This window comes from Diadema antillarum, unplaced genomic scaffold (assembly GCF_040938485.1).
Source record: "Diadema antillarum isolate AM-2024a unplaced genomic scaffold, OU_Dant_1.0 seq00000688_RagTag, whole genome shotgun sequence".
In the NCBI taxonomy this organism is placed as follows: domain Eukaryota; kingdom Metazoa; phylum Echinodermata; class Echinoidea; order Diadematoida; family Diadematidae; genus Diadema; species Diadema antillarum.
This window is the reverse complement of record NW_027271593.1, coordinates 293,098-355,558: the sequence shown is the minus strand read 5'-3', so window position 1 is coordinate 355,558 and position 62,461 is coordinate 293,098. Positions and strand designations below refer to the sequence as shown.

Sequence of the window (62,461 nt, the reverse complement as noted above, 5' to 3'; positions counted from 1 at the left end):
TCTTTATTACTTTTCTGAATGAAATTGAATAATATGTGTCTACTATTGAAAGAAAAGTGCGTATGTTTGATTTTGCGAGTAAATATTAATGTGCGTAACAAATGAAAGTCTGTGTTCATGTTTTCGTGTGCCGGCTCTATTTTGCTTTTACGTGTGAAAACTGCCATAGAGCGGCTGTATCAAGCTTGATTAATTGCTGTATGTGTGTGTTGATAAATTATAGAGACAGTGAGCAAATATAAGAACATGGATGAGTGTGCTTTAACCGTAATGTCTTCTTTGCACATACTAGTAATGTGTCCAGTTTGTCGATGCGTGTGCGGTTATTGTGTTTCATAACTGTGCGATGAATGATGCATGACGAATAGCGATAAATAGTGTCTCATGTCCTGCGATTTTATGGTTCATTTGACCTTCAACGAACTGACATGATTTATATGCGAATAACAACAAGATGATATAGCCCGGGCTGTGCATAATAATCCTGTAGACGTCTCTTGATTTATGGACATATTCAGCTCATCAAAAGCGTTGTTTATTGGTTGCGTATCAAGCGGCTAAATCACATTATTATCATCATAATGATATAATTATCATCTACAATAATTACTAATTGGATTATTACTGGCATTTATGATGATTATTTATATCAAATCTTATTCAAGAAGACTGAACGCACCGATGAAAGTTTTAGCATTCGTGGAAGGAGTATCTCTGTGGCCTTATTAATTAGTTTTTTTCTGTCCATAGGTATGTCTTTCTAATCTGTTCACACTATTGACTTATTGTCACAGAAAGAGTCAATCGGAATGTTTTGAGAAGTTAGATTATAAACACAAAATGAAAAGTGGAATTAAGAAAGAAAAAAGAGGAATATAAGAATTATTTTAAGAGATGCAAGCCATATGGAGAAACGATTAGCTCTTTTACCTTCACTTTAACCTCATGTCATTTGTGGATCAGAGAGTATTTTCTCTACGTCGTCCTTCACCAGGTCGAGTGTTTCAGCTTGATCGATTACGGTGGAAACTAATTAAGAACTGGTACCTTCGGTAATCAGATTATGAGCCATCTTTAATGTAACATAGTTTGGTGTGAAGTTGTTCCGTGGTATAGTGTTCCTCGAATCCAACACCATCGATAGTGTTTCTGCATGATCTCTCTCAGAAGTGGGCAGCTTTTGTCCGGAAACATTATTGAAAAGGCAGCTTAGCAAAAACGCGGATGACGAGTTCGGACGATGCAAAGTGTGCTGCCGCCCCCTTTAGACTCGACGATACGCAGTGTTGAGCACGAACAATCTCCATGCCTTGTCGGTGATGCGTACGATGCGAGAGCATCCTCACATGCGACGCATTGACGTGCGTACGAGAAGCTTGATCGCACTCGTGAAAAAAACATGGATACGGTAGCAGCCGACAGCGACGGGAAGGGGGCAGGTTTGCCCTAGACCCCCATGCCTTCTACGAATCGGCAGGCCCAACATGTGCTCGATCATGGATTAACAACTTTTCTTGGAGAACAAATGGTGGGATACCGGCAGCTGCCCTAGAATTCAGCTGCACACGACAGTTCCTCTGGAGAAATAGAGCCTGGAATTTGCATCAAGTGGAAGGTGGTCGGTTAATCATCGTCAGCGTCCCCGGTAGTCGCGGCGTCGCGTTCCGTTGCTTCCCCGTCTACATCACATTAAAAAAAAAAGAAGAGAAAAGCAGAAAAGGGTTGGCGTTAAGGGGAGGGCGACACAAACCCCCTGAGTGGAGAAGGCCTCCCCCCCCCCCCCCCCACCCTGGGGAGTATCTGTCACCAAAGGAGCTTTGGTAACATCAATGTACGCCTTGCGGTGTATTGACCTGGTATTGGGTTCGTGGCATCCAGCTTGTTTTAGCCGCCTCTGTGAGCCAAGAACTGGATCGGATACCTAATCTCAAGTGAGAATTCTTGTGACACCTTTCCTTGCTGCACCTACGTCGTACAAGCAGGCGACACTGGTTTGAATTGCGTGAGTGACCTAAATCATACCTGCTGGAGTTGCTACCCCCATTAAGCTCCATGTCAAAGCCTCCACAACACGAGGTTGACTCCACGAGTCTTGGTGGCCATTTTGTGTGAACGTTAAGGGTTTCTAAAGGAAAGGAGGTCGGAGACAGGAGAGAAAGAAAAGGAACGAGAATCGGAGGAATAAAGGTGATACTAAGGCAACATGTTGAGACCACTCCACAAGATGACCGTCTGGTGGTTACGCAGCGCCTTCATTTACATCTCTCTGTCTATTACAGGTAAGATATTCTTTTTGCCATCAATCGATACACACTGAAACAACTCGAATTCATATCTATACGAGAGTCCGGAGTAATATTACTCTTAACGTAGCGCGCTGTCTGCCGTTGGTGACTGCGTATATCGGCGACGAAAAGTTTCCGATGTAACACTCATTAGTAAATGCAGAAGTCAACAAGTGAAATGATAGAAAACCAAGCGGGGAGTAATGAGGTAGGGCCAGGCTTGAATGATATAGGGATAAATGAATGGAAAGGGAACAGATGAAACGAAATTGGAGAGAGTGGTTAGCCTATATTATATCATAATCATAAAGAGATAGAAAGTGTGCAAAATGGTATTTGAGTTGCAGAACGATAGATGTCACCAAAAAGTATGGAAGTATCAAGTGTACCCAGTCAAGATTGAATTCTCATATTGTAACAATAGATTACAAGAGTCCATTCGCCTATAAGTAAAACTTAACGAGGTAATATTCGGTGTATACTACAACAATATTCCAAAAAGAACTTGTAGACGCTTCATAAAGAAGAAAAGTTCATGGAGGTCAAAGGTATGCTGCCCATGTATCCCTACATGTTCACTGGGTACGAATAGTGTATACGTACAAAAATGCAATTTTCCAAACGATAAGAAACTTGACAAGGAATGTGACAGTTGTATTAACGGTTAGATATAATCATGCATGATCTCATATCATAATCATGTTTTCGTATGATTTTTATGGCTGTCGCAGCTGGTGGTGATGTGATGATGCTGATGGTATTTCCTTTGTTTTTGTTTGTTTGTTTTTGCTGTTGTTGATGATAGGTGACGTCATCTTATAATTCTTTATGATTGTAATCTTCCAGGGATCGTTGTTTCTGGGGGTCCTATACACCCCTCCCCCTCCCTCCCCTTCCCTTTCCCCTCCTCTTCCAACAAAGCTCTCTGATGAACCTTGTGAACTCTCTTTTGATGGTACTGCAGAACGTAACCGACTGTTAGGCCCCGACAAGAAAACTCACCAACTTTAAACATCTTTAAACATCTTCAGAACTTTTATGATACACACTCACTGATATTGAAAGTTGAGTATCGATCCAACATTTTGAGAAGCATGAACTATAGAGTTTGCTTGGTCGAATCCGTTCAACATTCATCGAGAGATAAATGACACGACCTTTGATGTCATGGCAATAGAACATTTTATCAACACGGCTTATAGTGTCTTGAAAATTGGGGACAATACCCGGAGTAAAATGAGGCTCAGTTGATATGCAAGACAAATCTTATCAAAGCAACAGGTGAAAGATTTATTCCTCGTGGCTTACGCTACAGTTAGCTGGGAGATGACACGTGGAAAATCGCCTCGAAAAAAGATAGATGAATAAATGAAAGTGAAACCAAAGGGAAAATATCGCATCTCTCGATTGGAAAAAAAAAAACGCTGGTTACTCCTCATAATTATTCTGTGTATAAGTCTAGCAGTGACACAAGATGATTTCAGGAAAGAATTAGCAGAAATTTTCAGCGAGATGCGCTTAGCACGATGCAGACGTTATAGGGAGAAACGACATGAACAAAGAACTCTCATATTCACAAGCTAAAAGGATAGCTGATGAGTGGCCGCCTCTTAAAACAAACAAACAAAATAATAATAAGTGAAAGCAAGGATTTCTTTTTTATAGTGATAGTGCCCTCACTTTCACTGATCCTTTCGATTGCGTCCTAAATGCGATTATGGACACACCTCCTCCGTACACATTCTCTCTCACTTACGCACACACTTTTACACAAAAGCAACTGCTATACTATGCTAGCACGTAACGGCAAAATCTTACACCCACGTGCATGATGACGTCACATATATGTGCCTTTTCTTTTCTCTTTTGTTTTTCTTCTGAAATCTATCTTCGGCAATGCAGAGAATGCACGTTGCCACTACAGATACGATATCATGATAACAGATACTGTACACGAGGAGGAATCGAGTATCCATGCATACTTTGCATTATTTTGCTATACTTGCGTTTTGTTTTTTAGGAGTTCAGCGATTGAGTGTCTATGCTAGACATGCTGATTGCTTTGTTTGTGACTCTGTTGTTTGCTTTTTCTGTTGGTTTCTTGTTATCGAAAACTACAAATAGTAGGTTAAAAAAGGGATTTGTGAGAGCAAAGCTATTTGTCGATAATCTTTATACATGCTTAGGTCAAAAGAGGATCATGACATATTACGTTCAAGGTTTATATGAATGTGTCTTTGCGACAAAAATATTTTCTAGTTTTCCTCTCATTATTATGCTGCATGGTTAGTGCATGATTGCGGATCATGTTGCGTACATAACGAGAGAACAGCGGACATATAGACGATGGGTTTTGCATGGGGTGCTATAATAAACCCTTTTCAGCGGAAGCTCCGCGCTAAATGTGGATGCGGGGTCAATTGGTATTTTTTGTGAACATTATTGTGGCAACTCGTTGCCCATATTGTTTTGGATTTCGTTCCTCCATATAAACTACTTCCTCACATTTATGAATAGAGCAATTATTGAACATTAACCGTCGCAGGATCTCTAGTTGAAAATGCCACTGACATACATGATGTTTACTTGTTCGTGGTGATCTCAAATTTATGTGAGGGAGAAGGTAAAGTGATAAACCAATATCTATACCTCCCCTCCCCCTCCCCCACACCAAGCCACAGAGCCAATTATTTCTTTATGACTGTCATAGAGCGATTCTCCACACACATCGCTAACAGCCAGTGTTGCCCCGAGCCCTTAAAATTGTATCCAACGGGTTTGATGTTGGAGTGAAAAGGACCTCATTACTCTTATTTCAATTATCATCTCTTCGTCTGTCTCTTCCTCTCTTTCCCTTAATTTGCTCCCTTCATCCTTCTCTCTCTCTCTCTCCCTCTCTCATCTTCTCCCTCTCTTGCTCTCTCTTAAACATTCCTCCTAACTTTGGTGATCAAATCTTTAATGATTTATAATACATGAATGAATCAGATTTAGCCTAACTGATATAATTATGTTGATATACTCCTCGGCATGAAACATTGTGAAAGGTGAGTAAAGAAAAAGAGGGACACGTTGTAACAGTAATTATTTTGAGTGAGATTTGCTGAATTCCACGGACTGCCTCCTTATTCCGAATATTAATGATAATGATGATAATAATGATAATAATAATAATAATAATAATATAATAATAATAACAATAATAATAATAATAATAATGATAACACTTACATAGCGCTTATACATGACGTTTCTAAACGCAGTAATATATCTAAATAAAAAGGAAAATATTACATTAAAAATATAGCATTATGTACATTATAATATACCAACAACAACGAAAATTGGGATTGAGTAAAGAGATAAGTTTTCAGCAATGATTTGAACTTATCAACACTTTCAACATTTCGAATATAAAGAGGGAGTTTGTTTTAAAGAGATGGAGAATTGACAGAAAAAAAACCCTATCACCATAACAGATAATTTTATCCTATCAAAGATACCCCTTTCGCAGTAATAACGACAACATAGTGAAATATTTCAAGCATGTCATGGAATGCTAGTCTGAGATGAGTTTAATCGACCATTAAGAAGAGTGTCCTACTTACCACGATGGAGGAACGAGATGATTCAGTTGCTGCGTCCTTGAGGAACATAGATATAAGTGTTCAACACTGGTATGTAACGACTTTACATTACAAACTTCTAATTTGCTATACCATGTTCATCATCAATGAGTGTAAATAAGAGGTCACAGCACTATATGCCCTGGCCTCGTCATCATGTGTGGATAAGATGTCGATGTTTTGCAATAGGAATTCATAACAACGAAGCTTTGTGGTTTCGTGCTAAGAGGGCGTGGCTGATAATCTTCTTCGCCCTATATTTTTTCTCTTTTTTGCAGAGAATTGAGAGAGATACAGAGAGAGAGAGAGAGAGAGAGAGGGAGGGAGGGAGAGATATCATGTAGGCCCTACTCACAATGTAGAATTCAAGAGTGCTTGTTTGAGTTTGTAGAGTTTGAAGTAAAGTAAAACCTTTAATACTGATAACAATGATAATAATGATAATGATAATGATAATGATGTTAGTAATAATGATGATAATAATACTACTACTACTAATAATAATAATAATAGTAATAACAATTATATTGTTATTATTATTATCATCATCATTATTATGATCATTATCATTGTTATTATTGTTATTACTATTATTATCATCATCACCATTAGCATTATTAGCATCACATTTATTCATTATCAAAAACGTGCAATATTTGTACCAAAGATAAGAACGTGGTTTGTCTTATACCAACGATGTAATAGCCGAGATCTATCCTTCTGATATAGAAGGCCCTGTCATAATGCTAGTTCGCTATTATACCCAATAAAAAAACACATATATAGACAATAACAACCAAATCACAATATTATTTCCTTGTGCACGAGGGATATGAAAGTTTCTAGGCTGGTGACGTCACTACTCCTTGGACAAGATGGCTATTTTGAGATTCCTCCGTAACATGGAGACGCCATGTTCGATGACCTACTGACATTCAAACCGTCGTAGCTTTCTTAATGTCTGCCCGATTTCTCTGATCAATTCGCTGTGGCTCTGATGGCGAGTCCATTCAAAACAACATTCTCTCCGAGCAAATTGCTACCTCTATCTGTAATGTATCCTTCTACTTTAGATGCCCTCATCTTCACACACACACACACACACACACACACACACACACACACACACACACACGGGAACAAACACAGACACACATACTGTACATGCAACCACATTCCGGTGACATTCGTCTATTTATATTACTAGTATACTAAAAGTACTCGACATAACGATGACCACAGAAAAGCCGAAGGTGACCGTTGGCGTTTATGAACATTCTCACGTAAAAGGCAATGTCAGCGCTGAATAGTAATCGTATGATAATCTTGATGGTGCCGGTGATGATGGCAACATGTATAAAATACTAGGAGCATTGATGAGCTCCTTTATGCTGATGACGTAAAATTTTTCATGGATTGTGGTTTTCATTCCGTAAGGCGGGGGATGTCATCTCCCTATCAACGGCAAATTAATACAAAGCTGATTGCAATCGTACTTTGGATCAGAATTGGGAGTCAAATACAGTACTCTAAACTCTAAAGTAAGTATCTTAGTGTGTGTGTGTGTGTGTGCGAGTGTGTAAAACAGCTAACGCCTTCTTTATCCCCTTCTACAAATTACAAGGAATGCTGACGTGATGTTGACAGAATGGACTTTGCTACACCTTATACACACAAATCGTGGAGAATATTTGGTGATAGGTTGACATCAAAAGGATTCTTACAAAGTCCGTGTGTTTGTGAGTGTGACTGGGCCTCCTTGCCCGACAAGTTGTGTTCTCTTTATTTAGTATATATTATTCATTCCGCTTCTTAGAGTGTGCTTGAAGAAATATTCTATATCACTGGAGAATTCTATGAGAAAAGGATAGGAAAAGTCTCAAAGCTCTATATCACGAAACGAATCCCTTTTCTCTATCCCGAAAGAAACCCTAATTCTCCCCTTCCATTAAAGAAGCATCTAGATTATACCTTACTAAGTATTCTTTTTTCCACTGTCAGTATGTAAAACCTCCAGCATGTTGCACAGCCCACTCAAGTTGTCATCCTCGATGAGGTGGTACCTGTATCATCATATTAATCAATACCTAAGCAAGGTCTATCTCCAAGGTAATTATGAGCAGCGTGGGTGAAACAGCGAATAACATGTCAAGCGCACCTCAATACGTTGAACCATCTGATACTGGGCAGTATACTGGTGTTGGCTAAGGCTTCCACTACAAAACGCATAAGTATACCTCCTGAAACGCGCAGATGGCCACATTGTGGCGCCATTTTTTTTTCCGGGTGTTTTTTTTTATAATCTATTACAGAATGTAAGGAAATTTTTTTTCATCGACTTACAAAGAACAAGTCGTGAATAACAATGAATTAATATCTATAAACACTGATGAGTTATCCTTATAAAGTATGAGTACTTTAATTGCTGCTGAACCTTCCAAAATCATACTCCATAGAAACTAGCATACAAGTAACAGCCCAATTCCATTGAAAATATTAGTAAGTGTTATTATTTCAGCAAGTACATGAAGATAGCTAACTTTACCAGCTTTCAAACATAGATCGATGCTGCTATTAGCATCATCTTAGCTGACATGCAATTGCATTCTTATATATAGGCATAAAATGTTTGCAACATTTTCATTTCCTTAGCTTGATATACATGGAGATTTAATTTTCTAACATTAACAATCATGACAAGAAAAGAAAGGCGTATCCGACAGAAAAACAGGATTCTATTATCTCATAAAAGTGCGACCTGATTCCAGAGAAAATGTTTGATTTCTCATCGCCCAATGGAGGGAGATCAGAGTTCGCAAAATGAATGTTCAAAAATACCTGAGTGCCAGGGATATTCGCTCACAGCGTATCACCTGGCGGTCGCCCGTTCATCCCAACCTTAATGCAATTATGGCCAAATAACACCTCGACCCTATTAGATGGGTCATGTACGACAGCGGTTCGGACTCGACCGCGAACAAAGCCCATTAAAGTTTGCTCTCTGCTGACTTCGGAGGTCGTTCATTTGGCGCCTCACGATAGAAGATGATGACGATAATTCGTTTCTCTCAGCTATCGACATCGGTCACGTGATCACATCTATAGTAGGGACTGAGTAGACTGTTGAGCTTCTCAGGCATAAAGGACGCCAGAAAATAACGTTGAAAGCCATTCTGGCAATTTGTTTGTTTAGAGAAACAGGATTTCTATCTTTGTTTGATTACTAATGTTGATTGCTGCAGCTGTTGATCAACATAATGTTGAAAGAAAACAAGCCCATGCATCTCTTGCCTCTTCAGATAATATTGCTTGTATCATCATGCATGGACGGTTTCAAGACCCTGTATTATGCCCGCAGATATCTAAGTTATCCAATAGCAAAGAGTTGTGTATTTACCATGCCATGTTTACAGAGTGTTTTTAGATATACGGCCAATCATCTTAATTCCTGCATTTTTACAATGACAACATGAAAATGGAGCAAGCAATATAGAATAAAACACCATGTGTCTTGTTTAACGTCAACTAAGAAACAAAAAAAAAGAAGGAGATGAAGGCGATGTAGGAAATTTGACGAAAGGGAAGAATCCAGACATAGCGGATAAACCTTCGGGTGTATTGACATAAAAGAACAACAAGAAGCGAAAAGAAAAACAAAAGGAATGGAAATATATAGTAATTAGTTTGTATTTTCAAATCAGAATGTATAAACAGGTCCACGGTATAAAGAAAACAAATAAACAAAGTGACATACACGCAAGGCTGCAGTGTGCCTGTTTAGTGTTGTTATGGAGTACATACAGAAAACGAAGCGCGGTTTACTCGGGCGAATAAAATCGAGAAAATTCGTAACTCGATTTTAGCGATGAGTGAGTATCGTCTGCCACACTCGACCCTCTCAATTCGCACTGCGAGTTTACCGCGCGTTCGCACCTAACGCAACCTCACTTCCACGCTGCTCTGCAAGACTTCGGTGCTCGGCTCTCTCGTGTTGTCACGCCGTGACCTGAGATGGTATTGGGCTGGAATAATTCAATGATCGCACATCCTCGCCACCAGTTTGCCAAAGAAAGGGAAGATGCTGCGAGTGATAAATTTGATCATTTCGCCTGGTCGCTCGTCACCAGCCGTCTCCGTCGTGTCTACTCACGTCAAAACTCCGGTCTTGTTTCCGCTTCATACCCTGCTTCGCTAAATAGTATGCATACCAACACTGAAGAGAGAGAGAGAGAGAGAGAGAGAGAGAAAGAGGGGAAAAAAACAGCAACAAAACACCGGCTACAAAATCTGCCCCAAACATGATTTCACACTTCCACCCCGATGGGTCTGACGCGGGTTAACACGAGTCAAGTTATACGTTATTCCCCGTCGACCTCCAACCTCACCGCACCGCCCGCCCCAGTGAAGATTCATGATACCAGTACCAGGCTCGGCGATACGGTGCAAAAGCTTTCGCCCTCGCAGCCTAATTTGCATAAAGTAAACAATTTGTTTACCCTATACATATGACAGTACGTTGATACACGCCATGAAGTGACCTGTACTTGATCGAAAGAATACATATACACTTACAATAAATTGCTTGATTTGATCTTGCCTGAGCCACCGATTGATTTGAGCACAAACTGCGGAAAGAAGTGTTTTGTTTCTTTCTTTCTTTCTTTCTTTCTTTCTTTCTTTTATGATTGAACAGTGAAGTGCTTGTCTCTTGATTATGTGTAGCCTACCTGAACCAGTCATGGCGCGTGCTGTTTCACGAAGGCAATTAATCATATCGAACTGGTATCATTAAATGAAAAAGAAGACCCATTTTGATCGACATTTTGCAGCGCGGCAAATTGAACTCATTACTACATCGTCTTCTAAAACGTTGAGCCCCTCAATCGATGAATTGGTGCTAGAGCTAAATGTATTCAAGTCAAAGCTTTAGAAAAATAATATCAACGACATTTCGCTTAGCTGTGTAAGACTATCCTGGTGTCGGAAGGCAGTCTATCTATCAATCGACTAGTTCATTCATGCTCAATATCTCGTGCAATGTAATCGATATCAGAGGTGTTCTTCCTCCGTATTGGCAGGGTAAACATGTAGGTGTGAAGAATCCATTATGATATCACCATTGAAAATCTAAGTCACTGGATGATAAGATAATCTAACTACTGGGCGGAAAACCGAATTGTGTTTACTATCCACTGCATGTAGAGTGCATGGGGACACTGTGTATGGAGGCATGGGTAAAGCTCTTGATTTTCGATCGGAGGTCTCGAATTCGAATCCCGTCGAGTGACTTCGTCCTTGGCCGAGACGTCATATACCTATACCACGTCCCTCTCGACCAGATGTATTTGTTTGTTTGTTTTGTTTGCACATTTCCATCTGTGAAGATGGCTGGATAGCCCAAATTCAGCTATGTTAAGCTGGTCTTCCATAGGGTCCAATTGGATGTGAGGTGGGACCACTTCACCGGGTTAAACACCCTGCTCTTTAATTGAGATGAATGAATGAAGCGGGATCTTTTACGTGCATGAGTTGTGACTCTCTCATACACGGGACCTCCATTTTATGTTCTATCCGATGGACAGAGTGTTTTGCTTTGGGGGCGGTATGCTTACACACAACATTGCTCAGTCCAGACTTGGGTTCGAATCCGGGCCCATAGGATCGTGAGGCAGACGCACTACCGACTGAGCCAACTCACCGTCCTGTATGAATAGGTGATAGGCAACACTAGGGTATAGTAGGAATGGCATGCATGCAGGCCCTCTGGTACATATATATTGCTGCAGTGACAACACTGAAGCCCTGCGGCACTGGAGATGCTACCATGGATGAAGAAGGTCGTTAGTACTTCCCAATTCTCGGGTTTTCTAATCTAGCAACAATGTCACTACTCGAGTGCAAAGTTGGCATTTCTCGGCTCCCCTTGCATACCTCCTTGGTCGGACACGCTCTTACCCAGATGTATTGTGGTAATACATTTGATTATACATTCGGTACCCAAAGAAAAAGAAATAGGAAAGGAAACTGGTTCTCCGACCATTAGTTTATGTCCAAACATAGAGTATTAATGCTATGCAGTTGGTTTGTCTTCGGGCTGCTCGTCGATCCTCAGCCGATGGACTTGCGCCCCATCCCTCAGAGAGGCCGGTTCAACTCTGCCAAAGTACTCGCATGCATAACCGAGACAGTTGCTGTCGTGTTTTATCTTTTTATATCTGTATAATAACCTACTTACGTCAACACTACCTTGTGCGTAAGCACTGGTAAGGTTAGGAGCAACATGACGACGTTCTGTATGTGCATGTTTGGTCTCATAAACAGAGGTCCATCTATAAAACTTTATGAAAGTTATTTCAGATTGTCGATTGTGCCGTTATTCAAAGGTTGTAAGTTACCTGCAGTGTGCGATAGATGACCCGGTACCCCACACTCGCACGTTTTCTGTGTGAGGCCAATATTATGGTATCCACGTTTTTCTCTGACTTGATCAACGAGAGGGGTGCCATTGATGCCACCCATGATGTACTCTATGGTGAGGATGCGTTCCCATAGCAACCCAGGCAAGTGTTGTCGTTGATGTTTTGTTTTGGGTCTTCGTTAATGTTTTCTTTTCCAATATCCATTCAGGTAAAGGGAAAAAGGGAAACATAGCTTCTGATAAATACATTCAGGGGAACTTGAAATGATATGGACGCAGAGTTTAGATGATAAACGTCCAATAATTGATACAAAACTCACTATTCTTCTATTGTGCTGTATTCATCTTGATCAATGCTATCAGATGATATACCAAACTATCATCATGGTGTCTAGTTAAAGCGTCGGTCCAAGGAAAAAAAGTATACCCTGCAGCAATATTTCCATGAAAGGAGGAAGTAATCTGTAGTTGAAAAGTTTTTCAATTCACCCTGTTAACTTCTTGAACAGTGCACTCAGCTACATTTTCGCAAGGCATATATCCATGTCCGGAAAATAAAATCCCTTTGTAAAAGCATCTCCTGAAGGGGACAGTTGCATTTGAAGTTCCATATCCCTTGAGATTTCCTAAATCCAATACTTTAAGAACCATCTTAATGATTTCATGACATCGTTATTCTTGCCATTCCTGTTTGTCTTCAAATATATATCGGCGGCGCATACCAAACAGAAGTTGATGTGTTAATTATTAATTCCACTCGTACGCATTACATGACATTGTATTGCCTCATTCGTGATGCGGTCGGTATAGTCGAAACGCCCCTTCTTCAAAATACTCTCGTAAACGGAGCGTGCATAAAAGGCGAATATCGATTTTCAAATTACAGCTGCCATTCGATCTACTCTTAAAATCCTTCTGTGAGCCCATTGTGAGTGTTATTTGCTCTGCGATGATAGTTATTGTCATGTCTCATTGAGACGACTTCTCTGTCATTCGGTCGCATGGATCTTATTACAATTCCAATACTATTAAGAGTCTTTTTTTATCAATTGCTCTTTCTCTTTTTCTCTTTTTCATCTCTATCTCCCCTCCCTCCCCCTCTCTCCCATAGACCTTCCCGCACCATCAGTATACTGTGAAATAAATAGTGTATAGCAATACCTCACTGCGGCACTTTTAACTGACGGTTATGAATCTTTTTTGAAACTCTTCTTTCCAACCGAGACATACTGATGTGTAAAATAGAGCGATGTTGATAGGAATATGGGTTTGATATCGATATAAAGATGACTCAATTGATTTATTTGATTGATATGGGCAAACTGTACTTTCAACTTTTTACATAGACATCGTCATGACATTTCATCATGTGCAAAAAGATGACTTCAACAAGATCAACGTGTAGAGAATAAAATGACCTCCCCGCCTCCCCCCCCCCAAAAAAAAAATAAATCATGACTATATTTCATTTACAAATATTTGTATTTTGGCAGTTTAATAATTATTATTCCTTAGATGTCTGTAATGTTTCATTTTGCAGGGAGACAAAATGGTTCTCAGTACGATTTCACAAAAGTAGGCGACAGTGTTCGATCGATGTAAAGATTCTGATGACAAGGAGTGGTTTCGATGAATCATGTTGTTTGAACAATGAGGATGTCATCCGTCTTTGTCGATTAATTTGTAAAGGCGGTGTTTTGAGCTAATCTTGAGGTGAATCTCCTTGTACACCGAAATAACTTAATCGATTAAACAAACGTCAGCGGTGGAATGGGAGGAAGGTAAGCTGTGGGTAGAAGTGGGTAAGAGCAAACCGATAACTTCGACGACTCCTGGCATAGAAGCATGGAGCTAGTAAGAGTAGCTCCATGCTGGAAGGTAACTCAGTTGAGCCGTGACTTTCTGCAGATTAATTGCGCGAATTCCGAGAAATATAATTACTTCTCTGCTCAAGTGTGAATGTTTGTTTTGATTTATTTTATTGTGGCGAGTTATTTAGGTTTTAAAAAGAAAAGTCTTTGGCATTTCTACTCCGTCTTGTTCTGTTTCATCATATATCATACTTGGCATAAATCAAACGTCCTTATCAATATTCCGTGCTGTCACAGTTTCCGGGTAGCAGATCGAGGTGCATGAACACGATGAAAGGTTGTTGAATACGCAATCAAGTGATTTTGTTGAGATTGGGTTTATTTCAGCTCTCTCACAAAGTCCGCCTCCAGCACATCCATTATTAAATGAAAAAAAAAATGAATTTATGTTTCTTGTGTAATGCAGGTTGATGTAGAGGGGTACATTAGTAGCGAATGATACCGTACATTACTCCTTAAACCGTGGCCTCTCAGTGATATTTCAAGACATGACACCGTTAGGGACTCGTTATTTTGACAGAGGTAATTTACCAAAGTGTGACTTGGTTCGTAAACAGCAACAGAAAATCCTGATGATAGGAAAAAACGGTGTTTACGTTGAGCGGATCAACTTTGGCCACTGGCCAAACAGATGCAAATCCGCGATGTATCCTTTCGGTTTTTGAGATGGTATTATAGCTTGGTGATATTGACGATGATAAAGTCTTTTTCTACAATATGTTTGAAAAGTCTTTATTTGTCCAGACTATGAAAATGTACTTGTTTTACAATTCACTCTCAACAACATCGCACGGTTTACACACGTTGGTCAGAAAAAAAAAAAACCCTGAAGTGTGAACAGGTCACATCGTACTAACGAATGTGACACTGTGGCAAGTTGGTGACACTGGGCTTCAATGTATGACACGCCACATTCCACTTTCTCTCCCGCCCCAGAGTGTTGGAACACCTATATGAGAAGGAAATTATAGGCAAAATGTGATGAGTTCCAACGGGGAACTATCACGTGCACACGCTGCGACAATCTCTGTTCCTCGTCAAACAATGGGCTCGCCCCGCACGAATTTCTGCCCGGGGGGTCCAGCCATGATTTCGTATGACCAGGGAGGTGGCCACCTCTCTGTTATGACATGTATTACACCCAAGAATTATTGTATCTCTGTCCAGTCATAGTTCAGACTGAACACGTGACACATCATATCACACCACATCGTTCGCTGCCCTTCCCTCTCGGTCAACCCGTCGATAATCGAAATTGCAGGCGACTGTCTTGTTGTTATGACTATTATTCCACCGAAATGGAAGTTTAATTGTCCAATCTGAGCCAATTAAGTCGGAGTTCAATCCCAATAAAAGTCTACCTACCGCCCGATGATTATCTTTGGCCACTTCTTCCATCAGTACTAGAAGAAAGGAATGCCAAGCGGCCGTCGCTTTTTATTTCGTTTTCTTTTCAGCGCGACCCTACAACTTCTGTCGCTTTGGCGACCGGTGCTCATGCAATTACACGCCAAAATTGCCCCAGTAAATTACCATGCGAAATTGCTTGTGTGTTTCGTCTCATCGGGTTCGGGCCCCGGTCTAATCAAGCACAACAAGTCCTAATCAGAATATATTGCGAACCAACACATCGCAAGATCGTCTCTTTCTTGGAGAACCAAAGGGATGCCTTCCAAACGGATTACATATTACATTATATTGCATGACTTACTGGTGTGTCTCTACGAGTAAAAACAGCACGCTTTCAGTGTTAAACGTTGTCAGTTATTTCTTCATTTCCACGTGTCACTTAACTGGATGCATGTCAGATTTCTCCTCCAACAGTTGATTAAAATCACCGTTTTTACACACGCGTAATGAAATTTCTGTGTACATGTACGGGTTTTTTTAATGATCTCGTGAGTATCATCTTTCGGACACAGTATACTTTCAAAATGATATGTCTTTATTCTGTATATCAACATTTTGACAATGAATTCATATCTTAGAGAGATCATTTTGAGAACGCAGTGGTGATTCTTTTTCAACAACAACGAAATAGCAACACACACACATACACAAACAGGCCCGTAGCCAGGGGGGGTGCGTCGGGTGCGTACGCACCCCCCCCCCCCCCAAATTCTGAAAGGTCCACTTTTTCATAATAACGGTTTTTAGCAATTCTCAAGATAACAATCCAAATAAATATAAAGACACATTATATGCTACGTAAATGTGGAAGAGTACGTTTAACAATGTTAAAAATAATTGTACGAAACCCTTTTGTTGTATGAACCATCGGATCGTCCCCATGCACACAAACACAAATGTTATGTATCAACTTGTGCGAGCTATTACATATTGAAAACTTTCGGTCATCTGCGAAGCCGCGCTTCCGCGCGAACGCTACAACACGTAAAACGGGTCAAAAATCGACGCATTTTCCCACAAAATCTGCCATAACTTTTAAACTGTTTAAGAAGCAAACTTGGGGCGCCCGGATTCTGAAAGTGGACACTTTAGGGATTATTTATGTGTATATATCTTTATTGTAACATTTGTAGCAGTGACGCAAATTAGATCAGAAAAGTACCTTATGAGTAGAATTGTCTATGGCGAACAGTCCAAATTTGACGAATTTGAGCATATTTTGCCGTCTTGCAATTCTTCCAGACGGGATATCTCGAGAACGGAAGATCGCACAAACTTGGGGCGCACGGTTTCAGAAAGTAGAGGTTCTGCCCATTTTTGTGACATAAGAATCTTGTCCATTGGTTGAGCAGTCCTGACGCAAATTTGCAGTAAAGCTAGACTACCCATTCACAATTGCTGTCATAGGGAACGTGTACAATCCATACAGAACTATCACGTGACGAGACTACCAACGAAAATTTGAGCCGTTGACCTTCACTGTCTGCCGTTGTCAGCAGTGTGAATTCCTGTGATTTCAAGCTTTTGTTTCTCGCCAAATATCATTTTCAACGCAATATCCAGATACAGTTATATGTGAGACATTATCTAGATACGTAGCAGCCTTATTGACAACATAACTGTTAAGTTTGGGAGCAAAAACGACCAAATACATTCCACATTCCATCTCATTTTTCGATGATGGCTGTAGTCGGACTGGTGCATTTCCTTCGGAGGTGGTAATAATGTACGTAGTTGCAACGGTCACCTTGCCACCTGCTGTCTGCAATCGGGCGCTTATATACTTCTTCCAATGGCTAATGGATGTTTAATTTTTGAATTTCACTGACCTCCAAATTTCACAAAGAAAACCTTCTTAGCATGATGGTTAATATGACATTTGACTGATATTGGAGATGTTTGCGAATCGGATCTACTACCTTTAATATTATTAAATCTAAAATGATTATTTGAAAGTTAGGAAATGCTGGAAATATCCTACCACAAGGAGGCAAAATATAAATGGTTCACATTTACAATTCATTTTGTTTTAAAAATTTTCTTATTTATTTTCGTTTTTGACAAACTCGCATACCAACGGCTGATATACTGTATAGTAAAGTGAATGTTTCATCTTCCAAACAGCATCCAATGGGATGGAAAACTCCAACTGAAAGGTGGACACCGTGACCATACTCGCTAAAGAAAACGCGTAATAGGGGTCGTTTTTTCTCACGGATTAGATGGAAAGTGTGATGTACGAGCGTATATAATCAAAGGGTATCAAAAAGGCCGAAATTTGGGAAAATGGTATATTGTTCAATCATGATGAAGTACTTCTTTAGGGTGCAGGAAACATTTAAGGAATACTTGTTTTTAAGGCCCAAAAAAATCATATGATCATTACTCGTTTAGGGGCCATTTTGAAAGTCCATGTATGAGCATGGTGTCCAACTTTTAATTGTCGCTACCCTCCCGGGACAGTATCAAAGGACCGTTTTGTTAATTAACGCAATCCCCCCTTCCTTTAAAAATCCTGGCTTCAGGCCTGCTAACGCGGGTATATACAATAGAAAAAATAAAAGTTAAAACAACACCAGGAAAATCACTGTTCTCAATTTTGCGGCGCGCTACGCGCGCAGAGTCTCGAACACAATTAAACTTTGCAACTTCCTGGCAAAATGAGTTTTTACTATTTCCTAGATGAAATACCGTAACGCGATTGCATGCAACAGACAAAAATACAAATTTCCTCGAGACTTTAAAACGTCATTAAAACAGTCAAAATTCACAATTTGCGGCGCGCTTCGCGCGCAAATTCTTATACAACTTTTGTAGTTCGGTCGTCCAAAGAATATATATACATATATATATATATATATATATATATATATATATATATATAATTGTGTGTGTGTGTGTGTGTGTGTGTGTGTCATCATTGGTATTGGTACCGAAGGTCCGTTTTTTTAGTGACCGCACCCCCCCCCCCTTGAAAAATCCTGGCTACGGGCCTGCACAAAGAATATGAAGGTAAACTAATGTGCACATGATAATGGCAGCCTGTATAGCAATTATCGCATGCCATAAACGGGAGTGTATATCAAGATAGATACCAGTCACCGTTTGAAAATTCGTTGAACAAATATCTTTTTCTCAAAAGAGTAAGGAGTTGATAATCCTCACGTCTGTTAATACAGAATAAAAGAGGAAAAAGGTATTCGCATCACTGGTAACCGTTGGCTCACGTCCATGGGAAAGAAAAAGAAGTGTGAAAATGACACAAGAGTCGAGAAGTACCTGTTTACACAGATCTTCAACAGTTCTTTGCGTTTGGCTTTGGAAAGAAAATAGCCTCCAGGGCGCCGGGACAATGCGAGACAGAGGAGATGCTGATGACGTCATAATACCCGTCTTTCAAAGAATACCACGGGGACGCCATTATTTACCCTCGAACTTTCCAAGACTTTTTGATGTTTTTGTCAGTGCCATTAACTGGCATCCTTTAAAATGCTAGACAATTATTCGTTCAAGTGAACGGTCAGCGTGTATTTTGGGCTCTATATATACCAGCGAGGAGCGGACGGTCTATTTGGTCTTTTCATCAGCTTATAGTCTGGGAGCATCCTTGGCTTAGGAAACAATAGGAGAACCACTCCCAGAGGGTCCCCGTCTTTTCTCTTCCTTTCTTCCACTCCACTGAGGGGGGATAACTTTCACCATTCAACAAAACCGATACGGGCTCGTCGCTTTCAGATCCACTATACTTCTAATAGATGGTAGAAATTGGATTTACTCTTAGAGCTTGACTGTCACAAAAAAGGTCTAATAATGAGAATACAGTAAAGTGTAGGGATAGAGGTTGGTGGGGCGGAAGGCTTTCACTCAGTTACCTCACCTATAGGCTCTGATCCCTCTTTTTATTCACCTTGTTTTGCTGTTCTTTTAATATTGAAGAGATATTCAAAATCTATCCCCTCAAATAAATGTTGGACCGTCAACGCACAAAGCCGGTCCACATGCTTTTATGAATGTATAGGAAAGTCTACCCAAAGGAACGGTGTTAATATCATCAAATTTCGTTATAACATAGGAAAGATAATGTATCATCTATGATCGACTACGGAAATCAGCTTAGGAATTTTGGTGAAAAACATGACTTAAAGTCATAGAACAATTTCATAAAAGTTTGTTACTTGCCAGTGAAACGTTTAATCATTAGTACATTGGTGATTTGATGGTGACGATTTTCCGTCTGAAGATGAGAACTTCTGGGGAATCAAGGGCGCTTGCTGAAGAGTTATACATTCATACATTATACACTTGAGTTGATAAGGCGCCATTTTGAGAATCTCAGTCACAGGTTTTAGAAACCTAAGCCCCGCCCAAGATGACACATAATTACCCGTCATCCTCTAGTCACCTCTGACAACACACACTTTTTGGGAAATCCGTCGCCTCGCCATTCAATCAATGTGTGCCATCGATTTTTGTCATGCTGCCTTAATCATTAATTTACACGGCCTATAAGCAGATAATGTGTCAAAACAAAATTCGCAGTCCAATCAACCCAGAGGTAAATGCACAACATTGGGAGGAATATCCAGAAGAACGGGATGGAGTTACTATAACGATAGCTGTACAAATCCCATCATATCTGGAACGCACGTGAATTATGTTGATTTTCAAAGTCCTGATCGTTAGTAATATCAAAGCCACAAGTTATCCCGTACATGAGAGTCACATAGGAAAGATAGACACTATATAATGTATATTATCCTTGTATAGCTTGCTACATATTGTGTTTGATGTCGAAAAATCACTTTTAAATACGTGCTTAGAGAAGGTTTCACATTTTCCAACACTCCGTCTATACGCTGAGACCTGAACTATTGGTGAACGCAACATCGAAAAGCTACAATGGTCTGTTCGTGATTATAAAATGATAGCAAATTGTTCAGAAATCTTGTAAAGCGCTAACATGATTATGTCATGGAGCTACGTCATAGCTCCGTGGTTACATCCATGCACGTGTTTTAATTTAATAAAGTGCTAAGATCTTGTTGTTGTTGTCGAGAATATTGCTCGGAATATGACGCTTATTACTTTACTAAGTGATTAACATTGATAACGAAACTCACTTTATACATGAGAATGAATATTAGTGTATAGTGATGATACTTGATATCATTTTCGAGTCACAGAACAGTAGTAATGGCAATGAGAGAATACTGAAGGTTTAAAGATATGAATTATTAACAAGCCAGTTCGTAATTAGCTCAAGTGCACGTTTCTGAAAATTACCTTCCTTCCTTTCTCCTTGTTGGTTAGACACTTCTCTCGTTGTCAAGGCGACATTATATATAAGCTTACCCGAGGTAACAATTCATGGAACTAATTTATCATGTTCAAATTAAACAAAACAAAACAAGATGAAATAAAACAAAACAAAACAAAAGGATCTTGCGTAGACCAAGTGACCAAATTGGTCCATTGATTAATACTTGGGGAAACATCCGTTTAACGTATACTGTTTCAATGAATACTGTATATTAACATTCGTTTGTCATCATTATTATTGACAAATACTTTGGACTTGATTAAACACGTTGTTGCAGACGGGCGATTGTGCTGGCGATCACCATTTATAAGGATTGCATGAATGATAAATGCATCACAGATGCTTATCTCTGTAAATTTCAAAACCAACATGGCTGTTACAACAAACTGCCTTTTTTTTTTGCATGCTGAAATCATATATGATTTGTGTTTTACCCACAGTTATCTTTGTTGCCTGCCTGCAAATAAGGATAGGGATATAAGGGGCGCTGTATTTTGGCATGAAAATAACTTTTTCTCATTGTAAGGATGCAAAGTAGACGGTCTCTTGATTCGGGTGACCAATGAACAAAACTAACACGATTTCTTTGTCTATTCTGAATTTAACTGTAGTGTCGATGTCCCTCAGCATTCTTGTAAAAGAGCGAAATTGTGTTTATAATAGATAAGGACGTCGAAATTGATCTTGGTGTCATGTAACCTAACATTTAGTTGTTATTACGTGTTTCTGTCTGGATGAGAGCTATGACGTATCAAAATTTGATGTGCGCCCACATGCGTGTGATGTACTATGTATGAGTTCGCAAATACGCAGCTCCTTTGTTCGATTAATTATTCTTATTGATTAATAACCCCGTCGCTGCAAGATTCAAAGGCTAATTGCTCCGTTCAATTTATCCACTGCCGCGTATAGGGAATCGAGACAGGAGCAGAGCGGAGAGAGATGTGTGTATGTTCAGACGACCGCATTGTGTAACTCAGTCGACGAATTGAATTGTTCCAGTTTGGTTTAATAAAAAGGGATTACCGCTGTTTATCGATCAAACATCGTCATTAGAACTTGGAAATGTATCTATGTATAAGGGAACAATTATCCAAGAACCTTTGCTGCTTCACCCTGCAAAATGTGTGAAACTACTTAGAGATGACACAATTTACAATTGGGCAATAGATAAATGTCACTCAAACTACTGTATGTCACGCACTCTTCACTGAATATCGATCTTCCTGTCTTTCTTTTTTCTTTCTTTTTTTCCAACCGATTCGCACACTACTTGTGCAGAAGACAAAATCATCGTGTGTACTCGTCTTTTGATGAACTCGATATCGTTCGAGTTTGCAAGATCAATAAGTAATTCTGAGAGGAGGAAAGGTGTTACAACATTCTGTGAGAATCTTGATTTGTCCTCCGAAGAATTAAATACCGAGACACTTGTCATGAGGCGTTGATTTGAATCGCCTATGGCGTTACGAAAAACAACCACAGCAAAACCGTCATTGGATGACATCACTATGTAGTCACGTGGTTCGAACAACAACTAGAACTCCTTACCAGATACATCATGTAAAGTTGAAATGTTTATCAGGTCAAAGTTATCATTGAGAAACAATGGAACAGCCATCCCCTAAAGTATAGCCCATATCAGAGGAAAAGTTATACCTGTAGGGGCAAAGTACAAGTAAGCTTAACGTCTCTACAACCGACAAACCTGTCCGAGTAAATTCAAGTAGAATCAATAATCATCTGATCATTGCATATTTAGCCGAGGAGGCGTCAGATGATCATAGCATTTGAGAGTCTTTAATGTAATCTGTATCGAGGTCAGCACAGATAACTGGTATGTCTTCCTTAAATGTCGGAGATTGTTTTTCTTTTGGTGTGAAAAGGTATACATGATGGGCTCATGTCTCACTATTCTGTGCAGACATTATGCCTTTTTGACCTCCCTGTTTCACGCGGGAGCAGACAAATAGGAAATTGACCCCGATCTTGTCACAAAAGGATTTTGATATCGTGCTATGCTATATCTTTGGGCGATTACGTAATCATAGTAACATCTCTTCATGTTTTCTCCTCCCCCTTCTCTTTCTCTCTTTCTCTCCGCCCCTCTCTTTCCTCATTCAATCCCATGGAAAACAACTATCGACACGAACAGGAATGTGGTCCTTTTGTTATACCACAACATCGTTCTATGATTGACAACTTTTGTTGCGCCGGGTTTCACTAGTCGTGTGTGTGTATACTGACTGTACACGCTGATGGCGAGCATCTTGCTGTAAACCATTATCATCATGATCATGGCTGTTGGAAAGATGAACCGGGAATTTACTTTTCACTCACCATGCTCACAGTCTCATGTCAGAGACTGGCGGAGGATGACATTGGAAGGAAAAATATTCAAATTTCATCAGCTAATAGCAAGCCAAACAATGCACTAGATAATAAAGATTAATAAAATCGCGTCCTTCGCGCGTGGTCTATGATGCTGATCCGTTCATCAATATTGCTATCGTTATTGCATCTTTTCGTATACCTATACTGTATTATTCCCTGCTGCGTTGGCGATGACAAATGAGCGCTAACGTATTTTGTTCATACTTTCCAAAGGTTTAATTTTTCAGACGATACATTAGTGCTGGAAGATTCAAATTTGCCACGTGTGCTCACCTGGTGTTTGTCGTTGATTATATTCCTTTACAACATGCTTTACATCAGCGTATACTGCACGCACACGGTCTGATAAAGAATGCTTATGCAATGATTGCATACCAGCGTGCAATAACAGCCTGTTTTATTTCTTTTCGAATCAATGAGTGATATTGTTAACATCTAATGTTGTTAATGTCCTCGTTGTGGGGATTACAACCAGCGAAAACTGCAAGACTTGACTCGGTTTGTAAGCTATGGCAGAGCGCAAAACATGAGATGGTCACAAGTGGTTTTGTCGAGACTATATTGGAATAATTAGATTCAACCTTTGATATAAAGCAAACTGCTCCGTCGAGACCTCACCTTTCGAAGACATTAATTGAGTGTGGCCGTATAACTACTTGTATTTGCAATCGATGACGGTCAGTCGTCGTTATATAAAACAAGAAAAATGGAACAAGAAGAGTAGATAGATTAAAGTGGTTCTAGACAATGGAGAAAACGCAATAGTATGGAAATGAAACATAACCGTATAAAAATAATGAGTAGTTCGTAAACTCTTGTAATGGTGTTTGTTGTGATAGAGCTGCATGTTTATATTAAAGTTTTATGAAACAATCAACAATTAATGAAATGACGATGAGCTGACGATCGACCTGACGATGATGAAACAAATAATAGTGACGGCCAATGTGACGAATAACGGAATTCTGGGAAGTGGTGTCAGGTTAGGGATTAGGATTAAGACTTATACTAATACATTCAATGATAATCTGGATTAAGACTGCAATTCTGTAACACAACTTTAGGGAGGAAATCTTTAAAAGTTTCCTCCTTTCCCATGCCCTGTCTCTCTCACGAGATAACTTCTAAAGCAATAGGAGTTACTTTTTTTTCCGTCAGTGCCCCCTCCCCTTTTCAGAGCAATGTCGAAAGGGATTTGTCGCCAAGAATGACAAGCGACACAATTAGTCTGAGGACAGTCACTGATCAATATTTTCATTGCCAACCCAACCCCGAGTCGGCGGCCCGGAACGGATTTGAATCGAAAGATCTCTATCCGCCCACTTTTAATGTCCACTAAGATGCAAGTCCCGAACAGCGTTGCTTCTAATGGAAATTCCTCTCGGCATAATTACATTCAACAACAGCAATTCAAGAAACCTAAGTGAATCACTGAATAGGAATAGAATAAAAGGAAGCTCCTGGAAAACACTGGTTACATTTTATTTGCTAACGAGCTATATGCAGTCTTGACTGTGGTATTGTCTCCACGCCCAGCTGACGATCTGGCCTGTGTGTTATAATCCCATTCTATCTTGTAGCAGGTTTTCATGTAAATAATGTCCACCATTACAAAATTGTGTTCTTTCTGCCTCTTACACTTTTTTAAATTCTTTATACGAATTTCGTTCAATTTCATATCACAAATTTCCTTTCACAGAAACAAAAGCAAAACATTATGCAAAGACAAACTGAATTATACACAACAATGTTTAAAATAATGTCAGTCTTACACTGTAATAGACAAAATGCAGTCTTTATGAAGACTATAACAACTATAAAAAGACAAAATGCAGTCTCCTACACATACACACGCACACGCGTACACACACACACACACACAAACACACACACACACACTCTCTCTCTCTCTCTCTCTCTCTCTCTCTCTCTCTGTAAATATATATACAAAACCAATACCGACAATGGTCAGGGTGATCAAAATTATACATCCAATATATCGTGAAAATGTGAAAGGATCTATTATGGTAGTAGAAAGCTGGAGTTAATGCCGCATAAAGATGGGGTCAAAGGTTACGAAGTCGAGTTTGCCCTTAAAAATACACAGATGAAGTCTATTGGAGTCAAAAGTGCATGAAACTTCCTTGACCGATTTCTTATCCCTTGTTGGGGATCTATCATTGGAGTAAAGCGGACTTCATGGCGATCGCTGGCCACTCTTAAGGTCTTCTCATTTATCTCCCTGCATCCCGGGGGCCGTGGTGAGAAAAGATATTTAGACTGGCTGAATGATTCATCAGCGTCACCTTCTCGACAAGAATTGGATGTTTGGATATTCACGGGTGAATGACCTTGATTTATGACCTTCATTTCTCATCCGTCGAGCAAAACATCTCGACGAATTCACGTTGCGGTAGAATTCTATTTTCGAATGCAAATGCGATTTCGTTGTTGAACTTTTGAGAACAGCTTTGAGCATGTACATGGATACACCCGCAAATATTTTTGTGGTGAGGAGTTCTAATGCATGGCTAACTATTTAATGACTTGTTTCTAGATGTTCTGGGCTATTTTTTTGTTGTCTGTTTTCCTTTTTATGGTCAGGCATTGTTAGCATAAAGGTCAATAAAGATAAATATTGAAACAACTCGTTGCACTTATTGCAGCATAACACTCATTGTAGCAAGATCGTAGCTTTGTTTCTTGATTCTTAATGTCAACAAAACAGCTTTGTTGAAAGTCATTTTGAGTGTTAGGGATGTAAAACACTTTCGAATGTTTATGAACACATTGTATCCTAATAGTTTATTATCAGGACTTTGCGCTGGACAATGCATTGATGTGAAGTTTGTTACTATCATGAATAGAAGAAATGGCAATACACTTAATGTAAAATGATCTGCACAACTGATGCAGGTCTTATCCTGCTATTGTATTCTGTCTTGCTAGTTTTGAATCGTTAAAATGAATCATAGTACTGATAATGGTAAAGATAACAATGGGTCATGTGGATAATGATAATGATTACAGTAATATTCGTGATAATAATAACAATAATAAGAGTAGCAGTAGTAGTAGTAGCAGTAATAATAATAATAAATATTTCTATTTTTTATCATCATTTTTATCATTATTGTTATTATCATCATTATTACAACTTCTATACATCAACAGCAACTACCACTGTCGCGACTATCAGTGTTGTAGCTCCACGATCTATCTATTGCTTTTCTGCTGTCACATTTGTGTTAGTGCTACCTGGGAGGTGAAATTCGTCTCACCTTACTGGTGCTACAGAGGTTCTTGCCTGCCCGACATCCTGTGTCACTCGTACCCGTCCATCTTGACTGGCGCAGTAATCAACTGGTAATGAGAAAGTAATGGATTGATTTTCGCGGAGGCCGTTATCTGTTTTTCAGATTACCCAGACAGTATACCGCACTACGATCTACAGCGTTGCTTTTAATCATTACGCGTTTTGTGCCCTCGTAACGCGTTGCACTCCTACCAAGGAGGAACTCTAGGCGAGTTCGCCTGGGACCTCCTTGCTCGGCCATGGTCATTTCCAAGAAGAAAACAAAACAGAAGCAAATTGATTGTGTTCATTCTTCTCCTTGTCGCCCTATCCTCGACATGTGAAGACAGCAAGCAAGTTAAATAAGCAGTATGTCAGCAACCTGAATGAAATCATTTATGCAAAGCACCCACCGATCACGTATTCGACGCCATGTTCGGATTTTCTCCGTCTGATCCCAGATCTTTTCGGATTAGTCAGTCCCTCACATTCGTTCCAGGCGAAATTTGCTTCGAGGAAGCTATCACGTACAACAATCTGGTGATTCTGATGACAGTCTCTGTCGACGGCCACTTCGAGTTATTCACGGGAAAAAATGACGTCGACGAAGGGATTAAGACGGCTTCACGTTGGTGATCCTCTTCACTCGGCAGGGAGTCTTTGATGTATCGAGTATATAGAAAGTCACTGAATTCTCGAGACACGACTCTCGCGCACAAAATAATGTTAAAACGTTTGATTCTTACTCAATGCTTTTCAGAGGAAAAATACTTCTATTCAGAGGCGTCTGAAAAAAAAACTTTGGGAGTTCAAAGATAAGAGGTTCTAAAAAGGCTATGTTATACTACTTCGACATCTACCTAAGATTGCTATTTTTGGCATATGAATCTAATTCGTCAACCAATGATAAAGAAAGAAAAAATTTAAATCGTCCGAATCAACCTTTCAGGATGAGATCTTTTGAAATCAAACTACGACAGAGGATTTTTTTTTCTTAACCCTACGTCATCAGTTAGTGTAATCACTGAAGTAGATTACGTGTCATTTAAGAAAACGTTATTTTAGATACAAGTGTAGATGGTAATGCATTGATATTACATTAGTTTTAGGGAACTAATCTTTTTGATATGATTATGATATGATATATAGTATAAGGGCCTATAGGTTTGAGTGCCAGACCTCGAAGTACAAGTTAAACACGTCTGAACACGCGGGATGTGAAAGAAAAAAATGAAGAGTTTGATTGCAAAACGACTTAACTCCATTCCAGTAAATTTGGGATAAATGAGATTGAAGCTACCAAAAAAAAAAAAGTGATAAGAAAATATGGGATTTTTTTTCAATCATATAACCTTAAGAATATTTCTTGTCGCGTAAGAAGTGAGGTATCACTGGGAAGGACTAATTTTGCCCTATGTGATGATGGACTAACTTTAAAATGTTTAAAGTGACACTTAACCTGCTTTTCGACCAAACTCTTCAAACTACAGGCTAATTTCCATGACGCTACGCTATATAATCTATCAAGACATCGACCTAACAATGATAATTTCGGGTACTTTCGAAATGGGCAGGTTACCTCGACACACTGTGCAACCTAAGAGCTAAGGTTGTTCTCGACAACTGAAAAACTTTACTGAGACTTTCCAAGCCCAACATAGCAACAACTAATGTGCGGCAACTGGAATTCAGAGTACTGAGACGTGTTCATTAGAAGAAGCAGGTGACTTGAAAAGCTCTTTACGAGGTCCGCTGTGACTAAAGATCCATAAATTTGCGTACATTAAGTAAACTGGTACAGTCAAATTACCTTTAGCGCGCGGGGAACAAGATTTGCTTCCGTCGCGTTCGTAATCAGCAGCTTCGGTCTCACCGCATGCATTGATAATGTTATATATTCCTCATTGACCGCTGCGGCTTAATAGTTTATTGCGATGGCTGAGATCAAATTGCCGTAATAGGTGCGAGGCGATGATAGCCCGTAAATTGTCATTTGCCACCGTCGCGCATGCATAACATCGTGTCTAAAAAGGCAAGTTGCGAAATAGCTTTGAACATAAACTCGCCATGGAACCTATTTATCACCAGGAAAGCGGGCCGGATGGTAGGTTGACTATACAAGGTAATACATTAGTGTTGAATCTTGATTGTAAAGAAATAGATATTCTAATTCTTCTGGTAAGGGGTTTTATTTACTCTTATTCAATATTTAACCCTGGGTATAGGAAAACATGCATGCAGTTGGAAGACATTGAATTTGTCCACTGACATCTTTTGGTACTAGTTGGTATTCTTGCCTCTAAAGCACCGCAAAGGTCAAATCGGTTTCGCCAATTAGGGCTGGGCAACCTTTCGAAATGCACATTGTATCGCATATGGACAGTTGTTTATTTGACTATGAATCACTGTATGAGGCAGCATGAATTCGCTAGGGCCACGTCAGACTGCAATATTTCCCCTAGAGACAGAATATCAGGGAACAAGATCCAAGCAAAGTAACATCAAGCAGCCTCGTTTTGAGTAAATAAACGTAAACGTAAAACGAGGCAAGCACGTTTCCTTTCGAGCGACTTTCTCTCAAATCAGCCGAACCGATGGGAAAGCTTGGCTTCGAATTCACAGTGCTACCATGCGACGAATGTCTTCAACAACAAGCAGTCAAACAAACGATGTAATCGTCACACATTGTAATACATGGTAGATGCTTGACATCTATGATAATTATAAAACTCATATTCTCCGGACCTACGATGTCACGATCTAAACGGGAAGAAACATTAACCTCAAGGGGACAGCCGTTTTGAGTGAGATCATGATGACCAAAACACTAAGATTGATATCAGTGTAGAAAGGTACGGTGACATTTCCGTTTTTGTCAAAATGTACGTGACATTACTTACACACACACACACACACACAAACACACGTAATTACTCTTTATTTTCTTTAGTAAAGATGTATCATAACAATATTTTAGAAGATGACACTGATGATTATTTCTTTTTGCCGATAGTTCATTTCCAAATTGTGATTATTAGATTATTATGCGTGTGAAGTCGCAGTAAGGGCAGCTCCACAGAAGTAGTGACTTAATTCACAGAATTACAAAATAAAGAAACAAATAAACAAACTTCTTTTCTCTGGAAAATTTTCTTTATGCACCACCTAGATTTAGCTTTGAATTGATTCCACAAGAGATCTTCAAACAAAGTATTATACTCTTCAAGCAAAAGTCGCAAAAACTATCCAAGATGAAAAGCAATCACTGACTCCGTTAGCAAACGACTAATGATTTTACCACACATATTTTCATGATAGCATAATTGACGAAGATGAATTATCAGAAAGCTTCTCCATTCGCAGGGGAAATCATGAATGAAAACAATTAATTCAACATAAAATTTGTCAGTGTCATAGTTGTATATGATTGTTTCTTTATTTCAATTATTGTATGATGGATGTTGTGCACGCCGACGGAAAGTAGCATTAGATGAGGGACAGGGGAAAACTGCTGTTTTGTAATCACGCAAAACGTCAGTCACACACACAATCACTATTGATTTGCAATCATTATTCACCATTATGATTGATTATTATATGCAATTAATCATATTCACACAAATGACAAAAAATGGTAGCAACTTACATTCCACTTACTAGCTCTTTTTAATACCATTAATTTGTACATTCAAAGAATACATACTTACCAGATTAATGCCTGAAGTTGTACTAAGACCTTGTACCATGCATAATATACATAAAACTCTTAAAATAAATTTTCTTGATCAACTTAGATCAGCTTGATCACACATACATCGACACAGTATACAATTATTGTATACATGTGTGTATATATCTTTACAAATTGCATACAGATGTTTGGTTGAGCAGTCACAAATTAAACGGCAAAGAACTAATTCTATGTTCTCAGACAGGACCAATAAGACACAAAAATTGTTCCATACGTAAAAGAAAACGACACCTTGAATATGTGTAGCTCTTGATGGGGGATATATCCTTTTGAGAGACAGGGGAGAGAGAAAGAGGGAGAGAAACAGAGAGAGTAGATGATAGATAGAGATGGGATATCAGTTAACATCGTAACGAATTCATCTTCGTCGCGGGATCGAGCTAGGATATTACTAAAAGCTGGTCGACGTTCTACCCAGACAACCGATATTGACGTTGGTGATGATGCGCGAATGCTCGTCAACCCCGTGCATCCCATCCCATCGGTCCCACCCCACCCACCCGAACGCTTCCTCACTTTCAATTTCTTCCCGCCAACACCCTGTGGAGGTATGTCCATGAGAGCAGGAGGAGACAGACGGCACCCTCGCCTCTTTTCTCTCCCCAGCTGTTAATTTGAAGACACAAGAAAGCAACATGTATTTCAAGATGCCCGATCCGAAGATGATGAATGCAATCAAGGAGATTAAAATGTCAACAGCTGCAAGGGTAGCATACGATAGAAGCGCGTCGGCAGAGGGAGCGGGTGCTAGGGATGTCTTCTCCAGGCAGCCCGAGAGAGAAGGAGTACGTTGAGGGAGAAACAAGGTGAAAGTAATGAATAGAGACAACCAAATAGGGTAGATAGATAACAAAAATAGAATTACAGAGAGAGAGAGAGAGAGAGAGAGAGGATGAGTAAGAGAATAGGAGATTGAGGTGAAGGTGTATGTAACACAGAGAGTAAAAAAAAAAGACAGAGAGAAGGGGGGGGGACTAGGAATCCGAAGGTTTGCGACACGTTCCACTCAATGAACTGACACAAGGTGATGAAGTTAGTATAATTATTCTAGAAGAGAAATAGAGCGACATCATAGAGGGACGTGTTTAAAAAGACAGATATAAAGAAGTGGAATAAAGTCTGATGGCAAATAAGTATTACTATACTATTTTTTGTTTATATCTTTCTTTCTTATCTGTACATTATTGTGTATGGTTGAAATAGGGAAGGGAGTATCATGGCAAGACCAGGCCAATGATAACATGCAAAGAGATGGAGATGAGAGTGCATTCGTTGTTACTAGAAAGAAAGAACTGCTGATTAGAGAAAAGGAATAAAGCAAAACACAAAACTGAAGGAGGAAAGACAAAATGGGGGACAGCCGGGAGAGTGACAGACGACAAGACAGTGTGTGTGTGTGGGGGTGGGGGTGGGGGAGGAAGTGAGAGAAAGGAGAAGGGAGAAGTGATCAAAATCATCACCACCGTGGCTGTCACCGAGAGAAAATGTTCAATATTATCTCTATTTGGGTCGGAGCTTAGAGGGTATCTCAATCCAAATATTGCCTTGGTAGAGGGGAACAGGGGAAAACACATGACGGTCATTACCAGGCGATCCTTTGGCGAGCTTAGAGCCTGTTGCTGACGCAGCTGCCCGACTAAACTGTTTGAGGCCTATTTGACGATAGATTCATCCTTGCTAGTTATCACTTTACTACATTGTAGAAAAGGTTTGATTAACTTTTACTTTCTATCTATATATTTATATTTATCACGCATGTACATGGTTACTTAGTAATGGATTTTCCGTGCTTAGTAAGGTACGATGAGAATAACTTTGTAAAAAATGTCCCCATGAGGAAAAGGCGGTTTGCTAGGGGTGACGAATAACCGTTAAATTTTCATTTATTATTCATTTTGTGTGTAACTTTGCCAGACTGCATCGTAATATATACTTGTTTGCCTCCTTCTTGCAATTTTCTTGTTCTTCCTGTTGTCGATAAGGTACTTTTTTTTAATAAATACTAAGTTTTCTTTCAAAAACACATTTCAAATGTTCAGATAAAGCGAGCACGTCGTAAGAGCAAAGACCCACTCCCGAATCCGTCTCCCACCCACACTTGGTTGGTATAGCTTTTCTTCCTGTCAAAAAACAAATCCTTGTTATTTAGCGACCTAATTAAAGCCAGGGCAAAATGCAAGCCTATCTGACGGGATGGGTTACATGGCGGGTCAGGGGAAACATTCCAAGCCAGATACCAACCCTTGTCACGAGATCGGTGAGATGGCTTTCACGAAATCTATCCCAGGGCATTGATTCACGTCTTAGGCCGTCCGAACTTGTCAACCAACCCCATCACATTGTCCGAGGAGGCTCTTGTGTTTAACTGAAAGGGCGTTAGGGTGCAGGAGGGAAGATGGGGGGGGTGAACGGAGTTAGTCATAGAATTGCTAAGCATGCACTCGTTCTCTGTAATACAAAATCAATATGCTATAACACATACGGTAACACACTTGCTTACGAAAGAAACGTTCCTATTTCTCTGCGAGACTTCATTTTGTATGCACGATCCTGAATGACAAACGTTTCTTCTCCAGCCCACTCTGCTCTAGTTTCTAATGAACTAAAAGCACTTTATATTTATGCTAATGATTTGTAACATCTTAAAATATTTGGGGAAAAATCGCACTCCATTCTTTATCAGACAGAAAAAGAAACATGAGATGGGAAACTATATTTGCATCCAGAATCTTCTGTGTGATTTTCCTCAAAGATCCACCAAGAGGTGGCAGACCAAGGTAACCTGTGCTTCAAGCTTGTGCCGTTGTATCTTCCATTCGACCCTCCTCCTTGCCACGAGGATGGATGCCTTACATACCTCGAACGATAGACCAGCGTGCTGAATTTCAATCGTCACCATCTCCACCTCAATTCAATCAGGACGAAGCACCCATGTATTCCAGCCATCCAGTAAACCCTTCTCCAACCTCCATCACCCCAAACACTTTCTGCTGTTTTTCGCTACATACATGCAAAGGTCACTCCCATCAAGTTGCAAATTGGCAGAGATTTTTACTCCGTTTCAAGATGACTCCATTCAGCCCTTTGCAGCCTGCCCATTCAGAAAAGCACTCCCCTAGCGCATTGCGATTGCATGATGCGTAGCTCAATGAGTAAAGTATCAAGTGGTTTCCTCGTCAACCAATGTTTCGTTGACGAGAAGACAATACGTAATGGCTTCGTTCTGTTTTATGCAGATTTCCTTTAAATCAGTCCAGTCACTCGCTAAGCCTCTCTCCCTCTTCTTCTATTATCTCTTCTCACAACTCGCCTCATTTTCTCCTCTCTCATTTTGTGTGACTGAAACCAATCTCGGCCACTTCGAGTGTATTCATGAAGAAGATGAATGGAATCTATTGCAGCCTTATTCAACACGTGAGTCTGTTTTTTCACCTGAACCTGGAGAGATGCCATGTTCTCCTCATTCTAAGAGCTGAGCCCGATGTGCTGTCGCTTGCAGTATTCATGATGTTATTCGTTGAACTCCTAGTGGACGGGAACTCGATGTTTCATGTTCTCCGTAGGGAATTGCAATACGTGTTTCTCGAATGCATTGAGTGAACTTAAACACTCGTGCTGATTGAATGCACGTTCGAGGTTAAATGCCCTCCCCAGATTTCACCCTACATGTGATTTTGCTTAGGCGAATACCAGTCCCAGTTTTCTACTCTATTGCAATCATGTAGGGGACAAGTGTAGTCAATTCTCACACAGCTTTATCGGGAAACTTAAACCCAAATATGCAGGTGGCACGTTTAATAAGGATACAGAAAGATAGATAGATATCTTTGTCAGTTGTTGTCGTTATTGCTTCTTTTAATGTTAGTTATTTGGAGCTTGCCTGGGCTCTGTTGAGAATTTTTGTCGTTGCGTCCGACGTACTTCATGCATACTCCTCACAGCCACGCGGCGCCGGGCCCCCATGAAAGAAATGGCGCGAAACGCCGGCGGCGAAAGTTTAAGTGGCGTACCCGATCATGTCCCTCGGGCGACGGAGCTTGCGTTACGCTCACACACGCCTCTCAACTCGTCGCCGGATTAACATAAATCGTGCAAGGCCAAGGGCATTTGCAATTTTGGTTTTGTTTTTTCCGCTCCTAATTGAAAACAAAAACATGGATCGGCTTTTTTCTATTATCGTACGAGAGTATTGCATTATTGCCAGGCTTCTCTTCCTAATGACTAAAAGAAAATGATACATAGTGTGGTGAAAATGTGTCTTCCAAGTGATTTGTTTGTTTGAATCATCTCGTGTCTGAGGGCGATAGACGGTGCGAATTTTGTCTAGTTTTGATTTTCTCCCGCTGCAGCCAAATATGATAACTGTGTCCCCAAGATTGCTTAGTCTAACGATCAGTGATAATGGAAACGACTTTGGTTGTCAGACATCATTTCTTCAAACATCCCATTTGGTGGGATAATGCTAGAGGGTTTTATTTTTACAGCAAACAGGGAGAATAATGATTATAACAAACACATTCAGGGGAAAACGAGCAAATATTAACTGCAATGTCTTGGACTGTGTGAGAAAATTGAAAACTTTTTTTTTGTTTTCTTTTCCCACTCTGTGTGCTAATGACAAACTGTACAATGAACAGTGTTTTTTTTTTCACTATAGCTTTCATGACACCGTATTGACCGTGTCTTTGGATTAACTTTTTCGTGAGTTTACGTTGGGACTGTTTGTAGGGGTGTGATTTGATCCTTACCCGTAGTAATTTCACTTTAAGACAAAGAAATATAGGTTGAAGTTTGTCATTTTAAACAAAACACAAACAAAAAAAGAAATAAAAGATCACTAGTCCTTTCACCCTTATTCCGATTTATTTTGTTTCATTCTATTTACTTTTTTTGTCGTTCCGTTTTATTCCGTTTGATTTCACAGGGTAGCCCTTTTATTTAAAGAACTGATTTACAAAGGGACCCTACATAAGAACAATACAAAATACGAACAAAGTTATACACAAAATAGAGTAAGATGATAATAATACATGATAAGAAACTGAATAAAAAAATCAGGATAAGAATGAAAAAAAAAAAATCCCAGAGTAACGGCGAAAGAAACGCAGCTGGCATTATCGACCGACCACTGACATTCTGCTTCCAAACTGTACAATCCTTGGGACTTGTTCCATAAAATTCGATGTGCTTTGCGCCTTCGAAGATATTTCGAATGATGTAAAGGTTCCTTACATTGTATACGCACTGCATTATCATATTTATCTTTCAGCGAGACGTTCAAAAACGTCATTCAAACGTCATTCACCATGTACGAATCGTCAACTAGTTGCCTAACTTCGAACGTTCTTGCAAGAAAGAAAGGATGGCAGCGAGAAAATAGTTGCCTTGTAGAAGTATTGACCAAGAAACCGAAATCTCGTTTTCTGTGCCGTGTGTTGGTTTCAGATTGAGGTTGTCTGTCACCCAAATCGATGCCGTCAACATTAGTCTTACGAAATATCTACAAACGTTTGGTCATGCCATGTAGTTTAGGAGAAGTGGGCTGGACGGTTTTTTTAACGTTCGAGTAGACAGTCAGTCAATAAAAGGAACACTTGGTCGATTCCTATGTGCGAGTTTTTTTTTTTTTTCGAGCCACCAGCTAAACGAAACAATAGCGACGACTTACACGGGCTGTCATTCGTAAAACATAAGAGAGAGAGAGAGAGAGATGAATAGAAAGATATATATAGAGAGATAGCTTGATGGATATGTATATAGGCAGACAGACAGACAGACAGATAGATAGATAGATAGATAGATAGATTAGATAGATAGATAGATAGATCAGTAGATAGATAGGTAGATAGATATGTAGATAGATAGATAGATAGATATGTAGGTAAATAGACAGATAGATAGACAGATAGATAGATAGATAGAAAGATAGATAGATAGATATGTAGGTAAATAGACAGATAGATAGACAGATAGATAGATAGATAGATAGATAGATATGTAGGTAAATAGACAGATAGATAGACAGATAGATAGATAGATAGATAGATAGATAGATAGATAGATAGAAAAAGAGGGAAAAGGAAAGAGAGAAATGAGAGAGAGATTAAGAAAAAAGAGAAAGAACGAGGGGGAGAGAGAGGAGAGAAAGTGTTTGTGAGACCGTTGTGCACTAACAGGTAATCAATAATGGAAGCCACTCCGGCTAAGTGCTTGTAGAGTGATTAATGTTGGAAGACTTTTTGTCTTGGGCTTTTTTAGAGACGCGGTCACACTTAACGAATTGACATAAGACCTCACTTAACACGCACACACACGCACACACACACACATTCACACACTCACACACACGCACACACACGCACACACACACACACACACACACACACACACACACACACACACACGCACACACACACACAAACACCTTCTCTCTCTGTATTTTACCCCTCCCTCTTTTTTTTTTCCTCTGCCCGGAAAAGAACACTTTGCAGGAATGATATTAATAATGATATGCATATTATTATGAGGACATGGTGTTCCGTACTTGCGGAAAGAGATCAGGAAGTTAAAGGTTGTATAATTCATCATTTTATGATAAAGATGTTTGCCGTGACTAATTTTTATTCCAATAACGTTGCTCTCGAGATCATTCTAACATTGATTATGTAATCAGTGCACATGGTAACACCGGTACATAAAGTATTACAAAAACACAAAAGCAATATTGACATCTCAAAAATATTGATAATAAGTATGATTATGAAAACATCATGAAGACAGATTCTCTCTGCCTTGAAAATACAACCACACACACACACACACACACACACACACGCACATTTTCCTCTTCCACTCTTGCATATATATATATATATATATATATATATATATATATATATATATACAGTGCGAGAAGATGGGGCATATGTAATATTATATATCATATATGTATGGAATACATATTTATCGTAATACATTGTATATAAAGTGAGGGAAGAATTTGTAAATTGCAACGTATTCATTACGATAAGATGAGTATGCGTTTAAGGTACAAAGTAGCTCTTTAAGGGAAAGAGGAATTAAAAAAAATGTCTGTGGGCAAGGAAGCATGCTCCATCATCCTCAGAGAATTCGGTCTAGTGAGCTGGTGTACTATTCGGACTTCGGACATAGTCCATTCGAAAAGCTTAATCCCAACTCTTGATTGTGAGGTTAAACTGCCAATCCGCCTCAAATTAATCGATCAATCCTTGTGTGAAAGAGGCATGCTGTGATGACTAGAAACAGACGCAACGTTATCCCATCTTCACGTGGATAAGTGACGAAAATCACCGAAAGCAAACTACCATAAATAATTCTACCCGATGACCCTTTACCCCTTTTAATCCTCCTTATATCAAGTATCCGCTCGAAGAGATTAAGTAAGCTCTATCTTCTTTTCTGTTCTTTTTTTTTTCTTTTTTTTTTTGCGCCAAATACTTGTGAAGCCGTAAGGTGTCTTCATGAAATTCCTGTCCGGAAACATGGTTGGGCAAATCCTCCTCTCGAACGTGGTTTCATCCTTTAGCTGCTGACTGATGCCAAAGAGAAATCGATTGATCCCTGATTGCCGGAATGTCACCTTTCAATGTATCTCTCAGGAAATTGCATTGATGGCGTTAAAGGGGCTCATCCCGCTCAGGTTGGACGACCCTTTTATGTGTGTATTTAAATGGCTACTTCTTACGATGGCACGGTAACCAAGCAACAGCCCGAAGAACTTGGAGTGTACGTAACAGACAGAAATCGACGTTATTGTTATCCCCTCTCCCTAATCGCTCACCTGCTTTGTTTTGCCATTCTCAATTACACGGCAGGGGTTGATTTATAAGCCCCAATAACACCCCACTAAAATGGTTTCCACCCGTCCCGGCAGTAGCGTCGTTTTGTGCCTCATCTGGCATGCTTTTATAGTATTTACTCAAGCGTAGTGATGATCATACAGCGACAAAAGAGACTCACATATAATCCTTTTCAGCTTTAAAAGGTATTCTATCGATATGTCGATTTCTATATCGATCCGTCTGAGCCTATGGATACTAGAGCTGGCTCATTTCAACGGCAGTCAACGGTTTTTACAAAATAAAAAATAAACACTGGTCAGCGCACTCATAATGCCTAATCGTTTGTGTCTCAGGGGAGCTGTGACAATGCCATTTCTTGAAAATGATGATTAAGTGAATGACAACTTAGCACAAGGGAGAACATACAAGTGCTGAAGAGAGCTCTTGGTTAGTTGTGGTCACGTTAAAGTCACAACGCTGCGTAGGAATCGTTAAAACCTCAGACGAGCTATTATATTCAACAAGCTGACGTCTTTTTGCTTCTCACTTTAGTGATTTAGAGGAAGCAGAGTTAAGAAAGAGAAGGGGTGATATTAGCGTAAATAAGTCAATTTGATTTGATTTTGATTTATCGTAAAAAATGTTTACTCATCAAACACAGAGTAGTTCATTTGTTAAACTAAAGTGTCAGCTCCTCGTAAGAATTTGTCACCTATCTGCTAGAAAGCAAGCATACTCAATGTAAATCCATGGAAAATTTTGATTTATAATAGGTGTAAGATGACGCACCGGTGCGTGTTTTAATGAATATATGAAATATGTGCGTGTCTTTCTTCAACCAGATATTCTTCATTATTGATTAAACGAAGCGCCAACACCAACGCAAATGTGCCATCTCCTCAATAAGATGACTGAAAATACCTGAACATACACAATCAAGATTATTTCAATTACTCCAGATGCCTTTTCTTTCTTGTAATTGCATGTTGCACCAAGCATACCTATGTTGTGGGCATCTGACAAAGTATTCTATTACTGATGAGTTAGATTCAGGATATTAAACATTATCGACATGTAATGTCTTTCCTAGGTTAGAACTGTTTTGCGATGGATATTCAGATCTTAACCGAATCATATCCTACAAAATGCATTGAATTCCAAGGTTTTTGAGATTCCGCTCAAGCTTGTTGGACTACCATGACCTTGATGCCATGTGTTGTTAAGTACGTATTCCAGCAATTTGTGTGAGGAGATTCATGTTATCGCTTGCAATTTCGATTATCATGTAAACATCAATAGCAAAGATTCACAAAAGATGAAACTAGGGCATTCTTTGATGGTACATATTAACTTGTAACTTATACGCATGAATCGGCTGCTTATCACTTTACTTTACTAAGACAAGGAAATTCAGGGAAACTTTTGAGGTACCAAAACTTTATATCATCTTTAAGAAGATCTAATCACAGTTGCGCTTCCATCCGCATTCTTGGTGCGGTGAAAGGCATGGTAATGGGGTGCGGGTGTGTTGGGAGGGGGCGGAAGGGGTGTGGTGGAGGGAGTTGTTATGGGAGTGGAAGCAAACGGCCCGTCGATATCGTCACCGCATCGTGACCGAAATAATGGATGTCTCCGGCCCTCCTACGTCCCATCAACAATATCGATACAGTGAAGCGTCAAATTCCTGAACATTTAAACCCGCTATTACCGTTCCTAATTGATTGGAGAGTGGTTTTCAAATAGCCGCGGCCGCTTGTATGGTAACATGGCCCAATTTTGAAATGCTTTGAACACAACAAATGCACACACAGTGGTGATGTGCAATCAATTTTTTTCTCTCTCGCTTCGTTAAAATTAAAGTTTCTATCGCGTAGGCGAAATAATGTATAAATGTTTAAACATATAGATAAGCTGTTCAACAAAAGGAAATACACCTTAAAACTGGCTTCTTGTGAAATTCAGTGAGTCAAACACAATGTAAGTGAAGGATAAAGCTAACTCGGAACACCATTAACACGATCAGAGGAGCTATCACTATTACGATTTTTCTAACTCTTAGTCTGTTAACTTATCTTGCGTAGAATGTAACCGATGAATTCAAATTGTGCTTTCGTAAACGATAGAGACGCCGGTACCATCATTTGCGGGTAATCATTGATTTCACATTCTTTTTCCTCAGACACAAAGAAGGCCTACCATCCACATGAATCCAAGAAAGATATGTAATTGTTGTGAGCGTCTGCTTGTCATGGACAGTTAAACTTTATTCCTCTTTAAAAATTTACAAAACAAAACAACCTTATATCGCATTGTTCCTGTGATCACAGCATCTTCGCGGTAGAGATATCACAGCTATTTTGGGAAGACATCAAATTCGAGTTTCCGCATTTGGACGCCATGCATGTTGACTGGTATGTTACTATAATGCACACTGTGGTAATTTTCCTAACACTCGTTCAGTTTTGTCTGCCAAGATGCTGTCGCTAGATTTCACTACTTGATTTTGCTCCTGGGTAAATTTCACACTAAGTTATCTCTGTCCAAGGTTTGTTTGCGTGAGGTGCCATCATTATCGCCAAAACATCGCCCTTACTCAGCGCTTAACACAGCGACCTCCGGGCTCTTTGTATTCACTTTTGTTCACTTCTTATTAATTCCAATGCAAATAAAGAGTTCGTTCGGATAGTTTGTATTTGCAAAGAAGCCTATGTAATGTTTTCTCATTTGCCCTTAGCATACCACGAAACGCTGAACTCAGGCCGGTGAGCTCTTTCGAGAAGACCAGACCAGCCACTCGCCCGTGTCAAAATGCTGTCCCAGTCTCATTTGCCAAGGAAACTAATTTTCCCTTTCCTTCGCCAATAAAAGAAATAGAAAGGAGTACCGTCACACTGATTCCATGCACCCTGTGAACCACTGATTAAACGGCCAGGGATGACTGTACAAATAATGTATCTAAATTGTTCGCTGCTTCCCAAAGTCTTCTCAAGTCTTCACTTTTTGTTTGGCTTCTTACTCGCATTATTCGAACCTCTTCTTGTCGGGCACGTCTGAATGCAAGAAGCCGTGTTTATCCTCAGCGGCCGCTCCCCCACGGAGAGAAAGGCGATTGTCTGGTTTGAGCAGCGTGTTTCTTTGTGTGGTTGTAGAAGTGTGTGCGTATGTGTGCATGTGTGTATGTGTGTGTTTGTGTTGTGTATGTGTATGTTTGTGTTGTGTGCGTGTGTGTGTGTGTGTGTGTGTGTGTGTGTGTGTGTGTGTGTGTGCATGTGTTGCAGTACGAAGTCATAACTCAAGTTGTACATGCAGCAAAAGTTTTGTCTTATAACTTAAAGATAAATATCTGAACATTTTCTACAAAGTTTAATCTCATGAAATACTCAAAGTGTGTGGCCATAGTTTGAAGAAAATGAGGATACCAAGTATTTCGAAACTAAGAGAAAGGTGTCATGAAGACGAAAAATACCACACCTAGAGAATTCCATGAATCGTGATGCCAGAGACTTGTGTCGAGTGTGCCAAAAATGTTAATGTTTCTTCTTTCCTCTACGTAATTATTTTAAGCTTTTTTTTTCCATAGTATCCGAAAATTGTCACAAACCAGAGGAATAATGTTGTAACAATATGACTACCACACTGACTTTCATATCGTGAGAAAGATGGCCCATATATCTGGACATGCCACACCCCACTGCAGTGGGGGATCCAGAGGGGGCTCATCGGGCGCGCGCCCCCTATTTATTTATTTTTTTATACAAAAGAAATAAAAAGAAAAAAGGGGGGCTCGTGCGCCCCCTTTAATTTTGTAAAGACGCCTCCCCTTTACTGAATTCCTGGATCCGCCCCTGCCACTGTAATGTTTTGCGAAGGAGATTGCTACCAACTGCCAATCAAATTGTACACTAAAAGAGGCAACATTTTTTTAAGATGATGTCGTCTTTTAATACCAACATCGCACGACGTGTACACGCCCCTGAATTCCAATATTTAGTTGACTAATGAGGGCGCAATTTGGTAAGTTGTGACAATGCATTCTTTATTACTTACTCCAGATGATTTGATACAATCATGGACGCTATTTAGCAAGAACTAGCTGGAATGACATTTTATCTTGCGACACATGTGAACAAGATAAGGGTATGTCTTCTTCTTCTAGCCCAAAGTGATTGAAATTCGGGAGGCATTATAATAGCCATCTCATGTAGTGCTCTTTAAGGTTTGCTTTCAGATTGGTATTAGCAGTGTCTGTAAGTTGACCCTGTGCAATCGAGCGATTCTATTCAGAATTTGGATTTGAAAAGAAAAGAGAGAGAGAAAGAGTTAGAGAAGTAGCTTTTCCTCCCGCTGCGATGTTGGTTGTCATCGATAGCAGAGCGTTGATTATTAGCAAGAAGCCATTTTCGAGAATGCCGAACTATTGAAAATACTGGTCCAGGAGTTGTATGTTCTTTTTTGTCCAGAAATCAAAGGTTCTTTGGCAGAAACCTTCGAAAGGTATTATCGGGGGTTTGTTAGGAAGCGTCTGTGGATTTCTATCATCACTGCTTTCGAACATTCCTGTCTTTCGCCATGCGTAGATATCTTTCTTGTAAATTTGGTATCTCCCACCCTACCTGTCTACCTCTTTGTATTTAGTATCATTTGTGCATTTATTAAGATATAGACATATATCTATTTAGAGAGAGAAGGAGCTACATACACCACTATGCATGGTGACAGAGACAGGAATAATTTTTTTATGTCTGTTTTTAATGCGTATGCTGAATATTGCTGTATCATAATATGAGAAAGCACCCTGTTTGTGACATTGTTGAGGAAGAGGGTGTATATGTGTGCGTGCGCGTGCGTACGTGTGTGTGTGTGTGTGTGTGAGTGAGTGTGTGTGTGTATGTGTGTGCGTGTAGAAGAGTGAAAAAAAGAGTTAAAAGTGGCGCCACAGTGGGGAAATAGTGTATCGTGTAAACGATCATCTCGTTGGTCTATCGCTGGAACGTGAGATGGGTAAGAATGAGTCTCGCTCAAATATCCGCCGCGACTCCGTTCGTATCTCTCTGTCTGGGGTCCACACTCTGGTTTGCACTTTATGATGGCGGGCCAAGACAATGACGGCAGACAGAGCAATAAAATATGCCTCTTTATAACTTTTTTTTTCGCCTGGGAAGGAGAAGGGAAAGGAGGCGAAATGGGGGAGGGAGTAACGAAGATCAAGGAGTTACGATGAGGTTCATGTGCGTTGTAATGTGCCGTGTGGCGTCACCAAAATAGTCCCAGACGAAATTTCAAGAGTCTAATTGTGGAAAATATGTTATGTGTAAACACGCGAACAAGACATTTTGTAGTGTACACCCATACACACTGACATGTATTGACACACAGAACTGGAGAGCTTGTAAGAAGCAGGCTCAATGCAGACGATATTACCTGAAGTTATTGCTTACAAGATGCACTTGTCAGAACTGTTTACAGTCGTCGGTGCGACGATCGCTGGAGCGGTATATTGCGAAATGAGTTTCCATGAACCGTAGTATTCTCGATGTAACTCCAACAAACACTTCCATTAAAGGCGCCTTCATAAAATGAAATTGGCCAAGCACACTCTGCAACTGTCGAATACACATTGACCATTGTCTTTGAGGTCTATAGTTACCTGATCTCATTTGCATGTCTTTTAAACCCCATTCCTCTGAAACCCATCGACGGTGACAACTGTGATCTAATTTGGATATTAGATACTATTTCTATTTCCTCACACGCACATACACACGCACATACATACAAACACACACACACACACACACACACACACACACATTCTCTTTCCCTCTCTTTTCTCCCGCCATTGTTTTCTCTGTCCGTCCCAGCATGACGGTATGCAAAGAATTTAATTACACCTGGCCACCTGGCAACACGTTCGCTATAGCTTCTCTGCTCCACGTGTTTTCCGCATCGTTGCAACATCCCTTCCACGCGTTACAGCAGGTGTTGCAAAAATTAATATGTCTCGCCTGATGAACTTTTTTTCTTTTCTCTTTCTCTCCACATTATGAGGCATGGTCTGAAAAAAAGAATAATCTGAGCGCCCCCGCACAAATAATGTGCATAGAATCTCGGCTGTATGTCCCAAAGCCGTCCATGTAGACTCACCCGCCGCCTACCTGGCTCGCTCATATCTGATGACAAAGTCAGTCAGTAGCCAAACAAGCAAGAAAGTAGATAAAATGATGACAAAAAAGATAACTGAATATATACATAGATATATGAGCTTAGATAGATAGATAGATAGATAGATAGATAAATAGATAGATAGATAGATAGATAGATAGATAGATAGATAGATAGATAGATAATTAGATAGATAGATAGATAGATAGATAGATAGATAGATTAGATTAGATAGATAGATAGATAGATAGATAGATAGATAGATAGATAGATAAATAAATAAATAAATAGATAGATAGATAGATAGATAAATAGATATAAATAGATAGATAGATAAATAGATAGATAGATAGATAGATAGATAGATAGATAGATCATTTGTATGAATGTATGTATGACAAAGTTAACAAATCTAAATATCACGATGATGTCGCTACCAATAATCATATTCCGTTGAGCGTAAAGCAGAAGAAGAAAAATAATAAACTTAATGTTGTAACTAGATAGCTTATGAACTATACGTTGCATTACTGGTTATCCTTTAAACAGCTCAGTAACTTCTCTTTAAGAAAAAGAGAGAAATATTTTGCGCTAATTCTCTGCCAGTTTATGATACAAACAAGAGGATATGCATGATATGGTTTCTAGGTCTTGCCAAAACTTACATTCTCAGGTATTTTCAAGAATGGCAAACTCTTCAGATTGAGATCCCGTGTAATATTCAACTCTTCCTGCCTAAATGAGTCGTAAGTTCATAAACGTCAATGTAAGGTGGATTATCAAACTGACGTTCCCGATCTTATAACGCCCTCTGATTCGTTTTTATTCCTCCTCCGAGAGGTCTGAAGGGCTCGATATTTCCCAAGAGTGGCTTAATATCCGACAATTAATCTGGGAACAGTACATGTGCCCTCCTACCCGGAGCACGCGATGACCCCCAACGAGGGGGCTATCAATCCTTACCAATTGCTTCCCGCCTTTTATCACCACCAGAAATCCCAGGGCGCATCTCTAAAGGAGATCATTTTTTTCTGCCTAGTCACTAATGTCAAGGCTTACGCGAACTTTTCTCACCGTCTCATTCAATGTATCTATTAGTCTATTTGTCTGTCTATTATAGATACACCTGTTTTAGTTATCACCAAACTTTCTATAGCTATTACTCATCCATCTCCCTGTCTAATTAATTTCACTCCTGCTTGTCTGTCTGTCCATCTGTCTGTCTGTCTGTTTGTCAGTCCGTTCATCTGTCTTTCTGTCTGTATCCACTCGTCATGCTGTCTCTTCGTCATTCTTAAACTTAAATTTTTTATGACATTCGCGCAATATTCATTCTACGCGTAACTGTATGGTAAAATGATCATTTGTTTCTCTATAGCTGAGATCATTCACCTATGTAACAAATTGTCATTTTGGTTTCGCTCTCCCCTTCCCCCCCCCCCCGTGTGTGTGTGTGTCTGTGACTGTGTCTGTGTGTGTGTCTGTCTGTCTGTCTTTCTGCCTGTCTATTTTGTTTTCACAAGACCCAGTTCTGCTTGATAGTAGAAAAGGAAAACTTTTGAAAGCATGTTATTTTATTAGTATTCATGGTTTTTTGTGAAGATGAGAATTGAGATGTTTGGCGTACTTGATAATCGTGAATATGTGTACGTAAAATGTTATTTGTCACTTAAAATCGTATTTTTCCTCTCTCTCTCTCTCTCTCTCTCTCTCTCTCTCTCTCTCTCATCATTTTAAAGGGAGTCTTGCTTCTGAGGCTGCTGAGCGACTCTACGCCGACTTGACGCGAAACTATTCGAACATCATTCGACCCGTCAAGAACGAGTCGGACCCAGTCGTAGTCTACTTTGGTCTCTCCATCTCACAACTCATAGCAATAGTGAGTATTGACTTGTTTCGTTTTACGATCAATCGTGGTAACACAGTCGCAAAAGGGTATAATGAAAGATTTTTTTTTCTTTCCAAGTTGCATAAAACATGTAGGAAACAGCAAAACGAAATTGTATGTTGTATGTTTGAGTGTATTGATTTGCTTCGCCTAAATTGTATTTGGAGTTTAGTTGAATCAATCATCACTCCTTTGGTCAAGTTTTTAAGACATAGCAGGTTCTCATTGGCTGTTGTTGTAAGTATGTATGTATGTAGGTATGTATGTATGTATGTTTGTTTGCTTGTTGTTGTTTTTTTGGGGGGTCGATTAATTAAGAAGTCATCATAATCCTGAGATAATGGTAGTGCAAATAAATCATTTCCCTTTTCCTCAAAATATACAGGTATTTTTTCAACATCCTCTTCAAATGTCTCTCAATGTTCATCTGATCAATTTTCTGCATAATTTTCTTAAATTAAGGCTTACGCATTTTATGCATTTCATCCAGTCTCTCATCCACATGTTGACTGCGTTTAGTCTTGATTACAAGTCAGATGATTTTATTACAACACTTTAACCATGGATATCAAAATTATTAGCTAACATTGCTCTTAAGTAAATCATTTGCTAGTACATTGTACACCTCGAGTTGTATCTGATATGACAAGCAATTAGGCTTTTCATGCAAGTAAAGATAAATGATGAGGATGAGGATGTCGTGGGAGGACTAAATAGAATTGCTCAAATACTCTGAGGAAGACTCGCCCCAATTGACTAATTGAAACACAAACCTCTTTGCCTGGGGCTAACAACACATTCAACAGAAGCCACTTCCGAGGGAAATCAATTAGGGCAAAAAGAAATAATCGAACATCTTCTTTCGAGCTCACTTGGCACGCTTATCGAACCCTGCGCCCGATATCCGCCGAACATGAGACAAAGCGAGGAAATGTTTTCCCTAACTGACCTTGGGATGACCAGATAATGTCTTTTATTGTGTTTGTCCAGCGGGAGGAGACAATCAGAAATGCGTGTCCGAGTCTCATTCTGTCCCTTTTAACGCCTTTTGACCACTGCCCTGCCCCCGGGAGGTCTATTTACGGTGGCTATCGATCTATGGCGTTAAAAACAAAAACCTGCCACGGAAACAGTCACGTTTAGTCCAGAGCTTACGGTATCGTGTCTGGAATTTTAGAAAGTGTATCGTCGATCGTTCACACTATTTCGATGACATATCCTATACACGTGACAAACATCCTTCGTAGGACGCAAATACAACTATAATCGTTCATCACAATAACCATAATGACTCAATGTAGATATCAAATCAAAATCACTTTGGTTCAAAATGCACCTCAATGATACAGATAGTTTTGAAACATCTTTTAAATCTTTTAAATATCAAAAACTTTTGTCGGGTTGAAGCACAGGTACAAAATCATTTTTGTATCAAACCTCAAACTGCATGTCTTGATATTTCGTCTGGTGAATCTTTCAAGATTAATCTAAAGGGTTACTTTTACTAGACACATTACTCTTTCTGACTATCTCTTTTGTTTTTGTTTTTTCTTGTAGCACCCTTTTCTTCCCAAGGAAGTTGGCGCATTACATTCTCCCTTCCTTCTTATTTAACTTGTTTTTATTTTCATCATTATAGTGTTTTTTATCACTGTATCAATAAAGAAGCAGTGGAAGTAGACATAGTAATAGTAATAGTAGTAGTAGTAGTAGTATAGTAGTAGTAGCAGTAGTAGTAGGAGTAGTAGTAGTAGTAGTAGTAGTAGTAGTAGTAGAAGTAGTAGTAGTAATAATAATAATGATAATTGTTTCTTATCAATGTTATCATTATTATTACTACCATTATTATAATTATTATTTTCATTATTATTATCATCATCATCATCTTCATCGTCGTCGTCATTGTCATTATTTTTGCATTCAACTGTGAGCACTGCCTCGAACTGCAATGTGGCAAGACAAAAACCAAAGCGACTACAGGACGAAATCCCAGCATACTTTATGTTGCACCGACCCCTCGACTCTTTCAGTATTTTACTTCATTAGTTTTCTATTTTTTTCTGTTCTTTGTCTTTTCTTTTATCTCTACCAGGATGAAAGGGATCAGGTGATGACGACAAGTGTCTGGGTCAAGCACGTAAGTACAAAGAAAAAAAAAGGAAAGAAAGGAAAAGAAAGAGAAAAAAAGGAAAAGAAAATGTACGTGTTTGGTGGTCTACGTGTAGATCGCAATAGGATTGTAAGCATGCACATCTCGCAGCTAAACAGAGTAGTATATAAATTTGTCGTTCTCACTAATATATACTTTATATAACTGTAATACTTTGACAATGATCATGATACAGTTCTGATGTCCTCTGTGGTATAGTAAACAGGCCTCAGAGCTAACTACAAGACACACGGAAGGAGTGCTTCCTTGTAAATATTGCTGCATAGCATTAACTAGTCCTGTATTGAGTTAATTGTATGTGCCATGCCGTACGACAGATTTGCAATGCATTAAAGATCAGTTGCATCATGTTCGACGACCAATAATATCTCGAGGATATGTTCTTCGTCCAATCAAAAAAAAGAAAGAATATATATAGTTATATATATAATTTATATTGATTTAAGAGAGTCTTTTTTTAGGTGTACCTGCGATGGCAGGCAATAACAGGCTTCTGATGATCGGGAATCAGGGCTCCGTTTTATCAAAAGATATAATCGATTTTAAATTTCCTCAACACACAGGCTGCCATAGATTATATGATTGAAATCAACTATATAATCAATTATAACTCTTCATAAAAACAGGGCCCAGATCTTAGAAGTATGGTACACTGTACTACGATATATCTTTGAATGCACGATTTTTATCAGCTGATAACCACGTAAGTTCGAGACAAGGCACTATGTGGCCGGTGTGGCATTTTTCACGTAAGAAGGGTCAGTGCTAGTCTTCATCGTTCAGACCTTTCTACTTTTTCCTTTCTTTTCTGGACTTAAGTTCATTTTTTCTCCTTGCTTTATTCTGCTAGGAATGGAAGGACCTCGATCTCGTTTGGGACCCTGCAGACTACGAAGGGATCAAGGAAATCCACATACCATCCGTCGAAATATGGCTCCCAGATATTTTGCTGTACAACAAGTAAGCTGACACACAGCAGATATTGAGATTCTATATACATCCGATATGTATCTTCTCCATGTCTACAGCATTACGTTCAAAAAAAAAAGTTTAAAGGACAGCTAGCTACAGAGGTATGAATGACGTCATAATGATTGGCCTTTACATCAGCTTTTCGGTTGATTTCCCCAAACGAGAGAAGTTTCATTTGTTAATGTTTGTAAAACACCGTGATTATTTTCTCTCCTGTTCTACGTCTAAGTCAGTATAACGTACTCGTGTATAATCTGTTACGTCATGTCCACACTTGTACGTTACAATATTGCTATGATGTCCTTAATTTCTAGAATGCGATTTAGTTTCGCTTCATAATGTGTTTTTCCCCCAATGGTAATAGTTTAATGTATCATGTTTATGTCAAATAGAAGGAATGAGTTTTGAAAAGGAAATGAAAGGAAAATGTTTTTTGTCTATTGTACGTTAGAAGTTTCTCGAATAAAAATGGCAAGAATAAGTTATGTATTATGTTCTAGTGCATGATTATAAGTCCACGGGATGAAAATGAAAAGCCTTACCCCCCCCCCCCCAAAAAAAAAAAAAAAAAAAAATGGTTTCACTCGTACACTTCTCCACACGTGATCATTTATTTCAGTTTTTTTCCACACTACATAATTCTCTTTTATTTTATTTGTTTCTTCCTCCGCAAAGTGCCAACGGCAATTATGACGTGCAATTCAAGGTCAACGCCATTGTCAAATACACCGGGGACGTGATGTGGCTACCCCCGGCCATTTACAAGAGTTCGTGCAAGATCGACATTGAGTACTTCCCGTTTGACGAGCAGAGCTGCCTGATGAAGTTTGGTCCGTGGACGCACGACACCATGAAAATCGACATGAAGGCACAGTCTGAGATCGTCGACCAGGAAGATTATTGGCCGAACGGGGAGTGGGAGATCGTGGAGTCACCGGCGAAGAAGAATGAGATCAAGTACCCGTGTTGTGCGGAGATCTACGCAGATGTGACGTTTTATTTTGTGCTGCATAGAAAACCTCTGTTTTACATCGTAACATTAGTAGTGCCTTGTCTCCTGATCTCTTTCCTCACTATACTCGTTTTCTTCCTCCCCTCGGACGCGCAGGAAAAGATCACGCTTTCCATATCTATCCTCCTCGCGCTCATCGTGTTCCTCCTCCTCATCCCCAACATCATCCCACCGACGTCGACCACGCTGCCGCTGATCGGTCGCTACATGCTCTTCACCATGGTGCTGGTGACGCTCTCGATCACCATCACCGTGATCGTCATCAACTTGCACTTCCGCAACGCACGAACTCATGAGATGTCGCCTCTGATGAGATACCTCTTCCTCCACCTCCTACCCAAGGTGCTGTGTATGCCGCGGCCGGGGAAGCCGTTTGAGCATGAAAAGTACAAATCGGCCAGGAAAATGAAGAAAAAGTTCGCCTCAGCTGGTCTGTGCGGGCGCTTCCTCGGCACGTCGGGCGACAGCAAGTTTTTGCGCTCCGGAGCGCAGTACGTGATCGACACGATCACACCGTCATTACTGGAGGAAATCGAGAGCAGAAACCGAGGTTTGAACTCATCGGACACCTCCTTACCCAAGGAGTGCCTGGAGATGCTGGACTGTGTGGAGGTCATAGCCAGGCACATGCAAAGAGAAGATGACGAAAACCAGGTGGGTTGCTAAGCAGTTGATATGATGATTTGTGGCATTAGCTGCATGCGTGCAGAAGACCGAACGCGCGTTATAGCTTTTTGAAGTCAGTCAACTACGAGCTAATCAAATCATTAGCTTCTTTGGACTTTAATTCGTCCATTACGGAATACTGAAATCGCCAATGCATCGGCAATAGATACTTCAAACTAGAGTTCACTAGCATGCTGTTGGTACTTGGTCTGAATGCTTTTGCTGATTATCTTTTGACCAAGTATTACTTGCAATGCCAATGGATACTTGTCTAACCACTAGAGATGAGGTGATACATGACTACAAATATAAAAATAAATCATTATGCTGCTCTTTCTGTCAACAGATCAGTGAAGATTGGCGTTTCGTTGCCTTGGTGATTGACCGAGTCTTCCTCTGGGTGTTTTCCGTCATGTGTCTGAGCGGCACGCTGGGGATCGTCCTCCGCGCCCCGATGCTCTGGGAGACAGCCAGCAGCCACAACACCACCAACTACACCGAGCCTCTTGTCTTAGAGAGACAGACATACTACGACTTTAACCCGACCACTCCCTCTCATTGAGAGAGAGAGATAGAGTGAGAGAGATAGTGAGTGTGTGTGTGTGTGTGTGTTTGTGTGTGTATGTATGTGTGTGTGAGCAGAGAAGAGAAGAGAAGAGAATAACAGAATAAGAATATGACAAGCAAAACAAGAACAAGAACGCATGCTGCGGTGAGCTCCTTGGCTTGCCGCGTACTTTTACTTCCGCGTTGTATACTCTATCACGTGTGTGCATGTATGTAGTGTGCGTGTTTGTGTGAATGTGTGTGCGTTTCATCCCTTAAAGTTTGTATTCATCTACGCGCATTCATTTTGGCGATGATGCATTTGTTGTGTATTTTTATATGAAATGAGTTTGCAAAGTTAAAGAAAATAAACAGACGATCGTTAGGTTTGATATCTTCATTTCATCACTGGGTAAATATGAACGAAAAAATCAACTTTACTCTGCTGCATTTTATAGCATTTTATCCTTCTATCAGACAATGAATAATAGAAAGTTGACCATGCGAGAGGGCTGACGATTGCAAACTTAGTCTCACCACAGGTTTACAACATAAAATGTTTAGTTTTTTTTTGTTTTTGTTTTTGTTTTTTGTTTTTTAACGATACAACAATATCATTAACTCTAAGCCGAAGGCATGGCAGTCATTTATGGACCTATGGAGCTATATGTATACACGACGCATTTTAGCTCTTAAATCTTCCTTTCCCTTTCAAACGTGTAGTCACATCAACATAATTATAACTGACTTCATTGGAGGCAAAAGCTCCTGAGTTATTTTAAAAGCATTTTTTTCCGACTTGTTGCTCTACCTCTAAAGAGACCACAAGCGAATAAACATGCTATTAGGCAAGACAACATCTCCACACACGAGCTGTTCAGGTTTTGAGCGTTCATGTGCGTTTTGGGTGGAGGGTTTTTGTTTGTTTGTTAGTTTTTATCTGTAGTTTTTTTTTTCCTGAGAAATCCGTGAAGCAAATGAGGAAGGAATAACTTCCAAGTGTTCGTTCACGTTTTCTAATACATGGCCTGCCAGGACGACTGATATAAATAATCATAGATGATGCCGCCAAAGTTCAACGGAGTTAGACTTCCCTTAAAGGAGACCTCTGGATGATTTTCAGACTTTTACATTTGAACAAGTATAAATTGGTTATACTGAGTACAGAGTTTCAGAATTTAAATTGCAATGAACAAGGATGATAATATGGCAGCCTCACCATAAGAATGCATGAGTTATAGAGTATTAATCTCTCTACTCAAGGACCACAATAAATTCCACAAATCTATACATGGAGTTGTCGATTTATGTACTACACGATGTGAAATTATGAAAATCGTCTGGAATGCCCCTATAAATCGAGACCAGAATCCGGTGACTCTGTCCAGTACTCCGGACACTTTCCGGAGCTGGTTTAAAGCTGCAGTACCAGGTTCTTTGTACAGCATGCATCTCATGGGGGGTTGGCATTCCAAGCAGCTGTGTAAGGACTTTGATTGATATGTTGATAAAATAATCTTATAGTTCCGATTGCCGATTACTATTATGACTGTGTGACATACTTTCGAAACTTTTTGTCATTAAGAAAAAGATTACGAATGACGTGTGTTCGCATGAACAGAAATTGTGCAGAAAATAATTTGAGCTTGTACCGATATTTATTGCACCAATAGTTCCAGATGAGTGTTTTACCTGAACATTGTTGGAAATCGTGTAATTTTAGGACGTTTCTCGTCACATGAATCCTAAGAAGTGTACAATAAGCAAAGCAATAAAGCAACAACCAACTAAGGCCGTCTTTAGCTATTAGCATGAAGTGAGTTCTGAACCAACGATAATTCTGTGAATTCGCCAATTCCATGAATCTACAAAAAAAAAACCACGAAATCTATTTTTATATATCTCTGATTGGACTTATTTCTTATTACGATGAATTGAAAAATAACAGTCCATCTGTTAAGATTGCAATGTACAATTTTGAAAAACACGATGCGAATAATTAATACACACGTATCTCCGTTCTAGTTCTATATTCAGATTCTTTGGTGAATTATACATTGAGTATACAAATCTCCTTAAAATGAACAAGAGTATCACTTGATATGGCGAAATTTAGGCGTTATCTGAACCACCGAATCCAAAGATAAAACCACTTGATGCGCATTACTTGACGTTGTAACGTGTATGATTTCATAACGCTCATAATTGATTTATGTATTGTGCGTGCGTCATGTGTGTATTTTATCGATATCTTTGTTGTCGTTACATTTTTCTTACTCAAATGCTGAATCATTTTTTGTGAATAATATCTTAAATTATTATAAACGGTATGGCTCTATTTTCCTGTGATTGTCTTTCCACTAATAACAATTTTGCATATCATATCAGTGTGTTGTTTACATTTCGTATATTCTACAATCTAATGTTTTATTCACATTCTGTAGTGTGATAGTTTCTTTATATCAAAAAGGAAAAACTCTTTTTCCTACTACAGCTATACTTTTATCTAAACATCTCAGTTATCCATATGTCATAGATCAAATCTAACTTGTTTTATCTTACGTCTTTTAAAGTATAGTTAACGAAATACGCATCTGACAGCCAGAGAAATGATTCTACGAACAAGAAACACAGTGGAAATCAGAAAGTCTTACTTCTAACACCACATCAAGTTACCATGGTTCCTGTATGTGGAAATCGTATTTGTAAGAGCGCTAGCGCTACGTAAGACAAGAAATTGCTTTCCTCAGTTAACAAGAAATGCTTAGAAACCATTTCAAATCATCACTGGATACCCTATGTGGTTCAAATGAGTGGAAATCGATAAGTTTGATGAATATACTAGAAGCTCAGACAACAATCTCTTCCCAGATAAACTAGAGTATAAATCTTCTAAAAGAGAAACAATTACATGAAAATATAATAGGTTTAAATTGTTATCAATGTGCTTGATTTTTAAGTGAACGTATCCGGAGAATGTGACAACGGAGGGAACGTTTGGTAATCATGAAAACTGCGTGGAATTGACATTTACATGCCATCTGACTGATGTGACGTCTGAAATATGTCACTTTGTTATAATTTTCATGAGGTGTTGCATAATCAGATGCCAAAGCGGCGTTACATTTTAGGTTTTTGACATTGACTTATGTGTACTCACTCACTTTAGCTTGATCTGAGCAGGAGGAAATTCTCGATTCGCGTTCATAGCTAACAACCTTATCTACAATACACGAGGGTGCTTGTAGAATGACGTCAGAGTCATGTGACGAGATAATTGAACACAATACTATCGGGGTATGTGATATTTTGGATAACCCGCTTTATTCATGCTTAACACATTAAGTTAAAGAGCAACTCGTCACTTCGGTTTTCTTTTCTTTTTTCATTAAATATAGTAAGTGAATTCGATTAAGATTGAATTGTAGTTCCATTGGGGGTACTATTTCCTCTGCAGAAAGTGTCAGAGCTGGTTGAATTTGGCATGTTGATATTATAATCAAAAGAACGTAATCTTTGCATCATTGTGTATATAGAACATTTTATGAAATTGTTCACTATTATAGCAAACACTACGAAGTACTATTTATGATATGAAACGAGCATTTGAGGTTGTTTGAATAAAAAATATCTTCAGATTCACAGACATCTGAATGTTCATTTGGTGACATTTGTACTAACAGAGGCTCCTGTGTCAATGAAACTTTTTGTGGTCTGTGTGTTTGATGATGCTGTATTTCTGAGATTAAGCTCATATTTATGGAGTGCCCTTTAAAGGAGACCTCCGGATGATTTTCAGACTTTTACATACGAATAACTATAAATTAGTTATACTGAGTACAGAGTTTCAGAATTTACAGTGATTGGGATGAGGAATATGAATGTTTTCAAAATTTAAAGCAAACTGCAATGAACAAGGATGATGACATGGCAGCCTCACCATGAGAATGCATGAGTTGGGGCTCAAGGAAGCAGAACAAAAGAAGAAGACATTAATAGATTTCACATAGGTGAACACGATAAGCAAACGGTGTAATGGAATACTACCTGCTACATTTCTGAAATACGCGAGGGTCCTGTGTCAATAGCGTTGTTTAGAGTAATTTGTTTCAAATTTTTTGGAGTATTAGTTCTATGCTCAAAGACCAAAATAAATTTCACAAATCTATACAGGCAGCTGCCGATTTATGTACTGCATGATGTGAAAATATGAAAATCGTCTTGAATGCCTCTTTAACTTCAGCTGGTCTTAGATCGGAGTCGAAATGGACATGGGCCACAGTACCCAACTTAAGTATGCTGGTACTTACCAAGGCGTGCGTCTATAGATGTCAGCACCTCTAATTAGACCGTCCTTCATGCGATAAATTGCTCCTACGTGGTGGTATTTATTGATGTTCGTCGCGCCAAAGACTCACAGCGATTTCCTCCAGTTTACCTCAGTGGAATCGTCTGAACCATCAAACGCGTATCTCTGTTCGTGCGTTTTCAGCACACACGATACATCGAGTTTCGCAAGTTTGGCGAACTTTATGGGAAACGACCTCGATATCTTCAACGATGCCACACAATGGCGGCATCATGGGTCAAATCAAGGGTTTGGGCGAATTATCAACAAATTTGTAGCCAAAGTCAACACAAAGAGGAAAGTATTTCGGAAACAATATTATTTTTGTCTGTGAAAGATTCTAATTACTCTTAAGTTAATACAGTTGGAGAGAGATTGGGAGATCATTAATCAAATTATTTTAGAAAAAAGTTGATATATACATACGTATATACTCACACACAAAGAAAGTGTTATACACACATACATACAAACACACACACACACATATATATATATATATATATATATATATATGCATATGTGTAGCCTATATGTATTTATGTATTATACATTTGCATATGCAGTATCTGCATACCGGTATACATACTAAGTGTGTTTGTGTGTGTGAGTCTACATTCTGACGTCATGTCATATTTTGACAAGAGGGACAGTTGACATAATCAGAATTGAATCAAAAATAATCAAATTCTTGATGTGATTATAGAGTTCATGAGAGAGAGAGAAAAAAAAAGTAAATGCACATTGCTTGTATGCCTTCTGACGAATGAAGAGAACAAACACTAAAGAAAGAACAGCTATCTTTCTTCCCTCTTGTACCGTGCGTGTTGATGTGGGCTCGACAGCTGCCACATCTACGGGGAGCCAGAGGAACAAATTACAGCTCCTCCGCCGTCTAATAGAAGACCTGCAGAGAGCCAATGTGACACGGGGGTGAAAGCTAACCCATGACACGGCCGCGGGCGGTGTTTACACACTCACCCCGTCACGCACGCAGTGTCCCCCCGGACGACGCGGACGCATCGACCGCGGCAAGACCGAGCGCACGGCCACGATGGGTGGGGTGATCCCAGGTTCCATTTCGGAGGGGGAACGGAGCAAACACGCCCCGCGATTCAATATTTGCTTTTGTAAAGTATACCTCGTTCGAAGAGCTGTGAATAGGCGGACAGCTTCGATGTTTTCATATCTGCAGTAGAAGTGAGCCGTAATAAAAAAAAAAATGGGTTGTGATCTAAATGTGTGTGTGTTTGTTCTTACCAAAACAAACTATATTGTGCGTCTCTCCTTCACTCTCCGTCTCTCACTCTATGCTGCTCCTATTCTATGTAGCTAACACTTTTTCTTTACTTCTCTGATTCGCTGCATGAGTTTATATGTTGTTGTGTTTGATCTGTTTTGGGGGGTTGGATTCGTGTCGTCATATTTGAACTTGACGAATCAGAAGTGTTAGTAACAAATAGGCCATTTAACTAATTCCTATAGTAAAGCTGTATACCAATACCGTATCTTTAGATTTGGCACAGTCGTCCGTTGTCTCCCCTGCCCCCACCTCTTTCCCTTCCCTTGTGTTAAAATGCATTTTCAAACCTTAATCAATTAATTGCTTTCAGTTACAGTTGTAGAATATAAATTAGGTGTGAATGCGTGTATGTGTGTGTGTGAGTGTGTGTGTGTGTGTTTGTGTGTGTATTATTTCAGACTTTGAAATACTGTAGAAGTTCCAATCTCATAGAGAAATCCTCTCCGCTCAGACTCTCTATCCTGTATCGTTGCCAATCTAAGGAGAATTTAGTGGTCAGACGATGTCCAGGACCCATCGATTAGAGTCTCCACCGATTTTTTTTTTCTTAATTACTACAGCCGAGGATGATAAGGTACAGCAGACTGGCAACGGAATGTTTGGAAGGCGAAAGGGTCAAGAAGTAAGTAATTCAGAAATTCCCTAAAGTTGCAAGAGTCTTCACACTTCTTCATGCGATAGTCTTCATGAAATACAGTGCACCATTCACATCTATTCCATGACATGCTCACTGCGTCACGCGAGTTACTAATACACGCCACGATACTATTTGAGCTACTCCCACATATTTTGCGAATTGAGGCTAATTCTTTTTAAGCAGATTCACGCTTCTTTCTTGATTGAGACTTGGAAGGTGACATGGATTGTTATCACGACTGTGTTTTATTTATGGAGACTGTGAGCTCACCGAAATCGTGGAATCAGTAAGAAAAAAAAAATTCTTCCATTATCATTTGATTTAGAGACCTTTTGCCAAGTCAATGCACCACTTCTTATTATCGAAGATTTTTTACCCAATGTCTCATTTACAAAGAGGCTTTCTACTCTATAACTTTGATATCTTTGTTACATTCTCTCTTCTGTTGTACTGTCAAAAGACACATTATACATTTTATCGGGAACTACTGTTCTGCTTTTTTTTTTGTCTTAGAGCAAATGAGTGTGTGCGTGATCTGCGAGCAAAAAACTTCAGGAAAAATGGAAAATGGTTGGAAAGAGATACCCAAACGTGGGTGTTTTGTTACATCAGCGCAGAGGCTAAGATTTTCTCGGAGGACTCCTACGCCCAAATCACCATAGTCTCCAGAACGTTTTTAGGCGTTCATCACTGATGCTGGAAGGAAAGGAGAGGGGGGGGGGGGGGGTGGTGGATGAGGATGGGGAGAAGAATGAGCAATCACAAAGTCGGAAGGCGAATTCAATTAAGCAAAGACCACGGAAGCATCAAACTGCCACTCTCCAATAACTCGTGACAAATTAAAAGCAGCCGAAAGCCAAGAACCCACTCTCCTTTTTCTTCATGTTTGCCTAGAGCTGTATAATGCAAATGGCAAGGACATTGATTTCATTCTTCATCGATGTTGCCCCCCCCCCCCCAACCTTCATCTCCATCTTGTACCTCTTTTAGGAGGAACACTTGCAATCCCACTTTTATCCTGTTTAGAGTCTCCCATGATCCCCCATAAGATCGGTGCAATTAAATTTGTCCGTCTGATGTCAGATGCATTACTCTATGGGCCACAGCGGGGAAGAGATCCAATTTCAAATGAGCCGGAGTTCAGCTGGGAACGACAACTAGAAAAAAAATAATAACGATGATGTTTATGAATTCGTAAATCAAAAAAAGCTGACACTTATCTTAGAATGTTGTCGTTTGTCTTAACATCCCTCGCAGTAGATTTTCATGCCGGAAAGATCACTAGATATCGGATGAAACATTGAATGGTGTTTCTAATTTACCACGTCAGCATCTTGTCATCTTCTTTCGTTCTTTAAAACAACAACAACAACAACATCTTGTCATCTTTTTTCTTCTCTGTCCTGTATAAGACTTATTTTCTGCAAGAAGATGATGTCAGAGTCCACGCGCCAATTCCCGAGGGACCCTGCAACCCCCACCCCCTTCTAAGATTTTTGATGATATTTCATTACTGAAAAGGAACAAAAGGTCAAAGTAAGGATCCATATTCAAGCCAACTGCGTCACTTTGGATCATGTAGCAGTCACTTTGAAATACACACTGGATATTCGACCATGCGAACCGTTGGTCAAACTTTACAGCGATTTGTCCACGAGGCGCCATCTTGACAGACTTAAGTTTGTAATTTACTCACATGTTTCTCAAGTGACCAATGAGAAGGGGAGAACAAGAGATAGGGGCGTGTCGTAAGATAGATTAATTCCAGTGAGCTAACATCTCACAGGACCGTCTTCATTAAACCTTCCGCCCCCCTCTTCTCTTCTTGCTTTAGACATTGTATGCCCACTGGTCGTCAATTATGGCAGTGAAAGGCTTAACCACGCTGCTAAACCTTGGCCATCTCAACAGGCCATTGACCCTCTCGACGTGGCGCTGCTGGTTTCAATTTTGGCGAGATGAAAAATAAGCACGTGTGTGTCCTGCTGGAGAAAGATCTGTCTAGATGGAATCAGATTTCAGGTCCTCCTCAAGCTAAGATATTTCTCTTAGGTCGCTGTTGATTTGGACGACCTTACTCTTTCGAAGAATAATCCGTGAAGCTAAGATGGAGACTTCGATCGCCATTTCTGAGGGTTTCAACTTCTGTAGTGGAAGATGAATCTATATCTCGTGGTGCAAACCAGCCTCTGTGTTTACTATTATTGCAATAATGATAATGATAACCAGCTATCAAGTATTGTTGTTGTCATTATCACCATCACTCTTAACATTATCAATGAAATTATTATTATTATCATCATCTTCGTCATGATTATAAATACAAGAGGTTTTATACTCGGTCAGCGATGTGTATTCTGTCATGAGAGATTTGTCAATCATGCTACATTTAATGAATGACGAAATTTTGAGATTTCGTTGTAACTAAAATGAGTTAACATTTAGATTTGATTTGATTTCATTTCATTTCATTTCATTTCATTTGATGCGATTTGATTTGATTTATTGTTTAGTGCATCATCATTGTATATTTTGATGTATGAGAAGTATACAAAGTTTATCTAGCTTACATGTTTAGGTCTCATTACAAGAGACTGGTTAAAAAGTATGTCAGCAATGAAGAGTATGTCAGTGTTTTAGCGCTGCTCATGAGGGATATGGTTGGTTACCTTTCACTGAAATCAATCCACCTTCTCTATCAAGGCCTGATTAGACTGTCATGGCGATCCCAGCTCGATATTAGCAGGAAATGTCTTCCCATGACGCCTTGCGAAGCGTTGACTGACAACCATCCGCCTTGTAGCGAGTCCCCTAGGACCGGCTACATCATCCTCCTTGGTGGGATGGATGCTGATTAATTTGTTCCGACGATGCTGCCATTGAGATGGTCAAAGGCTAGAGATCGCTCCGGACCTCCTTCAACGCCTATTAAATCCGGCCCGAGATATCCCGATGGAACGTCCGAACGAGGGACGGGACGACTACCGCCATTCGCGGTATTCTCATCAGCAGGAATGGATTCGGGGAGAAATAGTACAGATGCCGAGCTTGTTACGCCTGGAGGCACAGCATAGAATACAAGTCATGCTTCCCCCCCCCCCTTCCTCTTCCCTCTCTCATAAACTCGTTCTCTCTCTATCTCTCCATCTCTTTCTTTCTCTCAATATGTTTATATTTCTCTGTCTATCTTTTATCAATATATTTCTGTCTCTTCCATTGCTTATCTATTAAACATACCAGCATCTCGCCCTTTAATTCTTTCCATTATTTTTCTCCTTCACTCTCTCTCCCGATAATATATATATATATATATATATATATATATATATATATATATAGATAGAGGTGCAGATATAGATATAGTTATAGATATAAATATAGTATAGATATAGATAAAGATATAGATATAGATATAGATACAGAGAGGTAGAAAGAAATATATGTTTCTCTCTACACATCCACAAATCTCTCCCTCTCATTTCATATTTTTGTCTCTTTCTCTTCTCTATCTTTCCCATTGTCTATATCCATCTCTCTCTCTCTCTCTCTCTCTCCCTCTGTCTCTCTCTCTCTCTCTCCTGATCTTTCCAGTACCTATATACTCCTCTTTTTATCTCTGTCTCTTTCTGTATATCAATCTGTCTCCCTCTCTCTGTCTGTCAGAATGTTTACGGTGAATGTCATCGTATATTTTAGACAGCGGAGGGGCAAAAATGTAATTAGGGTAGTGACAGGGAGAGATTGGTATGTCTTTCACCCAAAGCCCCAACTTAAATGACAGTGGCTGAGATATTCTTCCTCCCTTTCCAAAGAAGCGCCATCAGTTGTGCGGTGAATGCGGACAACTAGAACCACGGATACCCCTAATATGAACCCGACGCAGGAGCTAGACCACATAAATCTCGATCATTACTATAACCCTGCCGCTGCTAATCTTCCTGAAATAGCTTTCATTGTGAACTTCCCTCTTTATTCAAGAGAAAGAGAACGAGAGAGTCTGGAGTTTTCAAAATATTCATCTCTATACTCACTCTAGTATGAAAGCTGTCGCCTCTTTGCTATTGTAAGCTCGGTGAGTGGTCAGAAGCGTCGACGAAATATAAGAAAGTGAACCCTCACCTTATTAGTATCATCAAACAATAGGAGTCTGGTGCTTGATTCCGATTGAGCAATCACAATTTTCCGTTGGACAGGAATGATGAACATATGTCCCACTGACCCATCTGCGCATGAAAGAACAGTTTACATCAACTTTTTCTTAATTAGTCTTCAAAAGATCATTATCTTTGCAATACCCCAGGACATATTCATGAGTATGATGAGACAACCATCTTAAAGGAATCTCGCTGAAACAAGCACCCACGTGTCTAAAGACTTATGAACGTAGTTTGTGTTAAAACTGGCAATGACATAATGATCTAAATCACGTAAGCCACCTCCCCTCCCCCGCAAAAACAAAGAAAAGAGAAAAGAAATAATCAAATTCAAATGTGATTTTAAACGGCTCACCGAACAGCGGATTTTCGGGGGTGTGGTGGTGGTGGTGGCGGGGGGGGGGGGGGTG

The 62,461-nt window shown here is 39.6% G+C and overlaps 1 protein-coding gene across 1 annotated transcript; it reads left to right on the top strand.

Annotated features, from left to right (window-relative positions):
- The first annotated feature begins 1,858 nt into the window (after positions 1-1,858).
- Positions 1,859-52,226, top strand: LOC139737294 (neuronal acetylcholine receptor subunit beta-2-like). Its single transcript, XM_071647969.1, has 6 exons — positions 1,859-2,279; positions 46,095-46,234; positions 48,336-48,380; positions 49,264-49,373; positions 50,061-51,051; positions 51,410-52,226. The coding sequence occupies exons 1-6, from the start codon at positions 2,204-2,206 to the stop codon at positions 51,623-51,625; spliced, it is 1,578 nt and encodes a 525-aa protein (XP_071504070.1). The 5' UTR covers positions 1,859-2,203; the 3' UTR covers positions 51,626-52,226.
- Positions 52,227-62,461: the final 10,235 nt, after the last annotated feature.

Excerpts from the sequence above, each read along its gene's own strand:
- LOC139737294 (XM_071647969.1), top strand. The coding sequence starts at position 2,204 with ATGTTGAGACCACTCCACAAGATGACCGTCTGGTGGTTACGCAGCGCC. Across the intron at positions 48,381-49,263 it reads CAAGTGTCTGGGTCAAGCAC|GAATGGAAGGACCTCGATCT; the intron begins GTAAGTACAAAG and ends TTATTCTGCTAG. Across the intron at positions 49,374-50,060 it reads GATATTTTGCTGTACAACAA|TGCCAACGGCAATTATGACG; the intron begins GTAAGCTGACAC and ends TCCTCCGCAAAG.